The 72,089-nt window shown below is 37.2% G+C and overlaps 1 pseudogene; it reads right to left on the bottom strand.

Moving 5' to 3' along the window:
* Positions 1–10,368: 10,368 nt before the first annotated feature.
* LOC149208655 (cellulose synthase-like protein E6) lies at positions 10,369–36,258 on the bottom strand (annotated as a pseudogene).
* Positions 36,259–72,089: the final 35,831 nt, after the last annotated feature.

Below are 72,089 nucleotides of genomic sequence, written 5' to 3' on the forward strand. Positions count from 1 at the left end.
ATATGGTTGGCACCTCCTTGAGAGAAATGATGGTTATGGTATCCTTTTATGATTTATATGACTATTTATGTCCTGACATAATATTTGATTTGATGTCCTATATGAACATGAAACAACTACTATTGAGATGAGTTGATACCATATTTGTGTATGATGAGAGCAGCGTCGATCAAGGACACTAAGTTAGCTCTTCCTCCCTATCTGAGCTCCTGGGGTGAGGAATTGAGGTAGAAGGGCGCGTGGGGTTGAGGGAACTATGGAAAATAGGGTATGACCCCTATCTGTTACCCATAGGGTTGGAGATGTTCCTCTCTTATATTCATAGGGTTCAAGAATTCTTCTCCCATATCTTGTCTTTGCAGAGTATACCCCAGTTGGAATCATACTCACAAGAAAGGCTTGTTGGGAACACCGCTCCTCATTTGGCTAACACGTTGAGAGTGTACAACCCAAGTCAATCATGATGCAGGTTTTCTAGCTCATGACTATTTAGATTCATCGATGGGAAGATTAGTAGGAAATAAGATGGGTTGAGATAACCCTATGCGATTCCAGGTTGAGATTGAGCTCCATGATGAGAAACCATGGTTGAGATGTGCTCACCTCTATGTTTTGATGTCGTAATTCTTGATATGGGGTTATAGATGTATAGCCCCTTCATAAGACTCCAGGTCGAGATGTGTTCCCTGATGTGGTTCAAGGTTGAGATGTGCTCCTTGATGATATGGTCTCCGATGATGATTGATGATGATATTCCCGGTAGTATCCAACTAGTAGAGATTCCAGGTAGCAGCCCAATACCTAGAGGGTGGTAGCTTAAAATCCCATCCGGTAACAAATTCTTCTTCTTCTACATTCAATAATGTTGAGCATACGAGCAGGAACAATCAAGAGATAAGCATGAATAAACAATGGATATATCAAGATGTCCATTGATGATTTGTGATGATGAGATACTTGAGGTGGTCATGGTATGATGATTACATGAAATAGATGATCAGGGAAGATACGTGACGACACTTGAAGACACCATAATGGCATATTGATCGATGGACATATATTGGCAAGTGGAATTCTCCCTAGTTGAGAGGCAGTGTTAATTTTTGCAATTGTCATCAAATTCCACCTTGGATAGCTTAGATGACTGATATAATGATTGAATTATATTCCTCTTTTCGGGAGGACCAAAATTTACCTAACGATCACCTTATTTGGACAAGTGAAAGTTGGTTTTTGAATTTATTTAGTCACTCATGTATATTGGGTTAGGTTGGCCCTAATCACATTTTAAATTGGACAGGTTGGCCTCAACCCCAAGTGGATCATCATGAAATCCTATAAATAGAATAGAACTCAAGCTCATTTGGACATATTGATTAAGCCATATTCTTTTCTCTTATTGTCTTGGTTCGCATAGGTCGAACAGAGGAAAGCTCGTGTAAAGGGTCCAAAACTATAGGGTCAAAGCTTGCACAAATCCATGGTTTTTTTATTCTTGGACATTGGAACAGAACTGGGAATTTTAGTCCCTAGACGCTGGCACACAGTGTTTCAGACAACATCTAGGGAGCCTTGGACGTTGGCACAGAGTGTTATGGGAGCGTCCGGGAAGCTACAGTTTCTGCTGCTTAGTTTGGTCCCTAGATGCACGCATAGTATGGTCTTGAGAACCTCTAGGTTTTCATAGATGCTCACATAGATTCCTTATGAGAGAATCCAAGGTTTGAGGAAGATCTAGGTATGTTTAACCTGGTACATCCTCATCCAATTCACTTGGGGGCATCCAGATATTTTCCGAATGTGGTCTTCCAGTTTTGTAGAGAGTATATAGGACTAATATAGACGCTTCAACAACTCCTCCTCCTTGCATTCGAGACTCAAAGGTAACATTCCAATATTCTGAACATTCCGCTCAATGACAACAATGTTCAATAATATCTAGAAGTTGACTACAGTCAGTGACAACACACTACAGTCCTCAGAATCAGGGTTTTGATTATAAGCATGATTATATCTATTTCATGGATATCATATTTGTTTTATTGCATAGATAAAGTTATGGATCCTTGTACTCTATTTTGCTAAATAATTTGATGAAGATCTAGGAAGAAGAAGATTTGCAAGGGTTTTCCCCATAGTGGGTTTTTCCCTAGTTTCAGACCAATCCTAGTGTCCCTATGTGTGTGCATGATTTTCTTCTATTGTTCCTTTATGTTCCACTGCATTGACAATGATGTTGTTGGTTTTTCTATATAATTGCATATGCTGATGAATAATGGTGTAGATCTGAATAAGGTAATGATGATATGGGGTGAACTTAATGTATTAATGAAGAAATGAAATTATCAAAGAAAATAACAATGTAGCCCTATGAAAAATTAACACGGCTGATTTGGATGTTTCTTATGATTGTGAACTGATTTTTTCTACAGATTTCGAACCAAATTTCTTCAAATAAGTCACTTATCATGATGAATGGAAAGAACCGATGCATAAAGAATATGATACTTTGATAAAGAATGCCACCTAGAAGTTTGTTAATCCTCCATTGGGAACCGAACCAATTGGTTGCAAGTGGGTCTTCAAAAACAAGTATAAATCAGATGGCTCACTTAACAAGCATAAACTGAGGCTTGTGGAAAATTGTTTTTCATAGAAGGAAGGGATTGACTATGAGGAGACTTCCCCCCCACAACAAAATTGGCTACCGTCCGGACACTCTTTGCCTTGGCATCACAAAACGGCTTGAAAATCCATCAAATGGATGTAAAACAGGATTCTTGAATGGAGATCTGAAAGAGAATTTTTTTATGTTCCAACCAAAAGGATTTGTTGTGAAGGGTCAGGAACAAAAAGTATGCAAGCTTGTGAAATCCTTGTATGGCCTCAAGCAAGCACCGCGAACCTAGTACGAGAAGTTAACTGAGCATCTTCTGAAACTCAACTTCAAACATTATGATCTTGATCATGCAATTTTGTATTTCAAGAAAGTTGGAAAAATAATTGTATATCTTGTAGTGTATGTAGATGATCTTCTGATGACATGGAACAATGAGAGCTACATTATATCCATAAAGAAGGAATTAAGGAAAGGTTTTGAAATGAAAAATCTGGGCTATTTTCACTACTATCTTGGTATTGAAGTAACTCAACATCTGAATTTTATATTCCTCTTTTAGAAGAAGTACATTGAGATATGTTGAACAGGTTTGGCATGGATGAGTGCATTCCTTTAACTACTCTAATGGAACAAAACTTAAAGCTCACATCCAGTGAAGGAAAATAATTTGATGATGCAACGAAGTATATACAACTCGTAGGAAGTATCCACTGCCTAACTACTACCAGGCCATACATTTCATTTGACCTCTCTAGGTTTATGCAAAATTCTTGTGAGGGTCATTAGTCTATCATTAGTCTATTGTAAAAGGAGTTATAAAGTACTTGAAGGGAACTCAAGACTTTTGACTTAAGTATACACAGGTGGGCGACTTCATCTTGATTGGATACTCTGATTCAAACTTTGATGGAGATAAACAAAATGGGGTATCTACTTCAGGTTATGTTATGAGTCTTGGATCAGGAGCTCTCTCATGGAGGTCATACAAATAATCAGTTCCAGCAGATTCCACAACTGAGGCAGAAAATGTGGCAGCAATTGGAGTAACAAATGAAATTGTGTGGCTCAAGAAAATTCTATAAGATTTGTAGGAAAAAACAAGTGCATTCAACTCCTCTCTTGATTGACAAAACTTTTGCAATCAAGTTGGCCAAGAACCCAAAATTCCATGATTAAACGAAGCACATTTATACAAAATACCATCTGTTTCGCCATCATGTTGAGTCCAAGACAATCCAGCTACGTCATTGTTCCACAAATGAGCATATTGAAGACATCTTCACCAATGCGCTTGGTAGAGAAAAGTTTGAAGGATTCAGAATGATGCTTGGACTCACCAATGCCCCTTCAGATTAAGGGGGGGAATGTTGATACCTAATCTTTGGGATTAGGTAAATCCATGTAAATATTGTAAATAAAAAATAAAGAGAATTGGAAGATGAAGAGACATTAGGAGATGAAACCCAACAGTCTCCCTTTCCATGTATATATCCATGTTCCATCTTAATGAAAAGTACAATTCAATTCGTGGAGTTACCTCCTAGTCTAACAAGTTGAATCTGACAAATAACCTCATTTCCCTGATCAACAACCAACATGAAACATGTACATTTGAAATACACAAGATCAAAATAAATTGAGAACTTGGAATCTTTACTAGGACCATCGATATGCCCTGATTTAGTTGACCTTCCTCTAGCAACGGTGGTTACACTTGCACCAACCAATGTATCCTTCCTCAAATAGAAAGATCAGGCATACTGTAGCTAGTTTTGAGCCTTTGCCACTGGAAAGACGTCTGCTAGAACATAACCAACATTAAAAATTTTCTAAGTTCAATTATTCAAGAAGAATCAATAAATCTCAAAATGAATTCACAATAATAACAAACTTGTAAACCAGAGTTTGAAGGTTTTGACTGGCATTCTTTGAACCATAAACCATATTGATATTCTTAATGACTATTTCATTTGTAAATCTTTCAGTATACTTGAATAAAGTATATTAAATGTATAATGATTTAGAAACCAAGCTTGTTTAACTCATCCATGTCCTTTGTTACAATATCCATCCTTTTTTCCATGATTCTTTGTTTTTTTCATCAACCCAACCCCAAAAACACCCCACTCAAAAACCCAAATCCAATGTGTTTTATAGATATATCAATCACAAAAATTGGTTGATGTTGGAAATGGAGGGAGATTGACACCATCGAACTACCCAAACCCTGAAAGTGATTGTTGTTGCAACCATTCATAGGGTTGGAATTTAAAAAGTGAATGGCTTAAGGAAATCCTCTTACTAGCCAAGGCTACATTGCACCGTCCAAAGGAACAAATTTGAGAGCTTAAGGACCATGTTTATCATGAGGCCTTACACAATGCATTCAGTAATCATAGTATTTTCCCATCCCCATTCAAGGTCGGATGTTGTGATGATTATACATCAAATCACTATAGTCGACAAGCTTAATTTCCATTAGTTTATAAACATCTTCAGTTTCTAAATTGCATATACCCAACCCACCCGTCAGTACAAATCCAAATTCTTTTGCCTACCACAATGCACTCTGTGTCATAATCTCACAAAACCATCGAGTGCCCCACCTTGACAGACATGCTCTACTCCATACCTTAAATTTACTATTTACTTATTTCATCATAGGTTTGTGAGCACAATAACCCTATCCTAGTGAGATTGTTTGCAGATCTATAACAATGAAAAATTCAACCAAATACCAAAATCCCAATGAGATTTGTTTGCAGAAATGGAACAATGATGGATTTAACCAAATCATGGAGATCAGATAATAATAATGGGACTTAATAATCCTTCTTGCAAATTATTTTATTATAAAAACACCATATTTCGATAGAGATAATGTTTTCTAGAGTCATGATGAATAATAATAACAATGATTGGAGGAGGTATGTGTGGCTTGATATCTTGGCAACCATTATTCCCATTGCACTGAGATTGGGCTATCATTTAAGACACATAATTTTTAGGGCATGGGGCTGTCATGTAGAGCCCATATAGAAAAATAGATACCTTGAAATATTAAAATGAAAACACACATAACATTTATAGATGGTATTATATTGTTAATTCATTGCAAGAAAAAAATAAACACATGAAAATAAAATAAGAGAACATTGCTTAACATAGAAAATAAGATTACCACAACTACAAAAAAACTTGGGTTTTAATAAAATGTCCATAGACATGAAACAATTAATTAATATAGTAAAATCACAGACTATTCACAAGTTATATTGTGGTTACTCTAGCCTTAAAAGACATTCAACTCTACATATTTTCCTTTGAGTGATGCAATGGTATGCCCCCGTCAATGTTTATTTTCTCCCTCAATTCAACAACATCCATTCAAGTATGTGGGAAAGTGGACAGTCTCGAGTGAGTGGTGCCCTTTGACTTTGGGTCAGTTATTGGGAACTAATTCAATTTAGATTAAGGGTGGAAGGGAGTAGATGAGAGTGTACAAAAAGCTGTAGAAGGGATGCAAGTATTGGAGCTATTCTTTGAGCCCGACTTTGTCTCTCTGCGAACCATTGGATGTGCAAGGAATCCATTCAAATGAGAAAACTCTTTGTGAAGAGGCTAAAGAGGAGGTTCATTGAATAGGGAAGTGAATGCCCTTCTCTCCATAAGTGTCTTCTTCTTCTAAGTGGAATGATTTGCCATGGGAAGAGGCCTTGAAGGGCTCTTGTGATGGGAAACAAGGGATTTATGATAGTTTTTTGAGGATGATGAGAAAGAAGCATTGGTGTCCACTCATTAAGTGTGGATTGTTTCAAACTTATGATTAGCCATTTTGATTGAGAACCCATGGCTACCTTTTGAATCTTTGATGGTATTTTTGCATGAAACCACATAATGAAAACCCTCTTCATTGATCTCCATCCACTGCTGCATACTACGCTTCCGACAACTAGAGTGGAATATCTAGCCACAGTGGGTGTTTCCTTTTGAGTGGTAGTAAGGGGCCCTTGCAGCCAGAAATAGAATCATTCTCTGGGCTCTTCTCCTCTAGGACATCGAGACACAGAGACAAGATACTCTGCTGCACTTTTTTTGCCTACCTTTTCCCCCATTTCTTTGCAATAGATTCTAATATCTGATTGCCAATCGCTAGCACAACTTATTCTTTCCTCCAACAATCTCTCTGTTCCATTCCCCTCATCATTCTCCGCATGTTATTACTTGTAGATTCTAAGTATACAGAACAATAATATTTTCGGGCTCTTCCCAGATTCGATTCTTAGAGACAAAATCCCCATCGAACTAGGCAACTTAACCAATCTACTATTGTTGCACTTGAACAAAAATAGGTTAAGTAGGAGCCAGGTCTTCGAATTTGATGTGCAGGATTTGGATGGAGACGAATCCCACATGTCAATTTTTGATGTGCGAGATTTGGATGGAGATGAAGCCCACATGTCAATTTTCGGTTGGAAGAAGGAGGATTGATGCCAACAAAACTAAAGTTACGCAGTAAAGCTGCATCTTCACTTAATTTGTAGGTGGAACTATGGGTTATGGGCCCACATTTACATCAGAAGCCTTTGCATTGGTGGATTTTTACAGAAACTCGACCAATCACCAAACAATGGAATAACACATAACCCACCATCAAACGTCGGTCCCACTTCGAATGCACAAGACCGGACCCCAAATGAAATAAACCCACGTCTATAAACTTCTCGGTTTTGCTCAGGACATTAACCTCCACACATGTTCATGCATGATTACCATTCGATCAGTCCCGCAATGAACAGTCCAAATCGCTGAATCTCAATGAGGGTTTCAGCCCGTTGAATAAATGCTCATATCATCTGATTTCCAAAGTATCGCTCGTACATGTTTCGATGCAATATCCATCCAATCTCAGATTCAATGGACGGTCTTGGTCACCTGCGAACTTCAATTAATTAAGATATGGTTCATAAACCTCATCGGGTCCATTTTCTGGAAACCACTTATGGTTTTGAGACCGCACGAGAATCCACTTCCACCTATGAAAACCACTCTTCCTCTAATTAACGCCCATGTTTCTATGCCACATGATGACCGTAGATATTCGCCCATAAGATGACCACGACGGCTCCTTCGGATTCCTCTTCCTCCATTAATATCCATCGATCTAAATGATCCAACGGTTCCCGTTCTTTTCTGCCTATGTCGTTGATCCTTTGTGCATTTATGGAATTTGCTTTAAAACATTGTCTCTCTCTGCCATACTCATTAAAGCACTCACATACTCCATACAACATTCAATCTAGGATACCATATAAACATTGGATCGCTATCGATCCTTATAATGATCGATGGTCGATCAATAAACTCGTAACACAGAATTTAACTCACACTAAAGGATATATCTATAAACACAAACACATGAAATTCACACAATATTTCCATTATATATATATATAGAAACATATTACAATCTAAGGCATTTCAGCCTTAGGCACAAATAATCCTTCAACTACATTGTGTTCTCACTCTCTGTCTATGCTCTCTTTATCTCACAATATAGACTCTCTTTATATAGGAAAGTACATAAGCGTGGATCATCTCAAATCCATGATTTCCTCTCACAAATCACCTAAATCTCTCTATTCACATACATGGCAAATAATTACATTAAATTAAGTCTTCTTGAGACTTATCAATTCCATCAAATTTTCTATGTTTAAATCGAATTTGCCCCTGTTTCCAATGATTGTCCATGTTTCCCCTTTCACAACTTTAGCTTTGGCTTTTTATTCAACGTGGTTGGATGCTCCTGCATCAGACTCCCAAGGTACAAAAATTTATGACCTCCTGATAATATGCTTCTCCTTCATCCCTTACCAATTCTACCCACCTGCTTAGTGGAATTCCCTTCATGATCTTTCTGGGAGCTGCAACAAAACCTCTGTAGTAGCAGTCTTCCCTGTTACACGATACCTCACCAAGCTTCTCTCCTAGCTTAGTCTTTCGGCATCTCTCTGGTTATCTCTTCTATGAATCATTGGAGCACTCCATGCTCTAGGTTGCTGCAATCTTCTCACCTTCTTCTAAAGATCACAAACTCACCAGTGTTCAACATAACTATACCTCCTCCTTTCACACACAAAATCTTCTTTCTTCTCTCAGGAAACCTTTCCTTGCTCTAATACCACTAATGATGCCAACAAAATTGCAATTACGCAGTAAAGCTACATCTTCACTTAATTTGTACATGGACCTGTGGGTTATGGGCCCACGTTTACATCGAAATCCTTTTCATTGGTGGATTTTAACAAAAACCCGACCAATCACCAAACAGCGAAATAACACATAACCCGCCAATGAACGTTGCCCCACTTCGAACACACAAGGCCAGGCCCCAAATGAGATAAACCCGCGTCTATAAACTTCTCGGTTCTGCTCAGGCCATTAACATCCGCACATGTTCGCGCACGAATACCATCCGATCAGTCCCTCAACGAACAATCCAAATCGCCGGATCTCAATGAGGGTTTAAGCCCATTGAATAAATGCTCATCGTGTTCGATTTCCAAATTATCGCTCGTGCATGTTTCGACACGATATCCGTCCGATCTCGGATTCAGTGGACGATCCTGATCACCTACGGACTTCAACTAATTAAGATATGGTTCATAAACCTCATCGGGTACGTTTTCTCGAAACCACTTATGGTTTTGAGGCCGCGCGAGAATCTGCTCCTGGCTACGAAAACCACTTTTCCACTGATTAACGCCCATGTTTCTATGCCACGCGATGACCATAGATTTAATGATTCTGTTGATCAGATGGTTCTAGGCTTCTTTGGTTTTTCTCACAAGTTTATCAGAATTTTTCCTTTTTCCTCTATGATTTTAGTGCTTCCCCATATTTAGCGCTTCACTAATGAAATCAAAGTTTAGCTAATTAAAGTTCTAGGGGTCGAAACACATTCGACTTAAATTATTTATTTATTTATTTAAGGATGAAAATAAAGTTATGTGATTAGTTGAATTTGCCATCGTAATTAATTGATGAGTTTATAATATATTTAATTATAACCTGATGACATAAGTTATGCCAGCAGTCAAAATTCCAAGTTAAAAGGAAGAACCAAAGTAATTATCTGTAAGCCAGATTTAGACAGGCTCGATAATTTTACCCAAGTTAGACCTACCTCAATTAAAACTATGATCGAAGAGTTAATACTTTTCCTTAATGCTGGTTAAATTCCCAAATTACCATCAAATCATGTTTGAAAGAAAAGATTTGTGTCAATAAGAATTTGATTACCGGTGTGTCAATAAGAGTGGGGAGAAGGAAGGATCCAAAAGACAAATTACCACAATGTTACATGTGTCATAACGTCGTGCATCCCAGAATAAAGCGGCACATTCCACGCCAGTGGATTCGATGTTCAATTTTCCATTTTACAATTCTGAGCCATTCAAAGTTCAAACTACTGTAACCTGTTTCCATGTAATTTATCTTATACAAAGCCAGAATTTGAAGATGGCCTGCTTCAACACACGCCACGCCGGGCACATGGGTTACCTTCTTCAATATCGAATTGAATGAATTTCCACTAATATAGTCCATATCTATAACGCAATTATTCTAGTCCAAATCTCTGAAACTACACGAAAGTAAATTAAAAACTAATGCAGATGCATACTTGAACATTGAACAGAGAGTCTTCCAACAAACGTTTTTTTCAACTACTTCCGGCGGATTTTTCACCGGGTAGGAATGAACGTGGAAGCTACAAAACACGCAGAAACTCCAACAAAAATGGAGACAGCGGTAACGGAAGTAGGTATTCGCCCTTTGTCCTTCCTCATAAACATCGCCTCGAATATAGGATAACTAATTATCACTATGAAGCTGCACAAAACTAACTGCAAAATCATACAATCAAAAGCCTGATATCCTTCTCGCATGATTCTTGCTAGTCCACGGACCAACGATATCAAGTTTATTATTGCGAATGTTGCTGGTGGGACAAACATAGCAGATGCCACACCAAACTCCAACATTTCCTCCTCATATCTTTTCGTTGCTTCGTTATCCACTACTTTGCTTGTCACCTCAAAGCTTACCTCCGATAAATCGAGCATCTTGCAAACAACTTGGATTAAAGCAAACAAATAGGATGACATGTCTTTAATCATCCACATCCTCTGTTCGTTCCACCAACTCTTAAACGAACCCCCAATGAACAAAAACTCTATCAGACTGTACCCATATCCAGATCCTGCAAATGAGACAAAGAGGATGAACCATGGATTTGAAGCCTATTCATTGCCACAAACTTAAAATCATCAATAATGAAAATGAGGACTTCGTCTTGGTCTGTCATGTAGAAATATGGAAGAATTTGATAAGGAAAAAATTACCTTGGGAAATAATGATACTCCATTAAACATGGCGAGGGCAGGAAGTAAACCGTAGCAAAGTATATATAAAGAAGAGGGAGGCCATAGACAGAGAAGACTATAACACATACAATGGGTTATACTTGTCCGTTGAAAGTCATAAACATATGCGCAAAACCTACTGAAGAAAAACTCCAAGGATCCGGCACTCCATCTTTGGATTTGAATGAGTGTGTCATTCATGTTCACTGGCGCGCCACCTAAAAATGCTTTTCGGCTTGGATTGCAGTAAATAGATTTCCACCCTCTGCACTGTATAACGAAACCTGTAATACATCTTCCACAGCACAGCCATAAATCATGCCAACCTGCAATTTATGAAGTTCAATTTCAGGGATATATATAGAGGGTACGAAACTTAAAAGTGAATTACAAATAAAACTACAGGTTGGAATTTTGCCTCTTTGCCCCACAGGGTGTTCTCCTCCCAGGCGCAATTGGCAAGATCCCTTGCATCTTTCAGCATCTTGGTTGGACTCGTTTGAGCTCTACAAGTGGAATAGCCTTTAAGCGATTTGGAGGACGCATGCCTTACTTCCTTCCCACATAAAGCATCCCGGCGGTGAATGCATCCAGTGCCCGCGTATAGTGGACCTTCGAGACCATCCATTCCTTTAAATTGACACTGCAAGTGACGATTTCCCCGTTAGGTTCAATGCATGGTTGGGCAACTTAAGATCCTACTGGTAAAAGGTGAGGATTATACTCACATAGCAAAACCTCAAGTGATGGTTTGCGTACAGATCGTTCCTTGTGATTGTTGAAATGCTAATTTCAACCGCTCAGCAGTTTTGGAAAACCGCCCAGATTTTTCCCGCATCTCCAAATTTGAAACCAGCAGTCGTGGCAGCGTCAGGCGTCGAGTCAGGAGCGCGGTGTATTGGCCATTTTCCGGCGCCGGGAAAATCTCGGGACCATTTGCCGGCGAAGGGATATTTCGGTGAGCGACTCCGATATAATATGGAGTAGACACGTGGATGACCACTGACGTAACGCAACGTAAGGTTCTCGGGAGGTAAAGCTCAGCAGTTGTGTGCCTTCCGATATCAACCTCCGCCGTCCGATCTGGTTGCGTGTTCTCCACCGTCGATCTCCGAAGTTGCAGCCCGTCCACGTCAAGTCAGAATTTTTGCGTGGAGTGAGGACAAAGCTTGGTTGACTGCCGTCCTGTCTGCGATGGAAGAATTAATGGTATTTAATGGTTTTCGTATTGTTTGGTGGAGTCCCATTAACATGGGTATGGGCGCATATGCGTTGACCATTATGTATTTCAATAAAAAAAAGAAGGTATATATTATTGTGTTAAAAAAAAGAGAATGAGCATGAAGACAAAAAAAACGATGGAGGCAGCGCAGAAGTGTGTATTGCATTCTTTATGAGTGTTCTGCCTGCAAGCAAGAGCATTTTTTTTAATGGGCATGGAGGCTGTGCACAATGTGAGTGCGTTTCTTATATATATGTAATGCCCATTAAAACCAGAAAAAAGCGAAAAAGAATAGTGTGCACAGCAGTGCATGAATGTAGAGCTCGGTGGGTTGTAAATTTTTAAGTGTTGGCCATTGTAAAAACCAGTGGAGCGAAAAGAATGGTGATGCATAGCAGTGCTATCCATAAATGAAAAACGAAGTGGAGCACATGTGTTGTAAGTAAATTTCTTTTGTATTGAGTATGCATGGAAATGCAAGAAAAAAGAGCGCTCAAGCTTTTTTTGAAATTGTGAATGTAATTTACTGCATATGTGTAAAATATTTTTACAGCAGTATGTGTAAAAATAGTTTTACAGCAGTAATGTAAAAATGGGTTTTACAGCAGTAAACCCAGCACAGTGAACTCTCAGGTGGAGAGAAAAGACAGAGTTTTTGTTTTTGCTGAATGCAAGTTTTTGGTAGATCCCTCTGAGTGAAAGAGGATGAATGTGTATCAGTGTTTTTGTTTTAATGAATAGAAAAGTTTTTATGGCTGTGTAATACTCTGTTCTGAGTTTTTTTTTAAAGAGGTTCTTTGCATAAGATCCTGGAACAGCAGAAACAGAGCATTGCCTCTGTGGTATTTGCTTGAATGGTTTTTGGTATTTTCCCACCAAAAAAAAAAAAATACCCATCAGTGGTATCAGAGCTAGTCCAGGCTCCTTGATGGTGACAGAGCTGGTTCAGGCTCTTTAAAAGTGTCAAGGAAGCTGAAGGAAAGACTTTTGTTGCAGCAGCAGTAAAGCTTCTCCAGCAGTGTGAAGTTTCAGTCAAAGGGATTCAGGTATTTCTCATGTTTTTGTGTTACTGTTAAAGGAACAGTCAGTGATTAAAAAACACAGTCAAGAATTTAAAGCCTAGATAAGAATGGCAAGGTCAAAGAAGAAAGCCTCCAGGGCTGTTAAAAATGTGTCTCCCTCCTCTACTAAACTAGAAGGGAATCTATTTGAATACATTGTATTTGAGGTTCCAAAGTTTGATGGAAACTTTGATGTATGGGAAATAATGATGAGGACTTTCCTAATGTCTGAGGGGATTGAAGTCTGGGAGTCAGTGATTGATGACAGCAAGATGGATAAAGAATCCATGGAGTATGATGCACAAGCAGCAAAACTAATCTTGGATGGACTCCCTGATTCTGTGAAGAGGAATCTAGGAAAATATACATCAGCAAAGGATATATGGGATAGACTGCATGACCTTCATGCAAAGGGAGCACTGACCATGACAATGAGTCAAGAAGAACCCATCATAGAAGCTGAGAATGAAAAGCTTGACCTCATCAAGCTTCAAGTAAGAGAAAAGGATGAAGAGCTTGCCAAGCTTAAGAAGGAGCTTGATCAATGCAAGAGGAAACACCATGAAGAAGTCATATCCATGACAAATCAGCTGAATGAAGCAAAGAAGCAGGCAGATGCCTTGACAAGTCAACTTGAACAAAGACACAAGAAAGTGAATAAGCTTGTAGAAGAGATTGGACAGTACAAGGTAGAGGTCTCCTCCTTTAAGTCCGAACTACAAGAAGCCAAGAAGCAGGCACAAGGAGCTGAGAAGAAAATGAAGAGCAGTCAAGCAAAAGATGAAGAAATCTCCAAAATGAAGACAGATATTATCTCCTTCAAAATAGTAGCAGCTGAAGCTACTCGTAGCAAGGAAGAAATTGAGGGACAACTAGCAAAGAGAAATGATGTATGTGAAAAGCTAGAAGAAGAGATTGTCCTCCTCAGGAAGAACGTTGAAGGGATGAACAAAATAATGAAGAGCTCTCAAGCTCTGGATGACATGCTCAGCTATCACAGATCTCCATTTGATAAATCAGGACTTGGGTATGTAGGCGAACCCTCAAACAAGGATGAGGATGCTTTAAGCAAAGGAGATGTGAAGAAGCCAGAAAGAGATGGTGATGCTCCTAGTTCCAGCAAAGGCAAGGAGAAAAATGAAGGCTGCAATAGAAGAAATCCTGCTCCAAGAAGAGAACCAGCTTCAAGAAGAAATGTAGCTGATGGCAAAAAGGCAAGAGGCAATGGTGATCATCAAAGGATCTCAAGGCAGCAAGGCTTCAGAAGTACATCAAGGAAACCTCCATCTCCCAGGTACCAAAGTTCATTTTATGGTTATTGTTATGCTTGCTCAAACTTTGGTCATATGGCAAAAGATTGTAGAACATTTCATGGAGATAGATGTTGTGGTCCCCGACAATCTCCAAGAAATAATTTCACAAGAAGAAATCATGAATTCTCATTCATGAACAATGTTGAATGTTTCAAGTGTCATAACATCGGGCATATGGCACGTGACTGTAACTTGACATGGGCTCTTACACAAGCTAGACCCATGCAAAAGAAGAAAGTTACACAAGTATGGAGAAGGAAGGTAATACAATCTGAAAACCCCTTGAACTCCCCAGTGGATCTAAATTTATTTTGAGAAGAGTCTGCCAAAAGAAGACAAGCATACATTAAAGGGGAGCTTGTAATTTTTTTTTGTTTGCTGAACTATATTAACAGTCATTTGTTGATGGAGGATGTATTGCAGCGCAGCAGTTGCAAATGAAATCTTTGTTAATCCCTCTAAAAGGTAATATGCAGCAGTGATGAAATCAGCAATGTTTTTGCTTTGTGTTTATGCAATATGCACAGAAATGCATAAAGAAGAAAAGATGGCAGCGCTGAAATGTAAAGAGCAGCAGCAAGATAAGAGAAAAATGCAAAGCATGGAGACCCTCACAGCAGCGGGAAGATAGAGCATAAAACAGCAGTTTGGAAATTTTTTTTGGAGCGCATGGATTAGAATGAACAGCAGTTTAAATTTTTTTTGTGGTGCACATGCATTGAAATGCATAGCTATGGAAGGTAGTTTCCTTCTATGTAAAGTGAGAAAATATACTCACAGCAGAGTGAGTATAATACACAGCAGATTGAAATGTTTTCTATTGGGAATGAAAATGCAACGCAGTGAGAAGAAAATGAGAAGAAGGGAAAACGCAACAGAACGTAAATGTCCAGTGGCTGAGAATGCAATGAAATTTTTCACACAGCAGTGAAAAATGTAATATTTTTTTTGTATGCAATGCAGCATGCAAAGAAATGCATAAAGAAAAACAGGGACAGCTGATTTTTAATGCACATGGGTGGATGAGAATGTGTGTGGCAGCAGAAAATCGAAAGGAATTGCATAGCAGTGCATTGTGAGAATAAAATGAATGAAGCTGAAGATTGTGTGAAGCAAGGGTGTAAAAAGAAAAGGTAGCAGCCCGTGTTAATTTTTTTTTGTTGTGTGGAGAATGCAGCGCAAAACAGCGTGAGGATGATCTCTCTCTATGTGCAAGTAATGGAGAGTAAAGAGTTAGTGTGTGGGCACACAGCAGTATGATGAAACAAAAAGGCAGCCATAGTGCAAATTGCAGAGGCAACGCAGCAGCAAATAAAAACCCAGTGATGACAGTCTATGGTTATGGGTATGGACAGCAGTGAATGTGAAAAATGCAGCAGCAAGAAGTTTTGAACAGCAGCACATGCAAAAGAAATTTTCCTTACAGCAGTAAAGGTAAATGTAATGAATTTGTTGTTCATTGAGTTGAAATGCAATATATGCAACAGCAGTGAGTGTAAGAAATGTTTACACACAACAGTGTAAATTTGTAAATTGGGACAGTGTAATTGTTCCAGAAAAGACAGAGTATTTTGTCTTTGAAAAGTGCACAAGCAGTGCAAGTGTAGACACAACAGTGTGGGATAGACACAGAAAGAAGATGGCACAACAGTGCAGCAGAGAATATGCATCAGCATAAGAGAACAATGTAATGAGTTTGCACACACAGCAGTGCAATGATTGTTTGTTTTGGAACTGCACTTGAAGCAGTCATTTGGTGAAACCCTCTGTTAAAGAGGAAGGTGCTTTTCAGCACATTGTCATTAGTGAATCCCTCTGTTAAGAGGAAGATGCTTTTTAGCATACACATGGTGAATCCCTCTATCAAGAGGATGATGCTTTTCAGCATAGTCACAGGTGAATCCCTCTGTCAAGAGGAAGGTGCTCTTCAGCACATTGTTATGGTGAATCCCTCTGTCATGAGGAAGGTGCTCTTAAGCACAGTTTCAGGTTAATCCCTCTATTAAGAGGAAGACAACTTTGTTGTTTGTGGAACTGCATCAGAAGCAGTTGGTGAATCCCTCTATGTGAGGAAGTGTTTGGGTAAGATTGAATGCCCAGCAGTTGAAATTAAAGGGGAGTGTTGAAATGCTAATTTCAACCGCTCAGCAGTTTTGGAAAACCGCCCAGATTTTTCCCGCATCTCCAAATTTGAAACCAGCAGTCGTGGCAGCGTCAGGCGTCGAGTCAGGAGCGCGGTGTATTGGCCATTTTCCGGCGCCGGGAAAATCTCGGGACCATTTGCCGGCGAAGGGATATTCCGGTGAGCGACTCCGATATAATATGGAGCAGCCACGTGGATGACCACTGACGTAACACAACGTAAGGTTCTCGGGAGGTAAAGCTCAGCAGTTGTGTGCCTTCCGATGTCAACCTCCGCCGTCCGATCTGGTTGCATGTTCTCCACCATCGATCTCCGAAGTTGCAGCCCGTCCACGTCAAGTCAGAATTTTTCCGTGGAGTGAGGACAAAGCTTGGTTGACTGCCGTCCTGTCTGCGATGGAAGAATTAATGGTATTTAATGGTTTTCGTATTGTTTGGTGGAGTCCCATTAACATGGGTATGGGCGCATATGCGTTGACCATTATGTATTTCAATAAAAAAAAGAAGGTATATATTATTGTGTTAAAAAAAAGAGAATGAGCATGAAGACAAAAAAAACGATGGAGGCAGCGCAGAAGTGTGTATTGCATTCTTTATGAGTGTTCTGCCTGCAAGCAAGAGCATTTTTTTTAATGGGCATGGAGGCTGTGCACAATGTGAGTGCGTTTCTTATATATATGTAATGCCCATTAAAACCAGAAAAAAGCGAAAAAGAATAGTGTGCACAGCAGTGCATGAATGTAGAGCTCGGTGGGTTGTAAATTTTTAAGTGTTGGCCATTGTAAAAACCAGTGGAGCGAAAAGAATGGTGATGCATAGCAGTGCTATCCATAAATGAAAAACGAAGTGGAGCACATGTGTTGTAAGTAAATTTCTTTTGTATTGAGTATGCATGGAAATGCAAGAAAAAAGAGCGCTCAAGCTTTTTTTGAAATTGTGAATGTAATTTACTGCATATGTGTAAAATATTTTTACAGCAGTATGTGTAAAAATAGTTTTACAGCAGTAATGTAAAAATGGGTTTTACAGCAGTAAACCCAGCACAGTGAACTCTCAGGTGGAGAGAAAAGACAGAGTTTTTGTTTTTGCTGAATGCAAGTTTTTGGTAGATCCCTCTGAGTGAAAGAGGATGAATGTGTATCAGTGTTTTTGTTTTAATGAATAGAAAAGTTTTTATGGCTGTGTAATACTCTGTTCTGAGTTTTTTTTTAAAGAGGTTCTTTGCATAAGATCCTGGAACAGCAGAAACAGAGCATTGCCTCTGTGGTATTTGCTTGAATGGTTTTTGGTATTTTCCCACCAAAAAAAAAAAATACCCATCAGTGGTATCAGAGCTAGTCCAGGCTCCTTGATGGTGACAGAGCTGGTTCAGGCTCTTTAAAAGTGTCAAGGAAGCTGAAGGAAAGACTTTTGTTGCAGCAGCAGTAAAGCTTCTCCAGCAGTGTGAAGTTTCAGTCAAAGGGATTCAGGTATTTCTCAAGTTTTTGTGTTACTGTTAAAGGAACAGTCAGTGATTAAAAAACACAGTCAAGAATTTAAAGCCTAGATAAGAATGGCAAGGTCAAAGAAGAAAGCCTCCAGGGCTGTTAAAAATGTGTCTCCCTCCTCTACTAAACTAGAAGGGAATCTATTTGAATACATTGTATTTGAGGTTCCAAAGTTTGATGGAAACTTTGATGTATGGGAAATAATGATGAGGACTTTCCTAATGTCTGAGGGGATTGAAGTCTGGGAGTCAGTGATTGATGACAGCAAGATGGATAAAGAATCCATGGAGTATGATGCACAAGCAGCAAAACTAATCTTGGATGGACTCCCTGATTCTGTGAAGAGGAATCTAGGAAAATATACATCAGCAAAGGATATATGGGATAGACTGCATGACCTTCATGCAAAGGGAGCACTGACCATGACAATGAGTCAAGAAGAACCCATCATAGAAGCTGAGAATGAAAAGCTTGACCTCATCAAGCTTCAAGTAAGAGAAAAGGATGAAGAGCTTGCCAAGCTTAAGAAGGAGCTTGATCAATGCAAGAGGAAACACCATGAAGAAGTCATATCCATGACAAATCAGCTGAATGAAGCAAAGAAGCAGGCAGATGCCTTGACAAGTCAACTTGAACAAAGACACAAGAAAGTGAATAAGCTTGTAGAAGAGATTGGACAGTACAAGGTAGAGGTCTCCTCCCTTAAGTCCGAACTACAAGAAGCCAAGAAGCAGGCACAAGGAGCTGAGAAGAAAATGAAGAGCAGTCAAGCAAAAGATGAAGAAATCTCCAAAATGAAGACAGATATTATCTCCTTCAAAATAGTAGCAGCTGAAGCTACTCGTAGCAAGGAAGAAATTGAGGGACAACTAGCAAAGAGAAATGATGTATGTGAAAAGCTAGAAGAAGAGATTGTCCTCCTCAGGAAGAACGTTGAAGGGATGAACAAAATAATGAAGAGCTCTCAAGCTCTGGATGACATGCTCAGCTATCACAGATCTCCATTTGATAAATCAGGACTTGGGTATGTAGGCGAACCCTCAAACAAGGATGAGGATGCTTTAAGCAAAGGAGATGTGAAGAAGCCAGAAAGAGATGGTGATGCTCCTAGTTCCAGCAAAGGCAAGGAGAAAAATGAAGGCTGCAATAGAAGAAATCCTGCTCCAAGAAGAGAACCAGCTTCAAGAAGAAATGTAGCTGATGGCAAAAAGGCAAGAGGCAATGGTGATCATCAAAGGATCTCAAGGCAGCAAGGCTTCAGAAGTACATCAAGGAAACCTCCATCTCCCAGGTACCAAAGTTCATTTTATGGTTATTGTTATGCTTGCTCAAACTTTGGTCATATGGCAAAAGATTGTAGAACATTTCATGGAGATAGATGTTGTGGTCCCCGACAATCTCCAAGAAATAATTTCACAAGAAGAAATCATGAATTCTCATTCATGAACAATGTTGAATGTTTCAAGTGTCATAACATCGGGCATATGGCACGTGACTGTAACTTGACATGGGCTCTTGCACAAGCTAGACCCATGCAAAAGAAGAAAGTTACACAAGTATGGAGAAGGAAGGTAATACAATCTGAAAACCCCTTGAACTCCCCAGTGGATCTAAATTTATTTTGAGAAGAGTCTGCCAAAAGAAGACAAGCATACATTAAAGAGGAGCTTGTAATTTTTTTTTGTTTGCTGAACTATATTAACAGTCATTTGTTGATGGAGGATGTATTGCAGCGCAGCAGTTGCAAATGAAATCTTTGTTAATCCCTCTAAAAGGTAATATGCAGCAGTGATGAAATCAGCAATGTTTTTGCTTTGTGTTTATGCAATATGCACAGAAATGCATAAAGAAGAAAAGATGGCAGCGCTGAAATGTAAAGAGCAGCAGCAAGATAAGAGAAAAATGCAAAGCATGGAGACCCTCATAGCAGCGGGAAGATAGAGCATAAAACAGCAGTTTGGAAATTTTTTTTGGAGCGCATGGATTAGAATGAACAGCAGTTTAAATTTTTTTTGTGGTGCACATGCATTGAAATGCATAGCTATGGAAGGTAGTTTCCTTCTATGTAAAGTGAGAAAATATACTCACAGCAGAGTGAGTATAATACACAGCAGATTGAAATGTTTTCTATTGGGAATGAAAATGCAACGCAGTGAGAAGAAAATGAGAAGAAGGGAAAACGCAACAGAACGTAAATGTCCAGTGGCTGAGAATGCAATGAAATTTTTCACACAGCAGTGAAAAATGTAATATTTTTTTTGTATGCAATGCAGCATGCAAAGAAATGCATAAAGAAAAACAGGGACAGCTGATTTTTAATGCACATGGGTGGATGAGAATGTGTGTGGCAGCAGAAAATCGAAAGGAATTGCATAGCAGTGCATTGTGAGAATAAAATGAATGAAGCTGAAGATTGTGTGAAGCAAGGGTGTAAAAAGAAAAGGTAGCAGCCCGTGTTAATTTTTTTTTGTTGTGTGGAGAATGCAGCGCAAAACAGCGTGAGGATGATCTCTCTCTATGTGCAAGTAATGGAGAGTAAAGAGTTAGTGTGTGGGCACACAGCAGTATGATGAAACAAAAAGGCAGCCATAGTGCAAATTGCAGAGGCAACGCAGCAGCAAATAAAAACCCAGTGATGACAGTCTATGGTTATGGGTATGGACAGCAGTGAATGTGAAAAATGCAGCAGCAAGAAGTTTTGAACAGCAGCACATGCAAAAGAAATTTTCCTTACAGCAGTAAAGGTAAATGTAATGAATTTGTTGTTCATTGAGTTGAAATGCAATATATGCAACAGCAGTGAGTGTAAGAAATGTTTACACACAACAGTGTAAATTTGTAAATTGGGACAGTGTAATTGTTCCAGAAAAGACAGAGTATTTTGTCTTTGAAAAGTGCACAAGCAGTGCAAGTGTAGACACAACAGTGTGGGATAGACACAGAAAGAAGATGGCACAACAGTGCAGCAGAGAATATGCATCAGCATAAGAGAACAATGTAATGAGTTTGCACACACAGCAGTGCAATGATTGTTTGTTTTGGAACTGCACTTGAAGCAGTCATTTGGTGAAACCCTCTGTTAAAGAGGAAGGTGCTTTTCAGCACATTGTCATTAGTGAATCCCTCTGTTAAGAGGAAGATGCTTTTTAGCATACACATGGTGAATCCCTCTATCAAGAGGATGATGCTTTTCAGCATAGTCACAGGTGAATCCCTCTGTCAAGAGGAAGGTGCTCTTCAGCACATTGTTATGGTGAATCCCTCTGTCATGAGGAAGGTGCTCTTAAGCACAGTTTCAGGTTAATCCCTCTATTAAGAGGAAGACAACTTTGTTGTTTGTGGAACTGCATCAGAAGCAGTTGGTGAATCCCTCTATGTGAGGAAGTGTTTGGGTAAGATTGAATGCCCAGCAGTTGAAATTAAAGGGGAGTGTTGAAATGCTAATTTCAACCGCTCAGCAGTTTTGGAAAACCGCCCAGATTTTTCCCGCATCTCCAAATTTGAAACCAGCAGTCGTGGCAGCGTCAGGCGTCGAGTCAGGAGCGCGGTGTATTGGCCATTTTCCGGCGCCGGGAAAATCTCGGGACCATTTGCCGGCGAAGGGATATTCCGGTGAGCGACTCCGATATAATATGGAGCAGCCACGTGGATGACCACTGACGTAACACAACGTAAGGTTCTCGGGAGGTAAAGCTCAGCAGTTGTGTGCCTTCCGATGTCAACCTCCGCCGTCCGATCTGGTTGCATGTTCTCCACCATCGATCTCCGAAGTTGCAGCCCGTCCACGTCAAGTCAGAATTTTTCCGTGGAGTGAGGACAAAGCTTGGTTGACTGCCGTCCTGTCTGCGATGGAAGAATTAATGGTATTTAATGGTTTTCGTATTGTTTGGTGGAGTCCCATTAACATGGGTATGGGCGCATATGCGTTGACCATTATGTATTTCAATAAAAAAAAGAAGGTATATATTATTGTGTTAAAAAAAAGAGAATGAGCATGAAGACAAAAAAAACGATGGAGGCAGCGCAGAAGTGTGTATTGCATTCTTTATGAGTGTTCTGCCTGCAAGCAAGAGCATTTTTTTTAATGGGCATGGAGGCTGTGCACAATGTGAGTGCGTTTCTTATATATATGTAATGCCCATTAAAACCAGAAAAAAGCGAAAAAGAATAGTGTGCACAGCAGTGCATGAATGTAGAGCTCGGTGGGTTGTAAATTTTTAAGTGTTGGCCATTGTAAAAACCAGTGGAGCGAAAAGAATGGTGATGCATAGCAGTGCTATCCATAAATGAAAAACGAAGTGGAGCACATGTGTTGTAAGTAAATTTCTTTTGTATTGAGTATGCATGGAAATGCAAGAAAAAAGAGCGCTCAAGCTTTTTTGAAATTGTGAATGTAATTTACTGCATATGTGTAAAATATTTTTACAGCAGTATGTGTAAAAATAGTTTTACAGCAGTAATGTAAAAATGGGTTTTACAGCAGTAAACCCAGCACAGTGAACTCTCAGGTGGAGAGAAAAGACAGAGTTTTTGTTTTTGCTGAATGCAAGTTTTTGGTAGATCCCTCTGAGTGAAAGAGGATGAATGTGTATCAGTGTTTTTGTTTTAATGAATAGAAAAGTTTTTATGGCTGTGTAATACTCTGTTCTGAGTTTTTTTTTAAAGAGGTTCTTTGCAAAGATCCTGGAACAGCAGAAACAGAGCATTGCCTCTGTGGTATTTGCTTGAATGGTTTTTGGTATTTTCCCACAAAAAAAATACCCAACAGTGGTATCAGAGCTAGTCCAGGCTCCTTGATGGTGACAGAGCTGGTTCAGGCTCTTTAAAAGTGTCAAGGAAGCTGAAGGAAAGACTTTTGTTGCAGCAGCAGTAAAGCTTCTCCAGCAGTGTGAAGTTTCAGCCAAAGGGATTCAGGTATTTCTCAAGTTTTTGTGTTACTGTTAAAGGAACAGTCAGTGATTAAAAAACACAGTCAAGTATTTAAAGCCTAGATAAGAATGGCAAGGTCAAAGAAGAAAGCCTCCAGGGCTGTTAAAAATGTGTCTCCCTCCTCTACTAAACTAGAAGGGAATCTATTTGAAAGCATTGTATTTGAGGTTCCAAAGTTTGATGGAAACTTTGATGTATGGGAAATAATGATGAGGGCTTTCCTAATGTCTGAGGGGATTGAAGTCTGGGAGTCAGTGATTGATGACAGCAAGATGGATAAAGAATCCATGGAGTATGATGCACAAGCAGCAAAACTAATCTTGGATGGACTCCCTGATTCTGTGAAGAGGAATCTAGGAAAATATACATCAGCAAAGGATATATGGGATAGACTGCATGACCTTCATGCAAAGGGAGCACTGACCATGACAATGAGTCAAGAAGAACCCATCATAGAAGCTGAGAATGAAAAGCTTGACCTCATCAAGCTTCAAGTAAGAGAAAAGGATGAAGAGCTTGCCAAGCTTAAGAAGGAGCTTGATCAATGCAAGAGGAAACACCATGAAGAAGTCATATCCATGACAAATCAGCTGAATGAAGCAAAGAAGCAGGCAGATGCCTTGACAAGTCAACTTGAACAAAGACACAAGAAAGTGAATAAGCTTGTAGAAGAGATTGGACAGTACAAGGTAGAGGTCTCCTCCCTTAAGTCCGAACTACAAGAAGCCAAGAAGCAGGCACAAGGAGCTGAGAAGAAAATGAAGAGCAGTCAAGCAAAAGATGAAGAAATCTCCAAAATGAAGACAGATATTATCTCCTTCAAAATAGTAGCAGCTGAAGCTACTCGTAGCAAGGAAGAAATTGAGGGACAACTAGCAAAGAGAAATGATGTATGTGAAAAGCTAGAAGAAGAGATTGTCCTCCTCAGGAAGAACGTTGAAGGGATGAACAAAATAATGAAGAGCTCTCAAGCTCTGGATGACATGCTCAGCTATCACAGATCTCCATTTGATAAATCAGGACTTGGGTATGTAGGCGAACCCTCAAACAAGGATGAGGATGCTTTAAGCAAAGGAGATGTGAAGAAGCCAGAAAGAGATGGTGATGCTCCTAGTTCCAGCAAAGGCAAGGAGAAAAATGAAGGCTGCAATAGAAGAAATCCTGCTCCAAGAAGAGAACCAGCTTCAAGAAGAAATGTAGCTGATGGCAAAAAGGCAAGAGGCAATGGTGATCATCAAAGGATCTCAAGGCAGCAAGGCTTCAGAAGTACATCAAGGAAACCTCCATCTCCCAGGTACCAAAGTTCATTTTATGGTTATTGTTATGCTTGCTCAAACTTTGGTCATATGGCAAAAGATTGTAGAACATTTCATGGAGATAGATGTTGTGGTCCCCGACAATCTCCAAGAAATAATTTCACAAGAAGAAATCATGAATTCTCATTCATGAACAATGTTGAATGTTTCAAGTGTCATAACATCGGGCATATGGCACGTGACTGTAACTTGACATGGGCTCTTACACAAGCTAGACCCATGCAAAAGAAGAAAGTTACACAAGTATGGAGAAGGAAGGTAATACAATCTGAAAACCCCTTGAACTCCCCAGTGGATCTAAATTTATTTTGAGAAGAGTCTGCCAAAAGAAGACAAGCATACATTAAAGGGGAGCTTGTAATTTTTTTTTGTTTGCTGAACTATATTAACAGTCATTTGTTGATGGAGGATGTATTGCAGCGCAGCAGTTGCAAATGAAATCTTTGTTAATCCCTCTAAAAGGTAATATGCAGCAGTGATGAAATCAGCAATGTTTTTGCTTTGTGTTTATGCAATATGCACAGAAATGCATAAAGAAGAAAAGATGGCAGCGCTGAAATGTAAAGAGCAGCAGCAAGATAAGAGAAAAATGCAAAGCATGGAGACCCTCACAGCAGCGGGAAGATAGAGCATAAAACAGCAGTTTGGAAATTTTTTTTGGAGCGCATGGATTAGAATGAACAGCAGTTTAAATTTTTTTTGTGGTGCACATGCATTGAAATGCATAGCTATGGAAGGTAGTTTCCTTCTATGTAAAGTGAGAAAATATACTCACAGCAGAGTGAGTATAATACACAGCAGATTGAAATGTTTTCTATTGGGAATGAAAATGCAACGCAGTGAGAAGAAAATGAGAAGAAGGGAAAACGCAACAGAACGTAAATGTCCAGTGGCTGAGAATGCAATGAAATTTTTCACACAGCAGTGAAAAATGTAATATTTTTTTTGTATGCAATGCAGCATGCAAAGAAATGCATAAAGAAAAACAGGGACAGCTGATTTTTAATGCACATGGGTGGATGAGAATGTGTGTGGCAGCAGAAAATCGAAAGGAATTGCATAGCAGTGCATTGTGAGAATAAAATGAATGAAGCTGAAGATTGTGTGAAGCAAGGGTGTAAAAAGAAAAGGTAGCAGCCCGTGTTAATTTTTTTTTGTTGTGTGGAGAATGCAGCGCAAAACAGCGTGAGGATGATCTCTCTCTATGTGCAAGTAATGGAGAGTAAAGAGTTAGTGTGTGGGCACACAGCAGTATGATGAAACAAAAAGGCAGCCATAGTGCAAATTGCAGAGGCAACGCAACAGCAAATAAAAACCCAGTGATGACAGTCTATGGTTATGGGTATGGACAGCAGTGAATGTGAAAAATGCAGCAGCAAGAAGTTTTGAACAGCAGCACATGCAAAAGAAATTTTCCTTACAGCAGTAAAGGTAAATGTAATGAATTTGTTGTTCATTGAGTTGAAATGCAATATATGCAACAGCAGTGAGTGTAAGAAATGTTTACACACAACAGTGTAAATTTGTAAATTGGGACAGTGTAATTGTTCCAGAAAAGACAGAGTATTTTGTCTTTGAAAAGTGCACAAGCAGTGCAAGTGTAGACACAACAGTGTGGGATAGACACAGAAAGAAGATGGCACAACAGTGCAGCAGAGAATATGCATCAGCATAAGAGAACAATGTAATGAGTTTGCACACACAGCAGTGCAATGATTGTTTGTTTTGGAACTGCACTTGAAGCAGTCATTTGGTGAAACCCTCTGTTAAAGAGGAAGGTGCTTTTCAGCACATTGTCATTAGTGAATCCCTCTGTTAAGAGGAAGATGCTTTTTAGCATACACATGGTGAATCCCTCTATCAAGAGGATGATGCTTTTCAGCATAGTCACAGGTGAATCCCTCTGTCAAGAGGAAGGTGCTCTTCAGCACATTGTTATGGTGAATCCCTCTGTCATGAGGAAGGTGCTCTTAAGCACAGTTTCAGGTTAATCCCTCTATTAAGAGGAAGACAACTTTGTTGTTTGTGGAACTGCATCAGAAGCAGTTGGTGAATCCCTCTATGTGAGGAAGTGTTTGGGTAAGATTGAATGCCCAGCAGTTGAAATTAAAGGGGAGTGTTGAAATGCTAATTTCAACCGCTCAGCAGTTTTGGAAAACCGCCCAGATTTTTCCCGCATCTCCAAATTTGAAACCAGCAGTCGTGGCAGCGTCAGGCGTCGAGTCAGGAGCGCGGTGTATTGGCCATTTTCCGGCGCCGGGAAAATCTCGGGACCATTTGCCGGCGAAGGGATATTCCGGTGAGCGACTCCGATATAATATGGAGCAGCCACGTGGATGACCACTGACGTAACACAACGTAAGGTTCTCGGGAGGTAAAGCTCAGCAGTTGTGTGCCTTCCGATATCAACCTCCGCCGTCCGATCTGGTTGCATGTTCTCCACCATCGATCTCCGAAGTTGCAGCCCGTCCACGTCAAGTCAGAATTTTTCCGTGGAGTGAGGACAAAGCTTGGTTGACTGCCGTCCTGTCTGCGATGGAAGAATTAATGGTATTTAATGGTTTTCGTATTGTTTGGTGGAGTCCCATTAACATGGGTATGGGCGCATATGCGTTGACCATTATGTATTTCAATAAAAAAAAGAAGGTATATATTATTGTGTTAAAAAAAAGAGAATGAGCATGAAGACAAAAAAAACGATGGAGGCAGCGCAGAAGTGTGTATTGCATTCTTTATGAGTGTTCTGCCTGCAAGCAAGAGCATTTTTTTTAATGGGCATGGAGGCTGTGCACAATGTGAGTGCGTTTCTTATATATATGTAATGCCCATTAAAACCAGAAAAAAGCGAAAAAGAATAGTGTGCACAGCAGTGCATGAATGTAGAGCTCGGTGGGTTGTAAATTTTTAAGTGTTGGCCATTGTAAAAACCAGTGGAGCGAAAAGAATGGTGATGCATAGCAGTGCTATCCATAAATGAAAAACGAAGTGGAGCACATGTGTTGTAAGTAAATTTCTTTTGTATTGAGTATGCATGGAAATGCAAGAAAAAAGAGCGCTCAAGCTTTTTTTGAAATTGTGAATGTAATTTACTGCATATGTGTAAAATATTTTTACAGCAGTATGTGTAAAAATAGTTTTACAGCAGTAATGTAAAAATGGGTTTTACAGCAGTAAACCCAGCACAGTGAACTCTCAGGTGGAGAGAAAAGACAGAGTTTTTGTTTTTGCTGAATGCAAGTTTTTGGTAGATCCCTCTGAGTGAAAGAGGATGAATGTGTATCAGTGTTTTTGTTTTAATGAATAGAAAAGTTTTTATGGCTGTGTAATACTCTGTTCTGAGTTTTTTTTTAAAGAGGTTCTTTGCATAAGATCCTGGAACAGCAGAAACAGAGCATTGCCTCTGTGGTATTTGCTTGAATGGTTTTTGGTATTTTCCCACCAAAAAAAAAAAATTACCCATCAGTGATGCCATGAAAGCCTTGAGGGAATTGGACGTACGCAAACTGGTGACCTGTTTGTGGGTCCAAGAAAAAGCACATGGCTTGCCGAAGTGCTTCACAATTGTTGGTGAACATGTCGCAATCAAGAGTGAGAATAAACGGCGCATTGCTCATTAAGCCGGAGATTCTAATCTGTCGACATCACAAACCAACCGTAATATGAGGTGACCACATTTCTAAATCAAGACAAATATTACCAGAAGATTGCAAATATTACCAGAACATTAAGAGCGCCAGCCTTGTAATGGTGAGGAATTCCTGGTCGCTTTTCACGGGAGACATAAGTAAGAGTGGGCAGATCATTGCCTTGAATGTCCTTGTCATCTCCGTTTTCCAGTAGAATCTACATATACATTCGAAAGATTCGTAGAGAAGAAGACACAATCGACAAATGTATAAGTAGAAATTCTGGTGATTTCAACTAATGTTAGCACGGCACCTGTACATATCAAGCAAGGTTCATAGGAATACCTGAACAATACTCGAATGATCTCGCCTAGTGCTTCCCAAAATCCAGTCTTTGAAGCCCGTGTGTTCTTTCTGTTTGTCATCTGGAACACTTCCCATCTCCACGGCATTATTGATATGATCCTTCATTTCCAAATACGCTTTCTGATAGAAATAATAAAACGAAAGAAGAACTGCATGTATAAGGATGTGGAAGAAAATAAATAAATAAGAGAGAGCTCGGTCGCAACTCAATTGGCGTTCACCATGTTATTTGTTCAGAAGTGTGAAGTATTATTTGAAGTATATGATATCTGTTTTAAATCGCTACGATATATTCAATAAACGATGTATTAGAATTGGTCATGTGGTTTCACCTCAAAATATAATGTTACCTAATAATCTAGCCCAACCTGGTTATCAATTCCTTTGATTAAAAGGACCAAAAATATTTTTTTTACCTTTACACTCTTCCATTCTTTAGTAAAGGACATATTCTCGTTTTCCTGAGCAGAGCTTGCCGAGAAATATGCCTCTGGTGATCTGTCTTGAATGGTATAGTTATAACAAAATGGAAGCCAAATCTTTGCAAAACGTGAAGCTTCGAAGAGAGCATAAAATGTAAGCGAGGATCCTCCATCATCAGAAACATAACATGACAGTTTTCCTACAGGATAGTCTACAGCCAAAGCCGACAGTACTGTGTTTATAACCGTCAGTGGGGGTTCTTTGATGGGATCAGCGGTGGGTATAAATATATCAACAGGCGGTAGATCGTTCTCAAACCTGCCCATTTTCGTGAAGTAAATTATATTCATTTAACATACCCATGAAAATGTTTAAAAAAGCATAGATGAACAAATTGTTACCCCTCATAAGCATATAGATGAGCAAACTATTAACCCTCGTAACGTTTAAAAGCATATTTAATTGTGGTCGTGCTGGAAGATAGATGAGCAGATTATTACCTCTTAGAAAGTCTATCTGGGAAGACTTTTCGCTCAATAGGCTGCCACCTGATGGCTGCTCCAAAATCCAACCGTAGGTGAAGCCTAGTGTTGAAAATATAATTTCAACTGTTGAACCGTGCGAGTTAATTCACCAAAACCACCACAGCGAAACCATAAACCACCTGACGCATTTCGGACTGCCTTTTGGTGTGACGTGGTTTCTGTATAATCGACTCCGATGCAATGAAATCTTGACGCGCGTCCTCAGCGTTTTTCCTTCCGTACAGTCGAAGGCTAAAGTTCAGCATAAAAGAGCCTCCGTCTGATTCGCTTGAATGTTCTCCGCCGTCGATTGTTTCAAAGTTGCATTCGAGCTAGCCTTAATGACTTTGCGTGGAGTGAATTGAAGTTTGGTTGACCGTGGATTGTAATTAATTGTGCCCGTAGAAAGTAGATAAGAGTTTTTAGTTTTAATGTTTTTTTTATGCACGAAGGTATGGTGAATATTAATGACAGGTATGGTCATTATGTCATATTTTTATACGCAATGTAATATCCATATAGATGTAGAGCTCGTGCGTTATTTTTTTTGCATGCAGTTGACTATTGTAAAATGTGAGCTCGCGGCAGCGAAAGAAAACAGGGGAAGCACAACAGTGTATATGATATCCATTTTGTGTATGCAATGTAAAAAGATGAACGCACAACAGTGCGAAATATAAAAACCAGAGTTTTGTTGGTTGCTCAAACAAAGGGAAGAGCGAATGAAGAATTGTATGGTGTGAGTAAAGAAATTTTTTTTCTCACTAGTGAATGTAATGTAAAAATTTTACAGCATATGTAAAATTATTTTTACAGCAGTATAAGTAAAATCTTTTCATAGCAGTAAATGTAAAAGGGATTCTTACACACCAGTAGTGTAAAATCTAAGGAGGAGACAGAGTTTTGTTTTTGTTGGCTGAATGTATTTTTGGTGAATCCCTCTCAGTAAAAGAGGATGAATATGTATCATGCATTATATTTTAATGAATGCAAATCTCTTTGTGTGGGTGTGTAATACTCTGTTCTCAAGAATTTTTTTTTAAGCTTCCCTGTGTCAAAGATCCTGTGGCAGAAAAACAGAGCATTGCCTCTGTGTTTAGTTTGATTTGTTTGTTTTTGGGATTTTATGAGAAAAATCCCCAACAGTGGTATCAGAGCAGGCTTAGGCTCTTTGAAGGTGTTCAAGAAGCTGAAGGGAGGAGTCTTTTGTTGCAGCAGTAAATCTTCTCCAGCAAAGTGAAGTCTCAGGCAAAAGATTCAGGTATTCCTCAAATTTATCTTTTCGTTACTGCTGAAACAGTCAGTGTTTTAAACACACAGTCAATAATTTAAACCATAGTTTAGAATGCAAGGAATGGCCAGCACAAGAAATAGTATGAGTATGTTTAACACCCAGCTCCCACAGTTTAATGGGAAAAACTATGACTATTGGGCCATAACCATGAAAGCCATGTTTATCTCTCAAGATTTATGGGAATTAGTTGAATATGGGTTTGAAGAACCAGCAAATGAAAATGGTTTTAATAGGGTAACTCAGGCAGAGAAGAATCTATTGAAGAGTAATAGGAAGAAGGATGCAAAAGCCATTGTATTTTTGTATCAAGCAGTGGACCAGAGTGTTTTTCCAAGGATAGCAGCAGCTAAGACATCCAATGAAGCATGGAAAACCCTCAAAACAGCCTATCAAGGCATGGAGAAAGTGAAGACAGCAAAACTACAATTGCTGAGGGGAGATTTTGAGAACCTGTGCATGAAGGAGTTAGACAATATTGACTCATTCTTCACACATGTGATTGGTCTGGTCACACAGATGAGGACTCATGGAGAAACCCTTGAAGAAAGGAGGATTGTGGAGAAATTATTGAGGGTCTTACCCTCAAAGTTTGATGTGATTGTCACCACCATAGAAGAGACAAAGGATCTCTCAAACTTTTCAGTTGATGAGCTTCATGCATGACTGATAACACATGAGCAGAGGTTGAGTAGAAATGAAAACTCATCTCTAGAGCAAGTCTTTAAGACCCAGATGTCTTTTGGAAGAGGAAGAGGTCAAGGCAGAGGAAACAAGAGAGGGAGAGGCAGAAGCCAGAACAGAGGTGGAAGGAACAGCCCAGCAAATGCTCAAGGAAGAGGTAGCAATCCAAATCAGAACCAAGGCCGAGGCAGCAGCCAACAAAGAGGACAACATCATGCTCAAGGACAAAGGTATGAAAAATCCAATGTCCAATGTTATTACTGTAAAAAATATGGGCATTATGCCAGTGAATGTAAAAAGAAGCAACATGAAATGACTAATAGATCTAGTGCAAACATTACCAGAGAAAACATCAGCCAAAATAATGTGTTGTTAGCTTGTAACATGGCTGAAACAAATAGTGAAGACATTTGGTTTTTAGACTCAGGTTGCAGCAACCATATGACAGGAAACATAGCCCTCTTTTCTGCTTTAGATCAGAATATAAAATCAGAAGTCACATTAGGAACTGACAGCAAAATTTCTGTTATGGGAAAAGGAGAGGTAAAAATATTTACAAAGAAAGGTGAAAAGAAAACCATAGCAGATGTCTACTATGTTCCTGGAATGAGATGTAACCTTTTGATTATTGGACAACTTGTTCAAAAAGGTTACAATGTTTTCTTTGAGAATGATGTATGCACCATCATGGATATAGCACCCAGCAAAAGATGCATTGCTGAAGTGAAGATGACAAGGAACAGGATGTTCCCTCTTAGAATAAGGGCAGATTTGAAAAACAAAGGAGAAATTGCAGCAGTTACCCAAGAGGATTTCCATAGTGTGCCAAAGGATGAAAATTGGTTGTGGCACTTGAGATTTGGACATCTCAACTTTGGAGGTCTTAACTTGTTGAGTAGAAAAGGAATGGTAAGAGGATTACCACTGATAGAGAAACCGGACAGCCTTTGTGAGGGCTGCATATTGGGAAAACAACACATAGAAAGTTTTCCATCAGGGAAAAGCATAAGGGCAAAGGCACCCTTAGAGATTGTCCACTCAAACTTATGTGGACCAATGCAAAATCCATCATTAGCAGGCAGCCAATGTTTCCTAACATTCATTGATGATTTTACAAGAAAAACTTGGGTATATTTCCTTAAGAACAAAAGTGAAGTGTTTGAAAAATTCCAAAATTTCAAAGCACTTGTGGAAAACCAAAGCGGGCTGCATATCAAAGTTTTAAGAACTGACAGAGGAGGTGAGTATATCTCCAAGGAATTCCTACGATTTTGTAGAGAAAATGGAATTCACAAGCAATTCACAGCTAGGTACACCCCACAGCGAAATGGAGTTGCTGAAATGAAGAACAGGAACATCATGGATATGGCGAGGAGCATGTTGAAGGCAAAGCATTTGCCAAATGATTATTGGGATGAAGCTGTAAATTGTGCAGTTTACATTTTGAACAGGCATCCTACAAAAGCAATCATAAACAAAGTGCCCGAAGAAGCATGGAGTGGGAGAAAGCAAGGTGTCACCCACTTGAAAGTTTTTGGATGTGTGGCCTATGCACACATACCAGATCAGCTAAGGAGGAAGTTGGACAGCAAAGGGGAGAAATGTATTTTCATTGGATACAGTGAGGAATCCAAGGCTTACAGGTTGTATATCCCATCCAGCAAGAAGTTTTTTGTCAGCAGAGATGTTCAGTTCATTGAGGAGGAAGCTTGGGATGGAAGCATAGAGAAAACAGTGAATGTTAAACATTGTTTTTCTCATGATGAAGATGATGAGGAGATGGCTGAAATACATCCCCAAACAGCAGCGCCAACACAAGGACAGCAAGGGACACCATTGAGGATAAATGAAAGTGCTTCTCTAAGCACATCACAAGGAGGAAATTCAAGTGCATCTTCAAGCATTTGCACACCAACTGAACGAGGTAAGAAGTTTAGAAATCTAAGTGACATTTATGATGAAGGAATGAATTCCTTGTTTGCTTTATATTGTCACGTTGATGATCCTATTCATTTTGAAGATGCAATTAAAGATAGGAAATGGATAGAAGCTATGGATGAGGAAATCAATGCCATAGAGAGAAACAAGACATGGGATTTAGTTGAGCTACCAAAAGGTAAAGAAGTCATTGGAGTTAAATGGGTCTACAAGACCAAGAGCAATGCTAAAGGTAAAATAGAAAGACACAAGGCAAGGCTGGTTGTCAAAGGGTACAAGCAGCAGTATGGGAGAGATTATGAGGAAACTTTCGCACCGGTTGCAAGAATGGAAACGGTGAGAGCAGTGCTGTCCATAGCAGCACAAAACAAATGGAAAGTTTACCAAATGGACGTGAAGTCAGCATTCCTAAATGGAGTGTTAATGGAAGAGGTTTATGTTGAACAACCTCTAGGCTATGAGAAGAAAGGTGAAGAGCACAAAGTGTGCAGATTGAAGAAGGCTCTTTATGGGCTGAAGCAAGCGCCAAGAGCATGGTACAGTAGGATAGATTCATATCTACTGGAAAAAGAATTTGAGAAGTGTGAGGGAGAACCCACTCTCTACATCAAAGAAAAGGATGGTAAAATTTTGATTGTTGTCTTATATGTTGATGATGTTATTTTCATAGGTAATGATGATCATCTCATTGAGAATTTCAAATCAGTCATGAAGGAGGAATTTGAAATGACTGACATGGGTTTGTTGAGATACTTCTTAGGCATAGAAGTAGATCAAAATGAAAATGGAATTTTTATCTCACAGGCAAAATATGTAAATGAATTGTTGGGCAGATTTAACATGCAAGAGTGCAAGGCAGCAATCACTCCCACAGTAATGGGATTAAAACTCAGTAGAAAGGACAGCAGCAAGGATTTTGATCCTAGTTTGTACAAGAGCATTGTTGGCAGCCTTATGTATTTAACAGCAACTAGGCCTGATATAATGTTTGCTGTTAGTTTAATTTCCAGATTCATGGAGAGGCCAAAGGAAGCACATTGGCAGGCAGCAAAAAGAATTTTGAGGTATGTCAAAGGTACCAAAATGCTTGGAATTTTATATACTGTCTCAGAACATTTAGATTTAATTGGATACACTGACAGTGATTGGGCTGGAAGTTTAGATGATCGGAAAAGCACTTCCGGTTATGTCTTTCATATGGGTTCAGGAGCCATTTCATGTGCCTCTAAGAAGCAGTCCATTGTAGCATTGTCTACAGCAGAGGCTGAATATGTGGCAGCTACAACAGCAGCATGTCAAGCAGTTTGGATGAGAAGAATGTTGAGGAGCTTAGGCCAAGAGCAGGCAAAAGCGACAGTGATTTTTTGTGACAATAGCTCAGCTATTGCATTGTCAAAGAATTCAATGTTTCATAAGAGAACGAAACACATTGATACAAGGTTTCACTACATCAGAGAATTGGTGAACAATGGAGAAATTGTCTTAGAACATTGCAGGACTCAAGAACAGGTAGCAGACATTTTGACAAAGCCATTGGATCAGAAAAGCTTTGAATTTTTGAGAAAGTGTCTGGGTATGACCGAATGCCCAGCAGTTGAAATTAAAGGGGAGTGTTGAAAATATAATTTCAACTGTTGAACTATGCGAGTTAATTCACCAAAACCGCTACAACGAAACCATAAAACACCTGACGCATTTCGGACCGCCTTTTGGTGTGAAGTAGTTTCTGTATAATCAACTCCGATGCAATGAAATCTTGACGCGCGTCCTCAGCATTTTTCCTTTCGTACAGGTTTATCGGAGGCTAAAGTTTAGCATAAAGGAGCCTACCGAAATCTCCGTCTACCATCCGATTCGCTTGAATGTTCTCCGTCGTCGATTGTTTCAAAGTTGCATTCGAGCCAGCCTTAATGACTTTGCATGGAGTGAATTGAAGTTTGGTTGACCGCCAATTGTATTTGATTGTGCCCGTAGAAAGTAGATAAGAGTTTTTAGTTTTAATGTTTTTTTTATGCACGAAGGTATGGTGAATATTAATGACAGGTATGGTCATCATGTCATATTTGTATACGCAATGTAATATCCATATAGATGTAGAGCTCGTGCGTTATTTTTTTTGCATGCAGTTGACTATTGTAAAATGTGAGCTCGCGGCAGCGAAAGAAAATAGGGGAAGCACAATAGTGTATATGATATCCATTTTGTGTATGCATTGTAAAAAGATGAACGCAAAACAGTGTGAAATATAAAAATGAGTGTTTTGTTGGTTGCTCAAACAAAGGGAAGAGCGAATGAAGAATTGTATAGTGTGAGTAAAGAAATTTTTTTTCTCACTAGTGAATGTAATGTAAAAATTTTACAGCATATGTAAAATTATTTTTATAGCAGTATAAGTAAAATCTTTTCACAGCAGTAAATGTAAAAGGGATTTTTACACACCATCAGTGTAAAATCTCAGGAGCAGACAGAGTTTTGTTTTTGTTGGATGAATGTATTTTTGGTGAATCCCTCTCAGTAAAAGAGGATGAATATGTATCAGGCATTATATTTTAATGAATACAAATCTCTTTGTGTGGGTGTGTAATACTCTGTTCTCAAGAAAAAAAATTTAAGCTTCCCTGTGTCAAAGATCCTGTGGCAGAAAAACAGAGCATTGGCTCTGTGTTTAGTTTGATTTGTTTGTTTTTGGGATTTTACCAGAAAAATCCCCAACACCTAGTTCTACCACAAATATCACAATCCATGGCCAATAATCCTCACTCGGGATATGCATCAGCCGATAATAGATGAGACCAATTATTGCAAAAAAGTGGGCGCAACCATAAACTCTATATATGAAGGATTTCTTTTCCAGTGTTGTATACAGAGGAAAGCCCTTAGGCTCCATCGCCAGCTTGTTACAGTTAGTAATTATCAAAGACAGAGTAAGACCAGGCCACGTATGCTTTTGGCTTCTTTACTTTCACAGGCACAATATTGAACATTTTGATTTATTCAACCTTCTGGCCATTCTTATGGAAACGAAATATTGATCGTGTCAAGCCATTGTCTAGTGGGTACCATTATAAATGTGTGGCTAACCGTCCTGTCCAGTTCCCGTTGATGCTAGAGTATCTAGAGTGAGTCCATGGAGAGTATACATTTTACCATTTTTATTTTTATTTTAAATCAGGGTGATTTAAAAACCCTGATTTAAAAGTTTGTAAGTCAATATATTAAAAAATTATGACTCACAAGAACTCAAGTCAACTGCCCATACATTAGATATGCTAAAAATTTTATAACTTAAAAAGCGAAACCAATGGAAACCAGCCAGGGGAAGCCAACGATAACTATTTTGAAATAGATTGTGGATTTCTAGGATACTCTGGCATCCGTCATGGGTGAGGTCACATATTTAACCTCACCCATTTCAGTGTAATACCGAAAAATATCAGCAATCCACTTAAGCTTAGGGGCTGTTGTGGGCCAACAATGTTCCAACTATTAAATCTTCCCAATTATTACCATAAGTGCTGATTAGTTTTGTGGTTTAATACTAATGTTGTGTCTGAAATGAATATAGAATATATTTAAGAGCTTCAGTGGGTCTAATGGTTAAGAGCATGTGTTTTCTACTAAGAGATCATAGGTTCAAAACTAGAGGGAGTAGAGTATGTATGCTTTCATAGACTTAGCATGTGGGTCCCTTGTCCCACAAACAAGGGGGTCTTATACACCAATTTGGTGTCTGGCTTGAGTCCCTTATCCCACAAACAAAAGGGTCTCATACACCAATTTGATGTCTGATTTGACTATAACCTTAAAATTAGATAATAATAATAATAATAATTTCTTATAAAAAGATTGATGTCTGATTTGACCATAACCTTAAAATTAAATAATAATAATAATAATAATAATAATAATTTCTTATAAAAAGATTAATGGTTTATATTAGTATCATTGTGAAATGAAAAATATTAATTACAATAGGTTTTTGACTATAACCTTAAAATTAGATAATGATAATAATAATAATAATAATTTCTTATAAAAAGATTAATTGCTTATATTAGTATCATTGTGAAATGAAAAATGTTAATTACAATAGGTTTTTTTTTCAACGTGGTTAATTACAATAGGTTATATTTTGATAGTTAATTAGTATTTTTTAATTTAATTAGCATGGGATTGAATTTTCCATCATTTAGATATATGAAGGCTTCCACACAAGTATTTTTGCTAATTACATTGCCAACAATTTTTTTTTTGCTAATTACATTGTTAACACATCTATTATTATTTATAAATATAAATTAATTTATAATATTTTTTATTATTTATAAATATAAATTAATTTATCTATTTAATTTAAAAATTATTATATTACAATTGGTTAAATAAAATTATAATAACTAGCATTTGCACCAGATGTTGCAAAGGAAACGCCGTAAGGCATAAATTGAAGAACGCAAATACAACAAAAAAATACTTTCATAAAGAATAAAAATACTTATAATGAATTTATTATTAGATATTCATATATATTGCACTATATATTAGCCCCACTAATTGTTTCCCTTTCTTAATGTAACCTTTCACCACTATGGTCACTATAATATCAAATACAATATGTGTCTTAACCAAAAACCATTATGAAAGTCAAAATACTTATATGTCCCATATCCCATATAAACCATAATATACTTTGATCACTCTTGGAGAATTGCAAACCCTTCCAAAATGCAACTTCTAACCACTATTACCATTAAGAAAAAATGGCATTTATTACCTTATAATCCTTAAGGGAATAACTCTATTATTAAGTAAACCATAGTGCAATATGATTTTTAACACAATGAATTCTAAAAATTATGACCCCTAGTACACTCTCATCATAAACACATTGTAACTCCTAAAATGTTACAAGACATAAACTTTAATACCTAGCACATTAACTGTAACATTAAAACTATAACCTATATGTACTTAAAGTGGCTTAACATAGTGAAGGTAAAGAAGAATCAAGTGTGGCTCCTTCAAATTGAATCCCACAAGAAGGGGATATAAAAAATGTTGACTATTATGTAGATGATATTTTGACTATTGACATTGACCCCAAAACCATTTTATGGGAGAAACCTATGGTAATGATGTTGATGGGTACTCATAATTCTCGCATTAAATGATATAATGATGGCTTACATTTTGTAAATCATTTAAGGTCTTAATGTTGTTATCTCAAGCCCTTTTCAACTATTATGCTTTCACAACCTGAATTGTATGCATTTAAAATTTTATAGATTAGTATGTTTTTTTCTAATTTATCCCTAGATGCACTAACATTAAGGAACAAATATAAGTATGCCTAGCTAGAGAAAAAGGTAACAACATCTACTAGGGTATGTCACATCTTATTTTTTATTCCTTACAAACCACCTAGATCGAGAAAAAGGCTAAGACTAGTTCCTTTAAAGCACCGTAGCTCAGAAAGACAGGAATTAAAAGCAAAAGCCAACAAAAGAAAGAAATAAATCTTACAAAAGTAGGACGCCAAAGCCTACGAAAGAAAGAAATAAATCTTACAAACATTATGATGAAGAAGGGAATTCAATAGCCATTGAGGAGATGAATAGAAAAACATGACCTCCATTTTTACTAAAATCACCACAAATATTGATAGTTACTCTAAGTACACAATGTCAGTAGGATATTAATCCAATAGTAGGGTGTTCAAAAAGTCCCTTTCTCACTAAATTTCTCCCTCTTTTATAGAAATTTTCAATAGTGACACTTGGCACCTCATGCAAAAATAAATATTTTCTTTATTCCAATAATGCCTGCAATAAAAGATTTATTTTACACAAATCAAAACGAAATTTATTCTCTGTTGAATGTAACTAAAACCAGAATAACAACTCAAAGATGGACGAATACTTCCTGATAAATCATTTGAATTCATGTCCATACCAAAATCAACGAGGATTCAAAGTGTCATGTTCATTGCAAATAATCTATGACATCCAACTGAATATTTGATAAACATGGATATTTTTGGTGGAATTTTACAGAGTGCGATGGTGTTTGAATTTTAATAGAAAAGAGAAATTTTATACACGCTGTTACCCAGGATCAAAACAATTGACATTCTGAAGGGAAAACTATTTTCTTAATGTAATTAGGCTGATAATCAAAATTAAATTCTTCATCTTTTGTTGGGAGAGACGCTTTGTAAACAATGTAGTAATTCTCTTTAATGTTAACCACCTCCATAATGTGATTAAGGTAAAATAATCAATTATTTACCAAAGTATTAAATTTCTAAACTAATTCTCTTTAATGATAACCACCTCCATAATGTAATTAAGGTAAAATAATCAATTATTTACCAGAGCATTACATGTCAATCTTACTTCATTCATCATTTAAACATATTTAACCCAAAAACTTGATTAAATAAAATATCTTTTGAAAAAAAATGTGTCAACTTATCACAAAAATGTACTCAGGTACCCCATCTGCAAAAATCCATTCACTGTTTCATGAAAGTTTAAAATGTAAAATGTTTAATAGTCGCACCATATTGAGCTAAATTTCGCAATCATATAAAAACTATAAAAACGATGTAGCGTAAAAATAATCAGAAAGATCGTCTTACAGTGATTCGAAATATTTCAATATTGATTGGTATTCAAACATGATAATTAATTAAACAATTTGAAAGATTTCAAGATAGATTGGTATCCAAAACATAAGAACTTAATTAATTAAATAAAACGTGGGTACATAAATCCCAATTGTTAAGAAATCATTGATTGGTATCCAAACATGATAACTTATTAATTAAACAATTTGAAAGATTTCAATATTGATTGGTATCCAAAACATAATAACTTAATTAATTAAACAAAACGTGGGTACAGAAATCCCAAGCGTTAAGAAATCTGGCCGACAACCCTCCTGAGGATACTAATAAACATGAGTTGCATTTGAGCCCTGAACTTCTGCAAAATAAAAAATTCCCAGACTTTTATATCAGAGTTAGAGAAAGAAGAACAACCCACTGCCATGAACCCTCCACTCTGCCCTGAGGGCTAAGCCAGGCAGCAAACCCAAACACACAACCCCCAGCAATGGACGTCGCAAGAGTTAAAAAGTACAAGTCAACTGTCAAACCAGGCACATTATTGCATCCCTCTTCCCTAACAATGCATTGCTTGATGCCATCAATTGTATTCAAAAGGGCTGCCTGATAGCCCTCTTCCAATACAAAAAACTGATTCCCATACCTGGACTGCAGCTCACCGAAGAATTGACGAGGAAGCCTGGAACCCACTGTTAATCCTGTGCCGAAATTCAAAATGTTTGGGGAAGAGATGTCCTCTACTATAATCACAGTCCTGTCATCAGGGCGCCATAGGTCCTTGAAGGATTTATCTGAAGGAGATGGGGATGGCCCAGACCTTGTAAGGATTCTCATTTTCCACTCTGACTTGTCTTCCAAAGCCTGCAACTCTTGTGAAATCTTCACTGCTTGCGCTGGAGATAAGACCCTAGCTATGTCAATAACATTGGTGAAGTTGTTGGGTAGCTAAAGATCTAGGACTTTTATTGCTTCTGGCTCTTTTGAGGCCATGTTGGATTGAAAGTCTGAGTTCAGGATTTGGGTAATTGCTAAAGATGGTGTCAACTACACTTGCTGAATCAGAAAGGTGAACAAGAGCATGGATGCCATTGACAGAGTTTGCTTACCCACATCCTTGAGAATGTTGTTTTTGTGCTGTGCATATATCAACTGAGAAATACCCAGGTTTTTGAAGGTGATATGAAAGGGGTTGAAGTTGTGGGTTATTGAATCGGGTGTACATTGACTGACAAAGTATGAGTGTTTTATGTGATTGAAGGTGGGCTTGTAATTGAAAATGGAGAGGAAAGAGAATGACTTAAAAGAGATAACGCAATAGGAACTGAGTGGTATTTCAACTGGGGGTGGAGAAAGACTGAGAATGCTCTTGATGGTTGCTTGTTGAGGCTTGAGCTTGAGTTGCCATGAGATACTGGAGATGGGTCTAATCATGAAAGACCGAATGCACCAGAAATCTGAGCCACCTGATTCCACCTATAAGGCCAGGCACACACTAGAATGAGGATACATAGACTAAGAAACTACGACACTCGGTCGCAGCAGGCACCGAGATATGCATAACACTCCTAATTAAATGTAGGAGGGAAAGCATTAGCATTGTAGCGGCCATCAATGGTGCCCTGAAATACCCACTGATAAACCAAGTGAACTGGTTGAGGTCACAGAGCCACAACTAGTCGAGGCTTACACCATGGCTACAGGTAGCATAAATGAAAAAAAGTAAATAGGGGAGTTATTTTTCTGAGACAAGGGTTAATAATCCATACCTATAGATACATAGCACACTTGAAGAGAAGTTGCTCTTGGTTCCGTTGGTATAGTTTGGTGAATTCCATTCCACTATGGATACCCTAAACAGCCAGAGAAAAATAGTTTGCATGAGAACCAAACACGTTCCTTTGAGGAACACAAAACAACAATAACAAGGAATTGAGGGAAAAGCGATAAATGCAGACCTAGGAGTTTTCAGCACGATGGTAATGGAATCCATTGTTCTCTTGTCCCATGAATTCTTGAACCAGCTCGACGATACCAGCACACATCCTCTGGCACATCCAAACCCATGAAAATTAGACGAGACGGTAATGCCCACACCACGGGAATGTAAAATGAAGTAGTAAACACAAGAATGACATACCTGTAAGCTATAGGTGAAGGCCTCATTGCCATACATTCAAAAAATTCACGAGTCTGGAGTAACCACATCCTAAAATAAAAAACAATATAATGCCTGCAAAAAAAGGTTTATTTTACACAAATGAAAACGAAATTTATTCTCTGCTGAATGTAACTAAAAGCAGAATAACAGGGCTGCTGAGCACAAAGAATGTCAAACTTGGGAACTTTACAACTAATATAGTCACTACAGAGCGTGGTGGATATGTGAAGGAGACCCATTAATCGATGCAGTCCTACAATATTTGCACATTTAAACCCACTCTCAACCATCAAAAAACCACTGGTCTAGCCTAAATTACAACACAAAACAGCACTGACCTATCTACCGTTAGGCAACTAATTGGCCAATTGAGTGTACGAGAGCATTGACATGCTTTGACATGTGCCTTATGTGAACGCATTTAGTGCTCAAACAACAGAACCAGCCCAATGTTACAAAAGTATCGATTCGAAACAGAACATGCAGAAACCCATTACACAACATTAATTACAAGTATGGCAGTCGCGGAAAAAATCCTATGATACAGAGACCTGACATAAAAACCCAACCCCCTTATGCAAGGGACCATTACAAAATATTTGAACCAAAAAAAAGTGTCTATGTGACATCAGAAACCAAAACTATTTCATGAAACGTGTCATTTTTAAAAATACTTACGGAAGAAACCATAACTATGAGATAGTAAAACCGTCTACTGCATATTCAGATTGCAATTACAGAGATCAACAAAGAGCTCATTGAGAGCAACAGAGATCCAGATCAAAAAGCAGACAAGTTTACAGAACATCAAATACCAAGCCCAGGGACAGTTACCAGCATATAGCTCTACCATCAACAGGATTATTACATGGTCTTTTAAGAATCCAAAGAAGCAAATAAACAAAAATAAAATCCACCGAAAGCCCTCAAAAACCCTAACAAAACCAAACCAGTATCAGTCGTCCACCACAAGTAATGAAAGTGGGCAGTGAAACATTATAGTAACATATCTTGCCATGACGATATTCGAAGTCCATCATTGCTGGCCCATTCAATAAAAAATTTCCATTGACCATGGCATAGGATTGGTTGTTATTATTATTATTATCACATGAATAATGAAAGTATTCACGGGTGCTTGAGACACAAGTAATCACATTATCACGGCAAAAACTCCACAGAGGAGAGGAAAAAATTGTGGAGAAGAGAGGTATACCATTTCCAAGCATGGAGATTGGCTGCACTATCCACAAAATTGTAGTGGAGGTATACCTAGCAACATGCACAAAACTTTCCCTTCTGTCCTGCCAATTACCAAACAAATAAACTATATAATCCCCTGAATCTCTATTAACTTGCAGCTCAGTTGTTCCATGAACAATGACACACTTGACAAATTTATCACAGCCTCTAGTATGTGGACGTATCCTTGGCAAAAGTTTGAACTTGGTAGTGAGAGGATTAATAACAAATAAAGTAAAGTCAGACCGAGCCACCAAAAATAAACCATCACAGGCAGCCTTGAGACCTAGGGTTTTCATGCCCCACCTATCCCAGTTGCAGGGAACCTTCAGCTCAAACCAACGAGTTGAGGCAATGCTGAAAGCCCATATATGAAGGTTATTGTTATTAATGAAAATTCATCTATTTGTTATGTCATAGACCGATTGGAAACGTCTGGAAGCATAAACAACAGCCCAATCATTAGAAACTGATATTGAAGTTATCAAATCAACTAGTGAGATTCTTGAAAAAATGTTCTCCAGTATATCATTTGGAAGCTCTTGAATGACAGGGCAATCGCTTGTGCAAAGGGGCTTGAAATCTTGATCTGGTGTGCCTCTGGAAACCCTTTTGCATTTTGGAGATGCGTAATAATAATGCTTAAATTCTTCAATAAGAACATGCACTGGAATGTTTTGAGCAAAGCAGATGACCGCTTCTCTCCATTCACGGGTGTGGATAGCTTTGCGATTCCCTGCAAATTTTTGTACATTATGGGGATGGCCCAGACCTTGTAAAGATTCTCATTTTCCACTCTGACTTGTCTTCCAAAACCTACAACTCTTGTGAAATCCTCATTGCTTGGGCTGGAGATAAGACCCTGGCTATGTTAATAACATTGGTGAAGTTGTTGGGTAGCTGAAAGTGTGGGACTTTTATTGCTTCTAGCTCTTTTGAGGCCATGTTGGATTGAAAGTCCGAGTTCAGGATTTGGGTATGTCCTACCAATTACCAAACAAATAAACTGTATAATCCCCTGAATCTCTATTAATTTGCAGCTCAATTGTTCCATGAACAATGACACACTTGACAAATTTATCACAGCCTCTAGTATGTGGACGTATCCTTGGCAAACGTTTGAACTTGACAGTGAGACGATTGACAACAAATAAAGTAAAGTCAGACCAAGCCACCAAAAATAAACCATCACAGGCAGCCTTGAGACCTAGGGTTTTCATGCCCCACCTATCCCAGTTGCAGGGAACCTTCAGCTCAAACCAACAAGTTGAATCAATGATGAAAGCCCATATGTCTAGGTTATTGTTATTAATGAAAATGCATCTATCTTTTCTGTCATAGACCAATTGGAGACCTCTGGAAGCATAAACAGCAGCCCAATCATTAGAAACTGATATTGAAGTTATCAAATCAGCCAATGAGATTCTTGAAAAAATGTTCTCAAGTATATCATTTGGAAGCTCTTGAATGACAGGGCAATCGCTTGCGCAAAGGGGCCTGGAATCTTGATCTAGTGTGCCTCTAGAAACCTTTTTTCATTTGGGAGATGTGTAATAATAACGCTTAAATTCTTCAATAAGAACAGGCATTGGAATGCTTTGAGCAAAGCGGATGACCGCTTCTCTCCATTCACGGGTGTGGATAGCTTTGCGATTCCCTGCAAATTTTTGTACATTATGGGGATGGCCCAGACCTTGTAAGGATTCTCATTTTCCACTCTGACATGTCTTCAAAAGCCTGCAACTCTTGTGAAATCTTCACTGCTTGGGCTGGAGATAATACCCTGGCTAGGTCAATAACATTGGTGAAGTTGTTGGGTAGCTTAAGGTCTGGGACTTTTATTGCTTCTAGTTCTTTTGAGGCCATGTTGGATTGAAAGTCTGAGTTCAGGATTTAGGTAATTGCTAAAGGTGGTGTCAACTACACTTGCTGAATCAGAAAGGTGAACAAGAGCATGGATGCCATTGACAGAGTTTGCTTACCCAAATCCTTGAGAATGTTGTTTTTGTGCTGTGCATATACCAATTGAGAAATACCCAGGTTTTTGAAGGTGATCTGAAAGGGGTTGAAGTTGTGGGTTATTGAATCGGGTGTGCATTGACTGACAGAGTATGAGTGTTTTATGTGATTGAAGGTGGGCTTGTAATTGAAAATGGAGAGGAAAGAGAATGACTTAAAAGAGCTAACGCAGCAGGAACTGAGTGGAATTTTAACTGGGGGTGGAGAAAGACTCAGAATGCTCTTGACGGTTGCTTGCTGAGGCTTGAGCTTGAGTTGCCATGAGATACTGGAGATGGGTCTAACCACAAAACCGCTTAGATAGCCTAAAGTTCCAGTCTTTGCACATTTAAACCTACTCTCAACCATCAAAAACCATTGGTCTAGCCTAAATTACAACACAAAACAACACCGACCTATCTACCGTTAGGCAACTAATTGGCCAAATGCGTGTATGAGAGCATTGACATGCTTTGACATGTGCCTTATGTGAACGCATTTAGGTGGAGAAAGACTCAAATTCTCTTGATGGTTGCTTGCTGAGGCTTGAGCTTGAGTTTCCATGAGATACTGGAGATGGATCTAATCATGAAAGACCGAATGCACCAGAAATCTGAGCCACCTGATTCCACCTGTAAGGCCAGGCACACACGAGAATGAGGATACGTAGACTAAGAAACTATGACACTCGGTCGCAACAGGCACCAAGATATGCATAAAACTCCTAATTAAATGTACGAGGGAAAGCATTAGCATTGTAGCGACCATCAATGGTGCCCTGAAATACCTACTCATAAACCAAGTGAACTCGTTGAGGTCACAGAGCCACAACCAGTCGAGGCTTACACCATGGCTACAGGTAGCATAAATGAAAAAAAGTAAATAGGGGAGTTATTTTTATGAGACAAGGGTTAATAATCCATACCTATAGATACATAGCACACTTGAATGGAAGTTGCTCTTAGTTCCATTGGTATAGTTTGGTGAATTCCATTCCACAGTGGATACCCTAAACAACCAGAGAAAAATAGTTTGCATGAGAACCAAACACGTTCCTTTGAGGAACACAAAACGACAATAACAAGGAATTGAGGGAAAAATAATAAATGCAGACCTGAGAGTTTTTACCACAATGGTAATGGAATCCATTGTTCTCTTGTCCCACGAATTCTTGAACCAGCTCGACGATACCAGCACACATCCTTTGGCACATCCAAACCCATGAAAAGTAGATGAGACAGTAATGCCCACACCAAGGGAATGTAAAATGAAGTAGTAAACACAAGAATGACATACCTATAAGCTGTAGGGGAAGGCCTCATTTCCATACATTTAGAAAATTCATGAGTCTAGAGTAACCACATCTTGAAATAAAAAACAATACAATGCTTGCAATAAAAGGTTTATTTTACACAAATCAAAATGAAATTTACTCTCTGCTGAATGTAACTAAAAGTAGAATAACAGGGTTGCTGAGCACAGAGAATGTCAGACTTAGGAACTTTACAGCTAATTACAGTCACTAAAGAGCATGGTGGATATGTGAAGGAGACCCATTAAATGATGCAGTCCTGTATATTTGCACATTTAAACTTACTCTCAACCATCAAAAAACCACTGGTCTAGCCTAAATTACAACACCAAACAGCACCGACCTAGCTACCGTTAGGCAACTAATTGGCCAATTGCGTGTACGAGAGCATTGACATGCTTTGACATGTGCCTTATGTGAATGCATTTAGTGCTCAAACAACAGAACCAACCCAATGTTAGAGAAGTATTGATTCGAAACAGAACATGCAAAAACCCATTACACAACATTAATTACAAGTATGGAAGTCGCAAAACAAACTCTATGATACAAAGACCTGACATAAAAACCCAACCCCCTTATGCAGGGGACCATTACAGAATAGTTGAACCAAAAAAAGTGTCTATGTGACATCAGAAACCAAAACTATTTCGTGAAACGTGTCATTTTTAAAAACACTTACAGAAGAAACCATAACGATGAGATAGTAAAACCGTATAGTGCATATTCAAATTGCAATTACAGAGATCAACAAAGAGCTCATTGAGAACAACAAAGATCCAGATCAAAAAGCAGACAAGTTTACAGAACATCAAATACCAAGCCCAGGGACAATTACCAGCATATAGCTCTACCATCAACAAGATTATTACATGGTCTTTGAAGAAATCCAAAGAAGCAAATAAACAAGAATAAAATCCACCGAAACCCCTCAAAAACCCTAACAAAACCCAAACCTAACCCTCTCTGAGGAGGATCACCGTTCGGCAGGTCATGGAGGTTTCTTGGTTCCGTTGGGGCTTCAAGCGTACGTAGGCTGACAATGATCTTTGGATGCCCTAAGAAGCAAGAAACATTTGCTTGCATCTTAGGGTATTGTGAATAAAATGATATCCACTCTCCAAATGTCACAGTCTTTGAATCACTCGTGTATTCTGCATAGCTCCGTCTTCCTTGCGAGGTTGACGAGAAACTTGAATAGACAACGAAGTGAGAAACTTGAATGAACTACATAACTAATTGCTAAATTTTCAGTTTTATTGGTTTTCTAAACTACAACTCTTTTTATAATCATAAAACTTATTTCCTTCAATTTTGTTCAATTCTTGGTTGTTTGGCCAGGCCGTTCCAGAAATACCACAGATTAGCAGAGAATACAATCCAGTCAACCGAGTGACTTAGCATATTGAGAAATCAAAGCATTATATGGGTAATATATCAAAGCATTATATGGTATTTTCATTCACATTTTTTATTTGATCGCGTGAGCTTAGATTTGGACTACAAAAAAAAAAAATTTACCCATTGTGAATTTGGTCAACTGATTCAAACATTTCGATTTCTGGCACTTCTGCAGATTCGCATTCTTCCCAATGATAGCCTTTTCATTTGAAGACCTTCTTTGACTCTCTTTCTCTGGAAGAGTGAGCAGGTTAGTAGGACAATTTTGGTTTCAAAGAAAGGCAATTTTCTGTACCGAATAGGTTGTTTAGGAGTGTTCATCAATATGTAAGGGTAAGGTATGAATGGGGAGGTTACAATACAATATGCCACAATGAGGAATTTGTATGAGTGAAATGCAATTAGGTTGTTCCTTCAATAGACAACGAAGTGAGAAACTTGAGTGAACTACATAACTTCTGTGTAACACATTCTCTCAGACAACTGAGTGAGAGACATTAGAAAACCTTTGTGCTGATCTTGAATTAGGCTCAAAAGCATTGTTTTTGGTTTTTCTTGAAAGAAAAGATGAAAAGATTGAACTATAAAGATTGAAATCCATAAAAGTATATAACCTATTTACATCCAAATCTTTGAAAAGATATGATAAAAACAAGCACTATTCTTTCATAGATTTAATAATTTTTCAGTCATATTTACTTTACTTGTTAGAGAGGAGAGATAATCTAACCTCTGAAGACAATTCTAAACCTGCTAGAGAATTCAGTGTCACTCATGTCTCGACACAATAGAAGAAAGGAATGATCCTTCCTTTTAGGCTATTGTTGATGGCTTTTGAGAACAAAAACTATTATGTTAACATGCCACCCATATGTGTATCTATAAATCGTTCAAAATTAGATCTACCACGGACAGTGCAAAAATAATGAAAATCATTGCCAGCCATATTTAAATAAAACACTTAAATTTCCCAGAAGATCAATTAGAATTAAAGTCTAGGAAAGGAAATGAAATAAAACAATATTTTTCCTAGAATACAAGGGATAAAAGTGCTACAATCACAGACAAAATGTTGGAATTTAGAGGCATAGCAAATCAATTAAACACACAGCAAAATATCAAGCACATAAACACAGTTTTTAACGTGGTTCACCCAACCAATCTGGGCTACGTCCACCAAACATAGGCATCAGGAATTTATTAATCAAATTGGAGATTACATCAAGAAATCCTCACACTCTCTTAGCAAACATCCGAATGGTTGCCTGTTATATAGCCTAGAGAATCTAACAGCCTCATTAATTCCCTCACATCAAATATAGGAGGCATTAACTCCCTCCCAACAACCTGGAGTTAATCTAGGACCTGAATTCCTATTGTTGTCACCAGCTGAGATTTTTCCTATTTCATTACAAACAGAAAATCTCAACAATCTCCACCTTGACAACAATTCGCCTGATGCCCTGTTATTATTATTTTATCTTTTCTGCAAGCCAAGAGAAGCCAAACACCAGCGTAGCTTCTCCAACAAAACTGGTTTCGTGAACATGTCTGCACAGTTCTCCTTTGTATGCACCTTTTCAAGAGAAACTCCCCTTTCAGTGATAACCTGTCTTACAAAATGATATTTGATTGGAATATGCTTTGATTTACTATGATAGGCCGGATTCTTAGCCAAATGTATTGCACTTTGACTGTCACAAAGTAACCTGATGTTGTCCTGTAACCTACCAAACTCACCAAGCAAACCTTTCAACCAAACCGCCTCTTTGCAAGCATGCGAAGCAGCAATGTATTCTGCTTCAGTAGTGGATAAAGCAACAATGTTCTATAGCTTTGACATCCAGCTTATAGCTCCACCTGCAAGAGTAAAGACGTACCCTGAAGTTGATCTTCTCTTATCCAAATCACCTGCAAAATCGGAATCAACATATCCGCAAACAAATTCACTACTCTTATTGTAAGAAATACAATAACTACTTGTGCCTCTCAAGTACCGAAGCACCCATTTCACTGCTGACCAGTGTTCTTTACCCGGATTTGCCATGTACCTGCTGACAACCCCAACTGCATGTGAAATATCTGGTCGAGTACAAACCATCGCATACATTAAACACCCTACTACATTGGCATATGGAATTCGAGACATATAATCCTTTTCTTCATCTGTATTAGGACATAAACTCGAAGAAAGCTTAAAATGGGAAGCTAAAGGGATCGACACAGGCTTCACATTGTTCATACCAAACCTCAAAAATATTTTCTCAACATACTTCTGTTGTGATAGCCATAGCTTACCATTACCCCTGTCCCTGAAAATCTCCATGCCCAAAATCTGTCTTGCCGCTCCTAGATCTTTCATATCAAACGTCCTTGCCATCTGAGTCTTCAACCTGTTGATTTCTTCAATGCTTTTGCTTGCTAAAAGCATATCATCAACATATAACACTAAGATAATGAACATGCCATTATTTAACTGCGTAAAATAAACACAATGATCATATTCAATTCTTACATATTTCTGACTCAACATGAAAGAATCAAACTTCTTATACCACTGCCGAGGCGACTGCTTCAGACCATATAATGACTTCTTGAGCCTGCAGACAAATTTCGCATTGCGATGCTGAACAAACCCTTTCGGTTGTTCCATATAGATTTCCTCATCTAAATCACCATGTAGAAATGCAGTCTTAACATCTAACTGCTGCAACTCCAAATCAAACAAAGCCACTAATGCTAACACAATTCTAATTGAAACAATTTTAACCACTGGTGAAAATATCTCATGAAAGTCTATGCCAGCTTTCTGAGAAAACCCTTTTGCAACCAGTCTCGCTTTGTACCTGTCTTCCGTATCATTCACACCCCGTTTCAGCTTGAAGACCCATTTGCATCCCACAGTTTTCCTGCCTTTGGGAAGTTCAACCAGATCCCACGTACCATTCTTACCTAAGGCCATCATTTCTTCCTTCATGGCTGCTTTCCATTTGTCACTATTTGAACCTTCTACAGCTTCCTGATAACACAAAGGTTCATCATCATTAGCGATCAAAGCAACTGAAGTAACATGATCATCATACCTTCTCGGATGACGTTTGATTCTTGTAGATCTCCTTAAGAATGTTTCTGGTGCTTCCACAATTGTCTGTCTATCATCTGTAGAAACTTCTTCATGATCGCCATCTGAGACCTATTCATGACCTCCATCTGAACCCTGTTCATAATCTGATTCTGAAACCTGTTCATGACTAGAATCTGAACTATGGTCGTTATGACTATCATTAGAAATGCTGTCAAACTGAATATGCTGGAAATCAGATACATCATCCTATTTCAATCTTCTATCTACATCTAACTGTACAAGAGAGGATTCATTAAACTTTACATCTCTGTTGATGATGATTTTGCGAGTAGTAGGATCCCACAATCTAAATCCCTTTGTTCCATCACCATACCCAACAAAGATATACCTTTTAGACTTTGGATCTAATTTAGTTCGCTGATGTTTAGGCACTAGAGCATATGCATCACAGCCAAACACTCTGAGTTTAGAATAGTCACAAGGGTGTCCTGTCCATACCTCTTGCGGAACCTTGCAGCCTATTGCCGTTGATGGAGATCGGTTTATCACATAACAAGCTGTTGCCACTGCTTTCGTCCACAACTCCTTTTGCAACCCGGCGTTACTCAGCATACACCTTGCTCTCTCTAGAAGAGTCATGTTCATGCGTTCAGCAACTCCATTCTGCTGAGGAGTATAAACCGTGGTCTTATGTCTCTCGATCCCTGCATCCTTGCAATAGCTGTCAAACTCCTTGGAGGAAAACTCACCACCATTGTCAGTTCTTAAACATTTTATAGTTCTACCAGTGCTGTTTTCTACCAATGCTCTAAACTGTTTGAAAACTGTAAAAACATCAGACTTTCTCTTCAACATGTAGACCCAGACCTTCCTAGAAAAGTCATCAATGAATGATACAAAATAAGACGAACCACCATATGACGCTGTAGGGGCTGGACCCCAAACATCTGAATGGATATAATCAAGTATGCCTTTACTAGTATGTTTGCCTGTTTTAAACTTTTGTTTACTTTGTTTACCAAACAGACAATGTTTACAGAAATCCAATTTTCCAGATCTTAGATTAGGAAGTAACTTTCAGTCAGCCAAAATTTTCAATCCTCTTTCACTCATATGCCCCAATCTTTGATGCCATAAGTGAATGGAACTACTGTCATGTTCAGACACAGACACATGATCTGACCCAGTTCTACCTTCTAATTGAAAAAGATTTCCTACCTTCTTAGCCTTCATCACTAGTAAGATACCTTTATAAATTTTCATAACTCCACCTTGAATTACAGTTTTATATCCATTTATATCCAGTGCTCCTAATGAAATTAGATTTTTTCTTAGATCTGGTACATGCCTCACATCAGTTAATATTTTTGTTGTCCCATCAAACATTTGTAGTTGTATGCTCCCAATTCCCACAATATTACATGTTACATCATTACCCATGTACACAACACCATCATCAATTGATCTATATGTTTTAAACCAATCTTTATGAATACACATGTGGTTAGATGCCCCGGAATCTAACAACCAATGTTGATCATGTTTTGAAATATTAACTGACAATACCTCATCACTCATACCTGAACTAGATACTGAACCTGTCTCTGTGGTGTTGGCTTCCTTCTTTTCTATCGAAGAGCCTTCTTTAGCAGCCTGCTTTCGCTTCCAGCAATCCTTTTTCAGATGTCCAGCCTTGCCACAATGCCAGCACTTCATCTTTGGCTTTTTTCCTTTGGACTTTGAACGAGAGTCGCTATGCTTTCCCTCGGAGTGTCTCTCTCGTGAGCGACCTCTGGCCATCATTACCTCTGATGTAGAGGTGTCTGCATTCGACCTCTTCCTCGTCTCCTCAGCCAACAAGGCTCCAACAACATCGTCAAACTCAAGGACATCTGATGTACTAAAACTTATGGAAGTAACAAAGTGATCCCAGGATTCAGGCAATGAACACAATAGAGTGATTGCCTTATCCTCTGAATCAAATTTCACATCTAGACTGTCTAATTGCACCAATAAGGTATTAAAAAGATTCAGGTGATCAGCAATTGAGGTACCTTCTTTCATCCGCAAACCGTAAAGCTGCCGTTTCAGGAGAATCCGATTTGTCAAAGATTTTGTCATATAGAGCTTCTCAAGCTTCGACCACAAGCCTGCGGCAGTTTTCTCTGACACAATGTTGAACAGAACATCGTCCGCCAGACATAACTGAATTGCGCTCAGAGCTCTATCGTCCATCTCATCCCATTCATCCTCCGTCATGGAAGGAGGCCTTTTGTTTTTCCCCAACAGTGCTTTTGCCACACCTTGTTGAACCAGCAGATCGTGCATCTTCACCTTCCAGATCTCAAAATTATTCTTGCCATTAAATTTCTCAATTTCAAACCGGGCACTTTGAGTTTTCGCCATTTTGTATCAAAAAAACACAATAATCTCCAATATCAAACCAGCAATTTAAAAAAAAATTGCCTATGCCTTTGTTTTTACATAACAAAGAAAACTGCCTATGCTTCGCTGTCTTTGCCTTTATATTAAAAAACAAATATTTAAGCCCCCCTTACACTTTTAAAGCCTTTTAATTTGAAAAACATGTTACATAACCCTTATAACTCCCCTTTTTGTTTAAAAAACATAATTACGTACTCCACCACATGAGTTCACCATCATATAAAACAATTACGTACTCCACCATCATATAAAAAACATTTAGCACCAAGCTTTTAATCTGAGGTAACCAAAAAATGACACGCTTCAACGCTGGGCACTGATTTGATTTTATATTTAAGATTTATGCGTTTTGTTTTTGGTGAACATTGATCTACGATCACTTTAAAAATACGCATCAACAATTTTAATACGCACCATTAAATACCAGCAACATAACACGCACCAGTAAGTAATTCGCACCAGGTTTCGGGCAATTTAACAACGCGCAGGGGTAATTACAAAACGCGCAGGCGCCACACCAGGCAATTTAATAACCAGCAATGTAAACGCAGCAGGTATTGTTGATGTAAACGCAGCAGCAATTTTAATTCATATGCACCAGCCTTATGTAAAACACAAAAAACAGCGCACCAGCATGAATTAACACCACGCGTTCAGGCTCCACATACCAGGTCAACAGCGTGCTCAATGCATGCTCCACGGCTCCGAGTAGGTATTACAGCGCTCAATCAGCAGCACCTCCAGCACCACGCTCCCTCAGCGTTCCAGCTCTTCACGCAGAAAAACTGCCAGCAATCCTCTCACGCAGAGAATCCTCCTCTCAGCACCAGCACCTCCAACATGCTCTGATACCACTTGTTGGAATTCAGAGGCACAGCAAATCAATTAAACACACAGCAAAATATCAAGCACATAAACACAGTTTTTAACGTGGTTCACCCAACCAATCTGGGCTACGTCCACCAAACATAGGCATCGGGAATTTATTAATCAAATTGGAGATTGCATCAAGAAATCCTCACACTCTCTTAGCAAACATCCGAATGGTTACCTGTTATATAGCCTAGAGAATCTAACAGCCTCATTAATTCCCTCACATCAAATATAGGAGGCATTAACTCCCTCCCAACAACCTGGAGTTAATCTAGGACCTGAATTCCTATTGTTGTCACTAGGTGAGATTTTTCCTATTTCATTACAAACAGAAAATCTCAACACAAAACAAAGTGAGATTGAAATTACAAGAAAGAGCAATAAAAAATCAAATAGGAAAATAGTTAAAACTCTAAATTGATGAGGTGGCACTCAAATCCACATGGCTTCCAGGTCTCACCTGGAACTCAAGTTCACATGAGTTAGGCACTCCTTTTACTTTCCATTCTGATTTGCTGGGACAAGAAGTAAGTCCCCAACCGGGCAGCGACAGTGCATCCAGTTTGCCTTTCCAGGGGAATTAATTTATCTATTTAATTTAAAAATTATTATATTACAATTGGTTAAATAAAATTATAATAATAAAATACAGAGTTTGACATCAATGGTTCCTAAATGTTTAATATGTGATAAACGGCTATTTATTTGCATGTACCACACATAAATACAGTTGTGCTAATTTGGTGGGTCAACAAAACCACGGCCCTCGCGTTTAGTAAAACATGTACGTATGACCGAAAACATGGAGGTATGAATTGAACCGCATGGCCATTTATGTAAGTTTGTCTTATTGAAACATTGAATATGCCGCGTAAAATTACTATTGATTATCTTAGATTTAAAAAAAAATAAAAAAAATTAGAAGCAATTATGTGAACATGCAAATATTCCAATTGATATATGATACACAATACTGTGTAATATTGTATTATGGCATGGAATTTAAAATGAAAAATATATATTATATATTAATGTTATTATATAAATTAAATGATGGATAAATCTTAATAAATCAAGACATATATTTAAAGTATATTTTATATTTTAAAATATATATATTTATAAATATATATATATATATATATATATAAAAGTCAACTAAATTATAATGGTAAATAAATTATGTTACTATATTTTATTTAATAGGATATTTTTTAATTAGTTAATTTAATTAAAAAGACAAAAAATAATAATTATTTGTGAGATAAATGTCAATATTTAAATTATTGATTATTATTAAGAATATTTTAGAATATTTCATGGACATTAAATTTCTATCATCCACCTAATAATTATGAATAATTAAATTAAAATTCTAAAACCTTATTTCAAAATAAACACACTGATTAACATAATTATTTAAAAATATATTTTGAAATAATGAAAAAAATGTTGAATTTTTTTTAATTGAAAGTGGTGGTGACAAAAATATTAAAAACATATAAAAAATTATTAAAATAAAAATAGAAAAAACATATTGAGATTCTCATTATCATTTTCATAATAAAGTTATTTTTAACATTTTCACATATATATATATATATATATATATATATATATATTCATTGTAAGCTTTGTAGGAGTATATCTAAATCATGTCCAACTTCTAATCCAGATCAGGGGATAGCTCAAGATTTGAACAAGACTTCTGGTGAGACTTCATTTCCATGGCCATTGCCAATTGAGCTATTTTATAATTTTAATAAAAAAAATCTTAGTATTTTTTTATGAATTAATCTAATTTTTTTGAAAATTTCACAATATTTTTCTTCATCCCATTTTGATAAAAAAAGCTCTAATATTTCTTTCTTCAAACCCCATTTTATGAAAGTTTCTTAGTGGTATACTTATTTTAATTGTGTTTTGGAAAATTGGACACACCAATTTGGAAGTCAATCATTTTACTAACTATGTGTCAAGAATTCACTTCATTCCATAGTGGTATACTTATTCTAATTGTGTTTTGGAAAATTCGACACACCAATTTGGAAGTCAATCATTTTACTAACTATGTGTCAAGCATTCACTTCATGCCATATTTTCTTAGTGATATACTTATTTTAATTGTGTTTTGAGAAATTAGTAACACAGATTACGTAGTCACTCAATGTATTAACTATGAGTTAACTATCATACTTCATACCACCCTTATTTGCACTTATTCATGAAATTATCCCAATTGTGCATTTTACAATCTAAAACACCAACTACAAAGTTAATCATTAACCTCATAACTAATATGTTCAATTAGACAAACCCTAATCAAGATAAATGTGATTGCTTCTCACAATATCTCCACTTCTATCACCACCCTCAACAAAGTTTCTCCATATATCTCCCTCACATCTTACCCCACATTGGTATTTCTCCAAAATTCTCATTAAACTTATCTTAATTGTACAATTTAACAATCAAACATACTAAAAACTAACACTTTTGATTACACAAATGCAAATCAAAATAATATTTGACATTTATAACACCATCTCAGTAAATTTCTCCACCCTCAATAATATTTGTCTAAATATCTACCTCACTCCCTATCCCACTTTTATAAATTCTATATCTTACCCCATTTATGTTTTTCATTCCAACAAAATTAAATATAATATTTATTTTTTCATTCCAACAAAATTAAATATAAATATTACCAAATTAATAATATTTCCTTTTCCTTTCAACCTCATCCTCATTTTCATATTAATTTTTAACTTAAAGTTATCTTGATAACATCTTCAAATTTATTACATTACATAATTGTTTTATTGATTAAAAAAATCTCTTATAACCCTTTCACTTTACAAAAGAAAATAAAATAATTTATAAATTAATATATAAATAAAATATAGATAAACAATAATTTGTAATTATATATATATATTTGCTATTAACTATAAGAATAACATATGTATATAAATACATCATATGTATATGTAGATAAATATATGTTGGGTTTATTATTCCTTTAGGTTTATAATATCAATCATGGTCAACCCTGGTTGAATGTCGCATTGTGACAAGGATTGTCTCACTATCAAAATAAATCATGTTTATTTTAGTGTTTGTAGTATTTATATTTGGGTTTACCAATGTTGGGTTTATAATATTAGTCCCATGGTTGAATGCCGCATTTTGACAAAGATTGTCTCACCATGAAAATAAACCATGTTTAATTTATTTTTTGTAATATTTACATTTGGATTTACCATATTAGTCCCATGGTTGAATGTCCCATTTTGACAAATATTATCTCACCATGATAATAAATCATGTTTATTTTGGTCTTTGTAGTATTTGCATTTGCGTTTACGAATGTTGGGTCTATAATATTAGTCCCTTGGGTTTAATATTATTCCCTTGGGTTCATAATCCCTTGGGTTTTAGTAATAATCCCTCGGGTTTATTATTCATTTGGGTTTTGATATCAATTCCTTGGGTTTATTATTCCCTTAAGTTTATAATATCAATCATAGTCAACCATGGTCAACTGTGGTTGAATGTCACATTGCGACAAGGATTGTCTCACCATGAAAATAAATCATGTTTATTTTAGACTTTGTAATATTTATATTTGGTTTTACGAATGTTGGGTTTATAATATTAGTCCCTTGGGTTTAATATTATTCCCTTGGGTTCATAATCCCTTGGCTTTTAGTATTAATACCTTGGGTTTATTATTCATTTGGGTTTATAATATCAATCCCTTGGGTTTATTATTCCCTTTGTTTTATAATATCAATCATGGTAAATCATTGTCTATCATAGCCAAACATGGTCAACCATGGTTGAATGTTGCATTGTGACAAGAATTGTCTCACCATCAAAATAAACCATGTTTATTTGAGTGTTTGTAGTATTTATATTTGGGTTTACCAATGTTGGGTTTATAATATTAGTCTCATGGTTGAATGTTACATTTTGACAAAGATTGTCTCACCATGAAAATAAACCATGTTTATTTTAGTGTTTGTAATATTTATATTTGGGTTTACAAATGTTGGATTTATAATATTAGTCCCTTGGGCTTAATATTATTCCCTTGGGTTCATAATCCCTTGGGGTTTTAATATTAATCCCTTGGGTTTATTATTCATTTGGGTTTATAATATCAATCCTTTGGGTTTTTTATTCCCTTAGGTTTATAATATAAATCATAGCCAAACATGGTCAACCATGTTTGAATGTCGCATTGTGACAAGGATTGTCTAACCATCAAAGTAAACTATGTTTATTTTAGTGTTTGTAGTATTTATATTTGGGTTTACCAATGTTGGGTTTATAATATTAGTCCCATGGGTTTAATATTATAGTTTATTGTAGTGTTTGTAGTATTTATATTTGGATTTACCAATGTTGGGTTTATAATATTAGTCCCATGGTATTGATATTATTCCCTTCAGTTCATAATCCTTTGCGGTTTTAGTATTAATGCATTCGTTTTAGTATTCCTTTGGGTTTAGAATATCAATCATGGTCAACTATTGTCAATCATAGCGAACCATGGTCAACCATGTTTGAATGTCGCATTGTGAAAACGATTGTCTCACTATCAAAATAAACCATGTTTGTTTTAGTGTTTGCCATGTTTATGTTTAGGTTTAACAATGTTGGGTTTATAATATTAGTCCCATGGGTTTAATATTATTCCCTTGGGTTCATAATCCCTTGTGGTTTTAGTATTAATCCCTTAGTTTTATTATTCCTTTAGGTTTATAATATCAATTCCTTGGTTTTATTATTTCCTTAGGTTTATAATATCGATCATGGTCAACCATTGTCAATCATAGACAACCATGGTCAACCATGGTTGAATGTCACATTGTGACAAGGATTGTCTCACCATGAAGTCTTTCTAATATTTATATTAGGGTTTGCCAATGTTGGGTTTATAATATTAGTCCCTTGGGTTTAGTATTATTTCCTTGGGTTCATAATCCCTTGGGGTTTTAGTATTAATCCTTTGGGTTTATTATTAACTTGGATTTATAATATCAATCATGGTCATCTTTATTAATCTCTTGTGTTTGTAATATCAATTCCTTGTGCTTTTTGATCCCTTAGGTTTGTAATATTTATCCATTGGGTTCACTAATTCCTTGGGTTTATAATATTAAATGGTTGGGTTTATTAGTTCCTTGGGTTTATAATATTAGTCCCTTTTGTTTAATATTATTCCCGTTGGTTCATAATCCCTTGGGATTTTAGTATTAATCCCTTGGGTAATAATAAACAAAAGAAACTAATATTATAAACCCAATGTATACAAAACCTAAGATAAATATTAAAAATACTAAAATAAACATGGTTGAATTAATAATAATAATAATAATAATAATAATAATAATAATTATTATTATTATTATTATTCTCATTATCTTCCATTAAAGTGATATTTATTTGTATTCTCTTAAGTTTTCTTACTTTTCATAATATAGATGACAAAAGCCTGAATTCAATTAATATACAATAAATTTATAATTTAGCTAGTTTTAATTAGTTTTTTTAGTCTTAAGAAATGTGAAATGTTTGAGTGTTTAGATGCCTATTGGTGTTAATGATCCATTTAATTTACATGGCCGCACTAGTGATGCATGATGATGCATGCTTATACGATATAATCAAGCCATTTAGTCTCCATGACACCATAAATTAAATATGTAGGCTTAAACTTGAAAATAAAACTAAACAACTAGAAACTAATATAACCATGACATAAGTAACAATAATTTAGCATGGTCAGAAACCATAAAATACTTATTTTTCTATGAATTATGTACCAATTATAAATAGAAGCATGGTGCTACTTCAATCTATAGGCTCCTACAACATGAGATTATGAATTAGAGAAATAAATTTTAGTATGGCTGGATCTAATCATTTTCACATGCACAGTTCCCAAGTTCAAAGACATTTTTATACCTACAACAATTCCAATCAATAGTCTTCTTTCTCCATCACATTGCACAACCTAATGAATGGAATCATGTTTTCTACTTAGTAGCCTCTTATGATATCTCACTTCCCCTCTTATGATATCTCACTTCCCTCTAGGGCTCTAAAACAATTTGGGCTAGAAATCCCATCACTATGATTCTAGGGATACTCAATTATAGTTTAATTCGTCAATAACAACAATTAGTATTACATACACTCTTTCCAATCTAAACATAGTTACACAATTTAAATCAAACTATAACATTGGAAAAAGTTAAATGGATGGTGGAAAAACTATTTTGGATTTTTAGAAAACAATTGTAAATAAAAATATTTTGTACATGGAATTAAAAAAACTTCCTTTTGACATTCTCATTTCTCTGGCTATTTTAAATGGATGAAAATTTGGAAATAACTATATCCAAAAATCTTTATTACCTACAATTTTAATATTAAATGAAATACACCTTATCTTAAACATTTTAAGAGAATAAATCTTCCCCATTGAAAATACAACTATGAGTTGAACAAGTTAAATTTTTAACAACATAGAAAATAAGAAGTTTCTTAAAACACTTTAAAACTCCATCCAAAACAATATAGGTAAAGACTCATTTTAAAAAACAAAAATAATATTAAAAAATATTAAATTAAAAAAAAATGTAATGCAATAAAAAAAATATAGAAAAAAATAAAGTTATTATAAAATAAAAAAATTAGCATTGTTTAAATGAAATTAATTTACTCTAATTGAAATTAGATATTCCTTAATTCCAAAATACATTAAAATGAAAATATGTCACCTCTTTAAGACATTTTTAATTTACATTATTCATATCAAGAATTAACTTACTTCACTCTCATTGAAATAGATATTCCTCAATTCCAAAATACATTAAAATGAAAATATGTCACTTTTCTAAGAGATTTCAATTTACTTAATTTAAGTTATTTACTTAATTTAAGTTATTCATATTGGAGCATATTAGATGGAACGAGATTTTACTGGTCTTAACTTAAATATCACTTTAATGGAAGAGAATGAGAATAAATGTGAATATAGCTTTAACTCTAATTATCGCTTTAATCGAAGAGAATGAGAATAAATGTGAACATCACTTTAATAGAAGAGAATGAGAATGAATGTTTAGGCACATGGAAAAATGAAATCTTAATGCAAAATGGAGAAACCATAACAACAAGAGAACAATCTGTTTCTGGTTCATTTTAATAAAGATTTGGCCGAGTTACATAAAAATATAAAAATACATTTTTTTATAGAAGATTGTTATGAAATCGAATGGACATAAAGTTATAAAGATACATCGTTTCACACAAGATTGTGTAACAATCTGTATGTTGGTGTGTTACAATTATAGTGATAGCTGAGACGCTTTATTCAAGGTTGTGCATTCTACGCTTTGCATTTTAGGTATTCAAGGTTCAAGGTTGTGCATTCTAGGCTTTGTATTTAAGGTATTCAAGGTATTTTAGGTATTCAAGGTTCAAGGTTGTGCATTCTAGGCTTTGTATTTCAGGTATTCAAGGTTGTGCATTCTGGGTTTGTATTTCAGGATTTTAGTAAGGAAACTTTAAACTAGCACATAAAACTTTACGTCAAGTCTAATTAGCTATCTCCTTACTCATAGTTACCAAGTTTGAATTTGATTGAATACGAAAAAAAAATTCAAAATTGTAAAGATTATGAAATAGACATTTTACACATACTTAAATAAATTGTTTTACAAAAATTTTAAAATTATTAAATCTACAATATAATATTAAATCAAATTTTCAATAATTTTTTTTATCACTTTTTTCTCTAATATATTTTTATTTAAATTTAATAAATATAAACACAATCTATTTTAAACATTATAATAAAATATTTTTTTAAATTATTTGTTTTTATCAATTTTTTTTATCAAATATTTTTATTTTTATTTAATAAATCTATCATATATATATATATATATATATATATATATATATATATATATATATATATATCTATGTTTTGCAAACTATCATCTATTCTATCGTTTCTACTAACCATCAAATTTCATTAACAACCTTCTTGAGAAATTCACTTTGCAAATCCTAAACCATAAGTCCTTACCTTGAAAAAATATATTTTATAAAAAGACAATGGGGCTTTACCCAACCAGCTTTACCATTCATTAAGAGGTAAGCTGCCATCTCATCGATCCAAAAGGAATTTTGAAGAGCAGATGGTACGATAAATCTGTAATTCTGATTGGAAACCAGCTACGTTGTGCCTCTAAACAGAATATGCTAAATCTAACTCTTGTAATGGAAAAATATATGCAATTCCATGGATCCTCCTTTAATGCAAAGTTATATGCAATTTCATGGATGCTAAAGGGTTTATGAAGAGCGGATGGGCACGTGGAAAACTGTTGAGCTCTCCTGTAAACTAAATATGCCGTACCGAACTTGAATGGGCGAATTAATTCAGGAACCGAATCGAACCGCGGTATTTTTGAATTTTTTCTTCCAATTTCACTGAATTTGGTAAATATGCTGCTTATTGGCTTAATTGTATTTTCTTTACCAAAAACAATCGAAAGATGCTAAATATTTTTTTGCAGAAACACCTTACATTAAAACTGCACCACCATGAAAATGAAATTCAACAGGGAAAAAAATTACATTACATTCAACCACCTCCTAGAAGTAAATGAAGTCCCAACACAAAAATAAACACATCGCATTCAGCGGCTCCAACAGACCATGCTGAATATTTTTTCAAGAAACTGTTGAAATAATAATTTCAACTGAAGCCTTATTTTATTTGCGATGCGATCTATCGCAAATCGCAAATCGCAAACACACTCTGTCACCCTCCCTTATGTGTTGTGATTTTTGCGATTGCGATGGTGCGATGCGATCCGATCGCATATTGTAGATCGCACCATATGTGTGTGCTCCATTTTTGTGTTCCACCAAATGCGATTTCTGCGATGCGATCCAATTGAAGTCAACGGTTGAGTACATGCCTGCAGCATGAATTTTACGTGAAGTGAAAGTTACATTTATTGACCGCCAGTAAATGTCAGTAAAACAGTAAATGGAATTTACTGTGGGTTGGTAAGTTTTGGTGAAGTTTTTAATTTTATTTGAGCAGGAGTATGGGCTCAAGTAATAGTTGGTAAAAGCATTTAATTTTTATTATTTCTTTTGCGGAAGCATGGGAAGTGAAAACGTGAAGTAAGTTCTTATTGTTGATATATATATGTAATGTTTTTTTTTGTTGTGTTGATGAGAGTGAAGAGGGAAGAACGTAGCAGTGCGAATGAGAATACACATGGCAGTGTAATTGTATTGTAATGAACAACAGTGCGAAGTAAAGAAAAAAACGCAGCAGTGTGAGAAAATTTGTGTAATTTCCACACAGCAGTGAAAGTGATTTTTCTGTAGTTGAAGTCTGTTTTTACAGCAGTGAATGTAGAAGAGATTCTTACACACAACAGTGTAAAATCTCAGGAGGAGACAGAGTAATTTTCTTTTTGTTGTTGAATTTTTTTTTGTAAATCCCTCTGACTGAAAGAGGATGAATATGTATCAGGCATTTTATGTTTAATGAATACAAATCTATTTGTGTGGGTATGTAATACTCTGTTCTCAGAATTTTTTTTTATCGAAGCTTCCCTGTGCAAAAGATCCTGAGGAGAGAAACAGAGTATTGTCTCTGTGTGTGTTCAGCTTGTGTGTTTCTGGGATTTTACCAGAAAAATCCCCAACAGTGGTATCAGAGCTAGTCTAGGCTCTTTGAAGGGTTCAAAGAAGCTGAAGGAAGGATTCTTACTGCAGCAACTTCTCCAGCAGTGTGAAGACTCAGCAAAAGAATCCAAGTTGAAAGTGCAAGAATGGCTGGCACAAGCACCAACAATAGCATGGGTATGCAGCTCCCACTATTTGATGGCAAAAACTATGGCTATTGGGCAATAACAATGAAAGCCTTGTTTGCTTCCCAAGACTTATGGGAAATAGTTGAGGATGGTTTTGAACAACCAGCAGATGAAAATGAGTTTAATGCATTAACTCAGGGAGAGAAAGATTTGTTAAAGAGCTACAAGAAGAAGGACTCAAAAGCTCTCTTCTTCTTGTATCAAGCAGTGCATGGAAGCGTGTTTCCAAGGTTAGCAGCAGCTAAGAAATCCAAAGAAGCATGACAAACTCTTAAAACAGCCTATCAGGGCATGGAGAAAGTGAAGACAACAAAACTACAGTTGCTGAGGAAAGATTTTGAGAACCTATGCATGAAGGAGTCAGACAATATTGACTCATTCTTCACTCAAGTAATTGGCCTGGTCACAAAAATAAGATCTCATGGAGAGATACTTGAAGAAAGGAGGATTGTGGAGAAACTATTGAGGTGCCTACCCTCAAGGTTCCATGTGATTGTCACCACCATAGAAGAGACAAAGGATCTCTCAAACTTTTCAGTTGATGAGCTTCATGCATCACTGATCACACATGAGCAGAGGTTGAGTAGAAATGAAAACTCATCTCTAGAGGAAGCCTTCAACTCCCAGATGTCCTTTGGAAGAGGAAGAGGTCAAGGCAGAGGAAACAAGAGAGGAAGAGGCAGAAGCCAGAACAGAGGAGGAAGGAACAGTCCAGCAAATGCTCAAGGAAGAGGCAGCAATCCAAATCAGAACCAAGGCCAAGGCAGTAGCGAACAAAGTGGACAACATCATGCTCAAGGACAAAGGTATGAAAAATCCAATGTCCAATGTTATTATTGTAAAAAATATGGGCATTATGCCAGTGAATGTAGGAAGAAGCAGCATGATGTGAATAATAGATCTAATGCAAATATTACTAGAGAAAATGTCAGCCAAGATAATGTATTGTTAGCTTGTAACATGGCTGAAACAAATAGTGAAGATATATGGTTTCTAGACTCCGGTTGCAGCAACCATATGACAGGAAACTTAGCCCTTTTTTCTGCTTTAGATCAAAGTGTGAAGTCACAAGTCACACTTGGGACTGATAGCAAAATTTCTGTTATGGGTAAAGGAGAAGTAAAAATATTTACAAAGCAAGGTGAAAGGAAAACCATAACAGATGTCTACTATGTCCCTGGAATGAAATGTAACCTCTTAAGTATTGGACAACTTGTTAAAAAGGGTTACAATGTTTTCTTTGAGAATGATGTATGCACCATCATGGATATTGCACCCAGCAAGCGATGCATTGTTGAAGTGAGGATGACGAGGAACAGAATGTTCCCTCTCAGAATAAGGGCAGATTTGAAAAACAAAGATGCAATAGCAGCAGTTACCCAAGAGGCTCTCCAAAGCCAACCAAAGGATGAAAATTGGTTGTGGCACTTGAGATTTGGACATCTCAACTTTGGAGGTCTTAACTTGTTGAGCTAAAAAGGAATGGTAAGGGGATTACCATTGATAGAGAAACCAGACAGCTTTGTGAAGGCTGCATAATGGGGAAACAACATAGAGAAAGTTTTCCTTCAGGGAAAAGCATAAGGGCGAAAGCACCCTTAGAAATTGTTCACTCAGATTTATGTGGACCGATGCAAAATCCATCATTCGCTGGCAGCCAATATTTTCTAACATTCATTGATGATTTTACAAGAAAGACTTGGGTTTATTTCTTGAAGAACAAAAGTGAAGTGTTTGAAAAATTCTGAAATTTTAAAGCACTTGTGGAAAATCAAAGTGGGCTGCGCATCAAAGTTTTGAGAACAGACAGAGGAGGTGAGTATATCTCCAAAGAATTTTTATGTTTTTGCAGAGAAAATGGAATTCACAAGCAATTTACAGCAAGGTACACTCCACAGTAAAATGGAGTTGCTGAAAGGAAGAACATGACCATTATGGATATGGCGAGGAGCATGTTGAAGGCAAAGCATTTGCCAAATGATTATTGGGCTAAAGCCGTAAACTGTGCAGTATATATCTTGAATAGGTGTCCTACAAAAGCTATGATGAACAAAGTGCCGGAAGAAGCATGGAGTGGGAGAAAGAAAGGAGTCACCCACATGAAAATTTTTGGATGTGTGGCCTATGCACACATTCCTGATCAGCTAAGGAGGAAGTTGGACAGCAAAGGGGAGAAATGTATCTTCATCGGATACAGTGAGGAATCCAAGGCTTACAGGTTGTATATCCCATCCACCAAGAAATTCTTTGTGAGCAGAGATGTTCAGTTTATTGAGGAGGAAGCTTGGGATGGAAGCATAGAGAAAAAAATTAATGTTAAAAACTATTTGTCTCATGATGAAGATGATGAGGAAATGGTAGAAATACATCCCCAAACAGCAGCGCCAACACAAGGACAATAAGGAACACCCTTGAGGAGAAATGAGAGTGCTTCTCCAAGCACACCACAAGGAGGAAATTCAAGTGCATCTTCAAGCACTTGCACACTAAGTGAAAGAGGTAAGAAATTCAGAAACTTAAGTGACATTTATAATGAAGGAATGAATTCCTTATTTGCCTTGTATTGTCATGTTGATGATCCTATTCATTTCGAAGATGCTATTAAAGATAAGAAATGGATAGAAGCTATGGATGAGGAGATGAAAGCCATAGAAAGAAACAAGACATGGGATTTGGTTGAGCTACCAAAAGGTAAAGAAGTCATTGGAGTTAAATGGGTCTATAAGACCAAGTGCAATGCTGAAGGCAAAATTGAAAGACACAAGGCAAGACTGGTTGTCAAGGGATACAAGCAGCAGTATGGGAGAGATTATGAGGAGACTTTCGCACCGGTTGCAAGAATGGAAACCATGAGAGCATTGTTGTCCATATCAGCACAAAACAAATGGAAAGTCTACCAGATGGATGTGAAGTCAGCATTCCTAAATGGAGTGTTAAAGGAAGAGGTTTATATTGAACAACCTCTAGGCTATGAGAAGAAAGGCCAAGAACACAAAGTTTGCAGATTGAAGAAAGCTCTTTATGGGCTGAAACAAGCACCAAGAGCATGGTACAGTAGGATAGACTCTTATCTACTGGAAAATGAATTTGACAAATGTGAGGGAGAACCCACCGTCTACATCAAAGAAAAGGATGGTAAGATTTTAATTGTTGTCTTGTATGTTGATGATGTAATTTTTACAAGTAATGATGACTACCTCATTGAAAACTTCAAATCAGTGATGAAAGAGGAATTTGAGATGACTGACATGGGTTTGTTGAGATACTTCTTAGGAATAGAAGTAGATCAAAATGAAAATGGAATTTTTATATCTCAAGCAAGATATGTAAATGAAGTTTTGAGCAGATTTAATATGCAAGAGTGCAAGGCAGCAATCACTCCTACGGTAATGGGATTAAAACTCAGCAAAGAGGACAGCCGCAAGGATTTTGATCCTAGCTTATATAAGAGCATAGTTGGCAGCCTTATGTATTTAACTGCAACTAAGCCTGACATAATGTTTGCTGTTAGTTTGATTTCCAGATTCATGGAGAGGCCAAAAGAGGCACATTGGCAGGCAGCAAAAAGAATTCTGAGGTATGTCAAACGTACAAAAAGATTTGGTATTTTGTATACTTTTTCAGAAAATTCAGATTTGGTTGGCTACACCGATAGCGATTGGGCTGGAAGTGTGGATGATCGGAAAAGCACTTCCGGTTATGTCTTTCACATGGGTTCAGGAGAAATTTCATGGGCTTCCAAGAAACAGCCAATTGTGGCGTTGTCTACAGCAGAAGCAGAGTACGTGGCAGCTACAGCAGTAGCATGTCAAGCAGTTTGGATGAGAAGAATGTTGAGGAGCTTAGGCCAAGAGCAGGTAAAAACAACAGTTATTTTTTGTGACAATAGCTCAGCTATTGCCCTGTCCAAGAATTCTGTGTTTCACAAACGAACGAAAAACATTGATACAAGGTTCCATTACATCAGAGAATTGGTGAACAACGAAGAAATTGTTTTACAACATTGTAGCACTCAAGAACAGGTTGCGGACATTTTGACCAAGCCTTTGGGATAGAAAAGTTTTGATTATTTGAGGAAATGTCTGAGTATGATTGATAACCCAGCAGTTGAAATTAAAGGGGAGTGTTGAAATAATAATTTCGACTGAAGCCTTATTTTATTTGCGATGCGATCTATCGCAAATCGCAAACACACTCTGTCACCCTCCCTTAAGTGATGTGATTTCTGCGATTGCGATGGTGCGAGGCGATCCGATCGCATATCGCAGATCGCACCATATGTGTGTGCTCCATTTTTGTGTTCCGCCAAATGTGATTTCTGCGATGTGATCCAATTGAAGTCAACGGTTGAGTACATGCCTGCAGCATGAATTTTACGTGAAGTGAAAGTTACATTTATTGACCGCCAGTAAATGTCAGTAAAACAGTAAATGGAATTTACTGTGGGTTGGTAAGTTTTGGTGAAGTTTTTAATTTTATTTCAGCGGGAGTATGGGCTCAAGTAAAAGTTGGTAAAAGCATTTAATTTTTATTATTTCTTTTACGGAAGCATGGGAAGTGAAAACGTGAAGTAAGTTCTTATTGTTGATATATATATGTAATGTTTTTTTTTGTTGTGTTGATGAGAGTGAAGAGGGAAGAACGCAGCAGTGCGAATGAGAATACACACCGCAGTGTAATTGTATTGTAATGCACAACAGTGCGAAGTAAAAAAAAAAACGCAGCAGCGTGAGAAAATCTGTGTAATTTCCACACAGCAGTGAAAGTAATTTTTCTGTAGTTGAAGTCTGTTTTTACAGCAGTGAATGTAGAAGAGATTCTTACACACAGCAGTGTAAAATCTCAGGAGGAGACAGAGTAATTTTCTTTTTGTTGTTGAATTTTTTTTGTAAATCCCTCTGAGTGAAAGAGGATGAATATGTATCAGGCATTTTATGTTTAATGAATACAAATCTATTTGTGTGGGTATGTAATACTCTGTTCTCAGAATTTTTTTTTATCGAAGCTTCCCTGTGCAAAAGATCCTGAGGAGAGAAACAGAGTATTGTCTCTGTGTGTGTTCAGCTTGTGTGTTTTTGGGATTTTACCAGAAAAATCCCCAACAGAAACACATTACATTGAAACTGCGCTACCAAGAAAATAAAGTTTAACCGAATAAAGAAAAGAATTGCATTCAAGGGGCTCCTGCAAGTAAATGAAGCTCAACACAAAAAGAAACACACAATTTAGCGGCTCCAACAGGTATGTGGAGATCAGCATAAAAATAAGCCTAGTTTAAAACATAGAAATAGTTACATGGAAAATTTTACAAGGACAGTATACTAAATAAGAAAATAAATTTCAAAAAAATTCTCTCATATTCAAGGAGAAAATCAAATACATAATACTAATTCTGCAAACTATAGTATATAAAGTATAACCCACAAGAATCAAATATTTGCAGTGTAAGTAGACTAAAATTATGCAATGTTAAAAAAATACTCAGAAAATCGCCCTACCCTCCTCTATTACACACCCAGTTTCAGGCTTCTTTTTCAGGCTCACGCTCACGCTGTAAGGTTGCCGATGACAGACCATGTCCCGAGGGTAACCGTTGTTGGAATTTTCTGATAAATTCCATAACAGACAGACAAAAATTGCTCTGTTTTTGCACTCTGTTTTTGCACAGAAAAACAGAAAATCGCTTGCTAGAAACGGTGTTTCAGCAACACAGTTTTTTTTCAGTTGCTGTAACTTGTGTTGCAGCAACATTGTTCGTGGTGTTGCAGCAACATAAATTTTTTGACGTCAAGTATTTTTTGAGTTACGGTGTAACAGCAACAGGAAAAATTAACTTGCGTTTATTAAAAATAAACTAATTGTTACAGATTTGTCTTCCTCATACTGAGGGAATTTCACAACTTCTATTACAAAACAGATTCACCAAGGAACGCTTTTGTTTCACACAAATAAACATCTGTTCAACAAATTTCATTCAAATATCTGCACTGTTGTGCATTTTTCCCTTTTTGCTCTCTGCTGCGTTGTTGCATCTACTCCTGCTGTGCACTGCTGTGCCTGACAAGTATTATCTTCACGCTGCTGCGTGCTCTCCTCTGCTCTCTATCAATCTGCTGCTAACCTTAAAACAGAACTGTTGTGTGATATTTATATGCTAAAACACATCTGATTAAAACAATAAAATATTACAAAATATCTTCTAATGTTTATCTCTGTATTTAATGCAGCAAGGCAGTAATGCTTTTATCAAAAAACAGGTCGGCTGTCTGCAGGGGAATTCAATTGAAACTTTAATGCATATTAATGTGCAAAAATATCGGGCTTGAATTTGATGCACCGATCAACCTGGAGTATTTACTGCAGATTAGATTCTTGTCCAGCTGTTCATTGTTGCAGTTGGAATTAAATTCCAACACTCCCCCTTAATTTCAACTGCTGCATACCCAGACATTTTCTGAAATGATCAAAACCTTTCTTTGCTAATGGTTTTGTTAAGATGTCAGCTAGCTGATCCTCTGTTCTACAGTGCTGCAAAACAATCTCACCATTGTTAACCAATTCACGTATGAAGTGAAATTTGGTGTCTATGTGCTTTGTTCTTGTATGAAAAACAGAGTTTTTAGACAATGCTATTGCTGAGCTATTGTCACAGTAAATGGTTGTGCCCTTTTCTTGTTCATGACACAAATCTTTGAGAACTCTTCTCAGCCATACTGCTTGGCATGCTATTGCTGTTGCTACCACATACTTTGCCTCTACTGTTGACAAAGCCACAACTGGTTGCTTCTTGGAAGCCCATGAGATGGCTCCCGATCCCATATGAAACACATATCCCGATGTGCTTTTCCTATCATCAACACTTCCAGCCCAATCACTGTCAGTGTAACATGTCAACATGAAACTTTCAGAAGAGGAGTATAAAATACCATACCCCTTCGTTCCATTCACATACCTTAGAATTCTCTTGGCTGCCTGCCAATGAGTCTCTTTCGGTCTTTCCATAAATCTGGAAATTAAACTCACAGCCTGCATAATGTCAGGCCTAGTCGCAGTCAAGTACATAAGGCTGCCAACTATGCTCTTGTACAGTTTTGGATCAAAATATTTGTTGCTGTCTTCTTTGGTCAATTTCAACCCCACTACAGTTGGAGTCACAGCTGCTTTGCTGTTCTTCATGTTAAATCTCTTCAACACAGCTTCTACATATTTATCTTGTGAAATGAAAACACCATTTTCACTTTGGTCTACTTCAATTCCAAGAAAATATCTTAAGAAGCCCAAGTCAGTCATTTCAAATTCACTCTTCATGACTGCTTTAAAATCAGCAATGAGAGAAGCATCATTGCTAGTAAAAATCAGATCATCTACATATAAAACAACAATAATAATCTTACCGTCATTCTGTTTTATGTAGAGTGTGGGTTCACCATCACACTTAGCAAACCCATTCTCAATCAGATAAGCATCAATTCTGCTGTACCATGCTCTTGGAGCTTGCTTCAACCCATAAAGAGCCTTCTTCAGTTTACAAACTTTATGCTCTTGGCCTTCAACTTCATAGCCCAGAGGTTGATCAACATAAACCTCTTCTTTTAACACTCCATTCAGGAATGCAGATTTAACATCCATCTGATAAATCTTCCATTTGTG

Source organism: Pinus tabuliformis, chromosome 1_2, assembly GCF_031772625.1.
Source record: "Pinus tabuliformis cultivar Carrire ecotype Pingquan chromosome 1_2, CPIR1, whole genome shotgun sequence".
NCBI lineage: Eukaryota > Viridiplantae > Streptophyta > Pinopsida > Pinales > Pinaceae > Pinus > Pinus tabuliformis.